We start from the raw sequence: 72,089 nt of genomic DNA on the forward strand, positions 1-72,089 counted from the left end.
AAGAAAATGTGCTGCCACACCTCTGGCAAGAAAGACCGCTCCTTCTTCCCTATGCAAAGAGGTTCATCAGGCCAATAACTTTCATGCTATACCTCTTTTAGTTTTTATTCTTCCTTCCGACCCCTCAGCGCCCTCCAAACTTTCCAGAGGGAGAGCAGGGGTTGGGAATGGCGAAGCGGAGGGGCCGAGGGCGCAGGCCCGGCGCGCTCAGGTATTAGGCCGGGCGGCCCCGCCCTACCCTTCCCCGCTCCGCCCCTCGGCGCACACCTCCGGGGGGGGGCGGGGCGGACCTGGGGAGGGAGCGGGGCGGACTTGGAGGGGCCGGAGGCGGGGTCTCCGGGCGCGGTCGCGCGAGGTGGCAGGGGGCCCCCGGCTCCCGCGGGAGGCCACGCCGGAGTGCCCGCTGCTTGCAGGAGGTAACTGGCCTCGCCGCGCGCCGTGGGGCGGGGGCGCCCGGGGAGCCGCACGGGGAGAACCCGCGTCGGGCGGCCGGGCGGCAGGTTTCCGGCGGGGAGGGGACCGCGGGCTCAGGTGCGCCGTGGGGCCGCTCCCGGGCGCGCAGCGTGGCGCGGGCCTGGCGCCGCCGCTGCTGTCCGGGGCTGCCGGGTCGGGCTCCGGGAGTGCGCGGAGGCGGTGCGAGAGCGGCCCCAGCCCCAGCGGGGGAGCCCCTTGTCCCCCGCCCTGCCTTAGGGGGCGTTCTGTTCTGTTTGGGTTTTCATCTCCGTTAACTCTTTAGACTTGTCGCCTGGGGTCGGGGGTTCCCCGGGGACTGTTCCTGGGTCTCCTCAGCGACGCCTGCTTTCAGGAGCCGTGGGGGAGGTTTGGGGCCCCTCCACGCCGGCGTTCACCGTGGGCGGGGCGAGGGGGGCAGTGACTCGGGGAGGGGGCCTCCCCGCCTTACCGGGGTCTGCTCTGCGGGAGCCCCCGGACCGCAGGGAAGGGAGACCCTAGCCAGCTCCGGCGGGGCCGGCCGCGTGCCCCTCTCTGCCCGGCCCGGCTCTGGGCAAAGAGGGAACGAGGGAAGCGAACTTCTTTGCCTGGAGAGTTGGATAAGAACCGAGTTCGCTGAGTATCTTTTATCTGTGATGTTTCCGAAACTTTTAGAAGCAGAGAAAGGGTGTTCAAATGTTACTTCCCTAGGGTTTTGGCAAAACACGAATTACACACTCGTCTTGATTTTAGATTTGGCTTCTGTCTCTTCCAGTTTTTTTGTTTTCCTTCTTCTTTGCTATCTTTTCCTTTAAATAAAAGGGAAACGGTAGGCTGATTTGTGGGGTATATTGCACCCAGATAGATGCCAAGCCAAAAACATTGATTCCTTTAGAATATTTAAAAATATAGCATCTGAAAGGATTGCTTTGGTTTTTAGGATACTGTTCTGATTCTCACTCCAGGTAGGCATATAGTAGATTTTTTTTTTCTCTGATTAATACTGTAAAAAGTAGCCTGGAAGATATTGAGAGTTAACAACACCCCCCTATTTACCCATTTAATATATTTTTTTTAAAGATTTATTTATTTGACAGAGAGAAATCACAAGTAGAGAGGCAGCCAGAGAGAGAGAGAGAGAGAGAGAGAGAAGCAGGCTCCCTGCTGAGCAGAGAGCCCGATGCGGGACTCGACCCCAGGACCCTGAGATCATGACCTGAGCCGAAGGCAGCGGCTCAACCAACTGAGCCACCCAGGCACCCCCCATTTAATATTTTGATATGTGACTTTATTGTGGCTAAAAGCTGCTTTTTCTGGAAGGAAATGTTAATATTGCTTGCCCATGAGAGCTGGGATTGGAGATTTACCTTTTGTATCTTGTGTTTTGTAGTTTTTGTCAATGACTTTTGTCAACTGGAGGAAAAAGTCTTCATAAGAATTTGTGTTTTTTTAAACGCTTCAAGAAAAATATTTCGAAAGTAGCTCTTGTGTTTTATTGGCTCCACAGGAATTATCATTATATTCATGAATAAAGGTAACAAAGTGAGAGATTAATTCAGGTTGAGAGAAAAGGAGTGAGGTTCTTGTAGAACATCCAGCAGACCTGTTTGGTTGGCAGATGTGTTAGTATTGGGATTTTCTGATGTGAAAATTTGTAAATGTTAGAAGCATGGTGGATTTGGGGTTGTTAGTGCTGTGGGAGTGGAAGAAATCATTCAAGTAAGTAGAGTGAGAAGGGAAGACCAAGGATGGGAAACACCAATATTTAAGAGATGTATAGAGACAGTTGTGGAAAGGGAGGACAAGTCAGGAAAGGAGGAGTGTCTACCAGACGTAGTTTATAGGAACCACTCTCCTGGAGAGGAAAGAGGTTTAATCAGGAGAGAGATCTATCTCAGTCAAATGAGTCAGAAGGATCTGGAAAATAGGAGCTGATTAAGTGTGTCTTGGCTTTGGTAGTTAGGATAGGAGGTCATTGATCTCAGCAAACACAATTTGAGCAAAATGATAAGGATGGAAGTCAAATATGAATGAATTTGAAGAGTAAATAGAGAAAGGAGAAGTAAAGATAAGGAGAGTAGAGTCCTTATTTTGAGAAACAAAGATTAGAAGGAGAAGTGACAGGGTGGTAGAAGGGAGTTTATAGTCCGTTTGGAAAGAATAGAAGGACAACAGACTAATACTTTCTTTTTTTTTTTTTTTTAAGGATTTTATTTATTTATTTGACAGAGATCACAAGTAGGCAGAGAGGCAGGCAGAGAGAGAGAGAGAGGGGGAAGTAGGCTCTTCTCCGAGCAGAGGGCCCGATGTGGGGCTCGATCCCAGGACCCTGAGACCATGACCTGAGCCGAAGGCAGAGGCTCAACCCACTGAGCCACCCAGGTGCCCCAGACTAATACTGTTATGTTAAAGTGCATCTCACGGCATTGTTCATGTCTCAGGTTTAAGTAGGAAAAGTTTAGCGCAAGTAGCTGAGTGTATTGATTAGAACTATTATAAGAAAGATTTTTATCTTCCCCCATTCAAATTATGACCACTGTCATAATGGTGTTTTGGTCTGGTGGGTTCAGGTGTTATCAGTGGTAAAAGAACACTTCCACAAACTGTGTTCAATGGCATTTCATCTGAGTTCCCGTACTGTGATACTCCCACTGTACACTTAAGACATGTGATTCTACTTGTATAAGATCTCCATGATTCTTCCCAATATTTAATGTAGAAATCAGATATTTTGGTTAAATCAGAATTCATGAGGCATATGTCAGGGGCTTTGCTTCAATTATTATTATGCATTCAAGGGATAATGCTCTTAGGTGAAAATTTCTTTATAATGAGCTCTACTTCAGTCATCATTGAAAGTTTAATTTTTTTATTGCTGTTCAGACACAGTGTTTTATGTGTATTTATGTTTGAATATGAAAACAATAGCTAAAATGGAAGAGGCCAAAAATCCAGTGTTGCCAAGAGTGTAGAGCACCTGGAACTCCTGTACTCGGCTGGTAGAAGTGTAAATTGGTAAATCATTTTGGAAAAGTGTATCAGCTATGGCAGATCATGTGCAGAAGCTATGTTCAAGCCATACCTGACAAAATTCTAGAAAATGCATGCTAGTTGAAAGCAACAGAAAACCGTTTAGTGGTTACTTGAGGATGAGGCAAGGGAAAGTAAGGAGGGATGTGTTGGAAAGACGTGTGAGAAAACGTCTGGTGTTGGTAGGTTATTCATTTTCTTGATTGTGAAGATGCTTTTTACAAATGTATACCTATGTTTGACTCATGAAATTCTACATTTTATTTATTTATTTATTTATTTTAAAAAAGATTTTATTTGACAGAGATCACAAGTAGGCAGAGAGGCAGGCACCCCAAAATTGTACATTTTAAATGTTTGCAATTTACTGCAAGTTAGTACTTAACTAAGGCTGTAAAAAAAGTAAATAAAATAGTGGAAAAAAACACACTATTATTTTTTCTTTTCCTTTCTTTTAAAGATATTTATTAATTTATTGGACAGAGAGAGACACAGCGAGAGACGGAACACAAGCAGGGGGAGTGGGAGAGGGAGAAGCAGGCTCCCTGCTGAGCAGGGAGCAAGATATGATAAGGGGGCTCCATCCCAGGACTCTGGGATCATGGCCTGAGCTGAAGCCAGATGCTTAATGGCTGAGCCACCCAGGAGCCCTCTTTCTTTTTTAAAAGATTTTATTTATTTATTTGAGAGAGAGAGAGCAGGGGGCAGGAGGATGGGCAAGGAGAGGGATAGGGAGAAGCAGAAGCAGACTCCCCACTGAGTAGTAACTCTGACATGGGGGTTCGATCCCAGGACCCTGAAATCATGACCTGAACTTAAGGCAGATGTTTAGCTGACTGAGCCACCCATGTGCCCCTATTTTTTTCTTTTAAATATTATCATTATCTTAAGATGATTGGATTATTGATAATTTTTATTTTTTTCATATAGTTTTAAGTATTTTTCATATTTGCTGCCATGGCTATGCATTTCTCTAATTTTTAAGTGAGAAATTATTTTATATGTACAAAATAGTACTTTTGACAATCTATAGATTTAGAGTACAAATAAAAGCCACTGTACTGGGGTGCCTGGGTGGCTCAGTGGGTTAGGGCCTCTGCCTTCGGCTCGGGTCATGATCCCGGGGGCCTGTGATCGAGGTCCTCAGCGGGGAGCCTGCTTCCCTTCCTCTCTCTCTGCCTGCCTCTCTGCCTACTTGTGATCTCTGTATGTCAAATAAATAAATAAAAATCTTTAAAAAAAAAAAAAAACCACTGTACTTTTATCATGCTTTAGAGCTAATACATTGTCAGTATTTTCAAAGCCCTGATTGTATCTTCTTCTCTGCATCTTTTTTTCCCCCCACACTCTTTGATTTTCTATATAGTTTTGCTACATAGGTGTGTATTCATAAATAATATAAAGTTTAGTTTTGTCTATTCTGTGACTTTTTTTTGCACATTATGAGACTCATAATGTAAATGTTATAGTTCATTTACTTTTTATTGTTCTATATCATTCCACTGTATGACTTTTCCATCGTTTATCTATCTCCCTGTTAATGGATATCTAGAGGTGTTTTCAGTTTTTTTTTAATTTAATTTTTACTTTTTGCCATTAAAAACTTCTGTCATGGCCTTTTTTTTTTTTTTTTTTAAGAATGGGCGTCCCCCCATTTAGGGACGCCTGGGTGGCTCAGTTGGTTGGACGACTGCCTTCGGCTCAGGTCATGATCCTGGAGTCCTGGGATCGAGTCCCGCATCGGACTCCCAGCTCCATGGGGAGTCTGCTTCTCTCTCTGACCTTCTCCTCGTTCATGCTCTCTCTCACTGTCTCTCTCTCAAGTAAATAAATAAAATCTTTAAAAAAAAAAAAGATTTTATCCATTTACTTGAGAGAGCGTGTGTGAGTAGGGGGAGGGGCAGAGGGAGAAGGAGAAGCAGACTTCCCAGTGAGCACAGAACCCAGCACAGGGGCTTGATCCCGGGACCCTGAGATTAAGACCCAAGCTGAAGGCAAATGCCCAGCTGACTGAGCCACCCACACGCACTTGTTAGGGCCATTCTACTCCATGTCTCTGCCTAGGAGTAGAGTTGTGGGTCTTCTGTTCTGCTAGATAATGCTGAATTGTTTTATAAAGTGATTGTACCAGTTTATACTTTAACAGGCAGTGTGTTAAGTGTTCATTTAAAAAAATTTTTTTTTAATTTGACAGACAGAGATCACAAGTAGGCAGAGAGGCAGGCAGAGAGAGAGAGAGAAGAAGAAGCAGGCTCCCTACTTAACAGAAAGCCCGATATGGGGCTCCATCCCAGGACCCCAGGATCATGATCTGAGCCGAAGGCAGAGGCTTTAACCCACTGAGCCACCCAGGCGCCCCTGAAGTGTTCATTTTGTTCCCTTCCTCAACATTTGAGGCATTTGTACAATATTGGTAGTTATCTGAATTGTTTCTTTTCAACAGTCTGGTGGGTGAGAATTGGTACTCCATTAGAGGTTTAATTTACATTTCCCAAACCTTCCATAATTCCTCTTCCATGAGATGTCTGTCTTTTGCCTATTTTTTTTAAACTTTTATAATTTGATTTCTAGAAGTTATATTTATTTATTTGTGGTACTAATTCTTATCAGTTATGCATGTGGCAAATATCTTTTCCCCAGTAAGTGGCTTGTCTTTTACTTTATGTGGTGTTTTTTCTGTTCGTTTACTTTATGTGGTTTTTGGTGGATGCATTCTATAGTGTAGTTGAATATGTCAGCCTTTTCCTTTACAGTTTGTGATTTTGGCATCTTGTTTGACACATCTATCTCTTCCTTGAGGTTGTAAAGATATAGTCTGATGTTTTCTTCTGAAAGCTTTAAAATACTGCCTTTCATATTTATGTCTTTAATCCATGTGGCATTGATTTTTGTGTGGTGTGAGGTGGGGATCCAGTTTCTTTTTTTTTTTTTCCATTATGGGTAATCAGTGTTTCCCAGAATCATTTACTGAATATTCTGGTTTTCCTCCCAGTGATCTATAAACATCATATGTCAAGTTTCTATATATGTGTGCATATGTTTCTTTGTTTGGTCTCTTTGTGTATCCTGCCTGCAATCTTATTTACTATACTTGTATAAAGAGATAGGATACCTAAAAGAATGAGTCATCTACTCATAGTTCTTTTAAAACTAGACTCCCCTTCAAATTAATTTTTTTCTAAAGTAGACTTTTCTTTGGAATATATTTTTAATCTTAAATATCTATTGTAATCCACTGAGGTCACAAGTAATACTGAAGCTACTTTATTTTTTTTTTTTTTATAATTTATTTAAGTTTTTTAGAGAGGGAAATGGGGTAGGGATGGAGGAGAGAGAGAGAGAGAGAAAGAGAGTGCAAGCGAGCGAGAGTGAAAGAAAATCTTAAGCAGGCTCCACTCCCAGCACGGAGCCCCACTTGGGGCTTGATCTCACAACCCTGAGATCATGGTGTAAGCTGAAATTGAGAGTTTTATGCTTAACTGACTGAGCCACCCAGATGCCCTATAAAACTGAAGCTACTTTAATGTAGACTGTCTTTGGTTTTTGCAAATCCTGTCCTAACTCACTGGAGTTCGTTTTAACTTGAGAAGTAAATATAGAATTTTCATTTGGGGATATAGTTAAGATATTTAGGAAAACCTTCACACTGCAAATAGCCAAGAATACTTTATTTAAATTTTTAAAAAAGGTACTTAGGAATTAATTATGCCAAAATATAAAAGAAAGCTGAAAATCTGAGAGTAAAGGAGCCCTTAAGTCTTATTTGCTCTGAGAGCATTTGCTGAACTGGGGGTACTTAATTAGATTTGATTAAGAACTTGGTGAATTTGCAGGAGGCATAGTTAGAAGTCAGCCCTGGGGGGCGCCTGGGTGGCTCAGTGGGTTAAGCCGCTGCCTTCAGCTCAGGTCATGATCTCAGGGTCCTGGGATCGAGTCCCACATCGGGCTCTCTGCTCAGCAGGGGGCCTGCTTCCCTTCCTCTCTCTGTGATCTCTTCCCTTCCTCTCTCCTACTGTGATCTCTCTCTGTCAAAATAAATAAATAAAATCTTAAAAAAAAAAAGAAGTCAGCCCTGGGCTTATTCAAGGCAAGCTAACAAAAGACTCTCTGCCGTTAATTCTGAGATTCCCAAAGGTGTGTGCTGTCAAGGACTAAAACTCACCCTACCTCTTTCAAAGATCTGTAAGGAAAGTTGCCTTGATGCCAAGTAAAATGAGGGAAGAAAACCTGTCCTCGGGAAATTGTTATAACCAGTGTATTGGCAGTGGTAGGGCCTGGTTCACATTGCATTGGTAGTCCAAAAACATTTCATGGTGTAATTTTTTAAATATCTTATTTCTCTTTATATATAATTCACATACCATAAAATTTACGCTTTTGAGGTGTACAGTTCAGTGGTTTTTTATGTGTTCACAAAGCTGTGCAACGATCATCATTAATTCTAGAATATTTTTCTTTAGCCAGGAAAGAAACCTTGTACACATTAGCAATCACCTCTCATTTCCTCCTCTCCCCCCAACCCCTGTAGTCACTGCTGTACTTTCAGTTTCTATGGCTTTGCTTATTCTGGGCATTTCATATTAATGAAATGATACAATATGTGGTCTTTTGTGTCTTGCCTTTTTCACTTAGCATAATGGTTTTAAGGTCTATCCATGTTGTAACACAAATCAGTATTTCATTCCTTTTAATGGCAGAATAAGATTCCCTTCTGTGGGTGTAACACATTTTATTTTTCTGTATGTTAGGTGATGGACATTTGGGTCATATCTACTTTTTGGCTATTATGAATAATGCTGCCATGAACATTTGTGTATAAGTTTTTGTGTGGATATATATTTTTTCATTCTTGTAGTATAAAAGACCTAGGGAGTGAATTCTTGGGTCATATGGTAATTCTGTTTTTAAGTTTTTGAGGAACTGGTGAACCATTTTCCAGATCAGCTGCACTATTTTTCATTCTCACCAACAACCAGTGAGGGTTCCAGTTTCTCCATATCTTTGCTAACACTTGTTTTTGTCTATCTTTTTGATTATAGCCATCCTAAGTGTATGTGGATTGGTGTTTCATTGTGGTTTTCATTTGCATTTCCCTAATAACTGATGATGTTAAGCACCTTTTCATGTGTTTATTGGGTATTTATCTGTCTCTGGAGAAATATCTATTCACATCCTTTGCCCATTTTTCAGCTAGGATCTATGTTGAGGTATGAATTTAAAGTGATTTGGTAAGGGGCACCTGTGTGGCTCAGTCAGTTAAGCATCTGACTCTTGATTTCGGCTCAGTTCTTGATCTCAGGGTTGTGAGTTCAAGCCCGATGTTGGGCTCCGTGCTAGGCATGGAGCCTGCTAAAATAAAATAATATGGTAAACAAATGCAGATATTCTCTGAGAGTATATTTTCATCTTTGGCTTAAAAAGTTCTATGAGTAAAATTTCAAGGTCCCTGAATAATTTGTCAAAGATAATCAAATGCACAGGAAATAAGACAACCTGAATAAGAATTAGCAGAAACAACAGATAGACATAAACTTACAAAATCTTACATATTGGAATTGCCAGTCATAGATTATTAAAATAACCATGATGGGGGGATACCTGCGTGGCTCAGTGGGTTGAGCATCTAACTCTTGCTTTCAGCTCAGCTCATCATCTCAGTGTTGTGAGCTCCCTGCTCAGCAGGGAGTCTGCTTGAGATTCTCTTTCTCCCTCTGCCCTTCCTCCCCCAACTCAAATAATTAAATAAAGCTTAAAAATTTAAATAATTATGATGGGCTATATTTAAGAAAATAAAAGCCAAGTTCTTTTTTTTTTTTTTTCCTAGCTGCTTTTGAGATTTCCTCTTTATCACTGGTTTTGATCCATGTTATTATAATGTGTCTTGGCATGGTTTTCTTCATACTTCCTATGCTTGGTGTTTGTTGAGGTTCTTAGATCTGTGGTTGGTAGTTTCAAATTTGAAGAATGTTGGTATTATTTCTTCAAATATTTTTTTCTGCCTCCCCCATCTCCTTCATGGACTTCGGTTACATGTATATTAGGCTGTTGGAAATTGTACCATGGGCTACAGATGCTCTTTTGTCTTTATTCTTCTTTGTTCTTTGTTTCATTTTGGGTAATTTCCTTAACTATATCTTCATGTTCATTAAGCTTTTCCTTGGCAATATCTGATCTGCTTTTAATACCATCCAGTGTATTTTCCATCTCAGATATTGTAATTTTCATCTTTAGAAGTTGGGTCTTGGGACGCCTGGGTGGCTCAGTTGGTTAAGCAGCTACCTTTGGCTCAGGTCATGATCCCAGCGTCCTGGGATCGAGTCCCACATCGGGCTCCTTGCTCCACAGGGAGCCTGCTTCTCCCTCTGACTCTGCCTTCCACTCTGTCTGCCTGTGCTCGCTCTCGCTCGCTCTCTCTCTGATAAATAAATAAAATATTTAAGAAAAAAAAAAAAAAGAAGTTGGGTCTTTTTTTCTATCTTTCATGTCACTCCTTTTTGAACATATAGAGCCAGTCAGATGGTTTTAATATCCTTAAATGTTCATGTCATTTCTAGGTGGGAACCAGATTTGATTTTTCTTGTCTTTCTTTCTTTTTTTTTTTTTAAGATTTTATTTATTTATTTTTAACAGACAGAGATCACAAGTAGGCAGAGAAGCAGGCAGAGAGAGAGGGAGGAAGCAGGCTTCCTGCTGAGCAGAGAGCCTGATGTGGAGCTCGATTCCAGGACCCTGGGATCATGACCTGAGCCGAAGGCAGAGGCTTAACCCACTGAGCCACCCAGGTGCCCCTCTTTCTTTCTTCTTTTTTTTTTTTTTTTTTTTGCATGTTTGGGAATTTTTTATTAGATGCCAGAATTGTACTTTGTATGCTGGATATTATTTAGATTTTTATTAATTTTTTTTTTTTTTTTTTTTTGCTTTGGAACATAGTTTTTTTGAAAATGGTTTAATCCATTTGAGTCTTGCTTTTTAAATTTGTTAGGTGGAAAGCAGACTAGCGTTTAGGGCTCTTTATTTCTCACTGAGGAAGCCAGACCCTTCTGAGTATTCTACCCAATATCCTGTGAATTACGTGGTTGCCCAGTTTGGTTGGTGGGGACAGGCATTAATACCAACATTCATGGGTGTTGGTATGGTTTTTGTAATCTTTTCTGGTAGTCTTTGCCCAGGCTTGTAATTTGCTTGCACTCATGCTCTGATCAGTACTCTGCTGGGTACTGGAGTGGGACCTTCTACTGACGTTGTGGTTCTCCATACACCTCTCTGCCCTCTAGGAGTTGTCCAAGCAAACTCTGTCTGCTTTATTATCGGCATAAACTTGTTTCCTTTGCTGCATTCCTCCCCCATAGTCCCCAGTTCATTATCTTAAAGGTCATCGACCTTTTCCCCAGAAGCACTAATTGTTTTTAAGCAGTCCTCCCACAGCCCTCTCAAGTATTTGCAGGCTGACTGGGGTCAGAAATGTGCTTTGATGAATTTATTAAGAGTTTTTATACGAACTGGTTGTTCTACTTTGTTCCCTTTTCTATCAACTACATAGCTGCTTTCCTGTTATATTCCCAGCACCATATAGGATGCTGAGTGTGAAGTAGAAACTAAATATAATACTGTTTCTGAAAAGTTTATGTTTTAGTCGGGGAGAGAGAACAAGTGTTACAAATGTCAAGAAAAATATAAATTTTTAAAAAGTTCACTGGATGTTTACAAATGAGAGAAATTAATATAGTCCAAGTGGTCAAGGAATGCGTTCTTTAAACTAGGGTTGAAAAGGGATTTTGAAAATATATAAATTTCTAAAAAATATTTATTTTAGAAAGGGAGAGAGAGAATGAGCTGGGGCAGGAGCAAAGAGAGAGGGACAAGTTGACCCCACTCCGGTCTCATGACCCTGAGATCATGACCTGAACCAAAATCAAGAGTTGGATGCTCCACCAACTGAGCCACCCAAGTGCCCTGAAAATGTATAAATTTTTAAAACAAATTTGTTACAAGATGATAATGGAAGAAAAGATGCTGTTTATAAAAGGCATATACTTAACAAGGAAAGTTCTGCACTTACATGAAAAAAACTGTAAAAACTCCCAAAGATACAAATGCAGATTTGAACAAATGTTCTGGGTAGGCATACACAACAACTTAAGAAGGTTAGGTTTTTCTAAAATCATTTATAAATGTAACAGAATCCTAATGAAAATACCATTAGGTTTTTTCTTCTGGGGCTAGACAGATTATGAAGTTTATTTGCAAGAACTGATAAGCAGGATAGATAGGAAAACCTTGAAATTGAAAAGCAGTAGGGATGGGAACTAGCCCTCCTACATATGTAAGCCTGTTATTATAAGCCATTATAATTTTAAAATGTGGTACAGGAAAAGACAGACCAAGTGCAGAGAATAGAAAATACAGAAATAAGCCCAATTTTATATAGAAATTTAGTCTGTAATAAAGACAGCATTCTAAAATCATTGACAAAAATATGGAATTTTAAGTAAATGGTGATATTTTGATACCAGAATAGCCAATTGGGAAAGGAAGGATTGACTCTAATTCTCATATGAACACCAGGCTGTTCGTAATAGAAAGTAACACCGTGCTAAGTATTAGAAGAAACCATGAGTGAAGTCTTTTATGACCTATGTATGCAGAAAACTTTCTCGTGACTCCAAATCCAGAAGCAAAAAGGGAAAACACAGATAAGTAAAACTACATGTGTGTATATCCAAACACTTGTATGTTTCTATTTATCTGTGTGTATATATATTTATATTATATAATATTTATATTATATATAAATATATATACATTTATTTATACACACACATTCTCTTCCTTTCTCAGCAGAGAATCCCATAACAAGGCAAATGATAGCTAGAAGAATGTTTGCCACTTAATATCATGGATAATGTGTTAATCTCTCAAGTATATAAAAATCCTCCAAAACTGAGGCAGAAATGACCAAAATAGCTTTATAGAAAGATGAGCAAGAGATAATGAACAGGGAATTCATAGAAACAAATACAGATTAGCCTTTTATGAAAAGGTGCCCACCTTCACACTGAAAGAGATGCAAATTAAAACAACACGAGATGGGGTGGCTGGGTTGCTCAGTGGGTTAAGCTTCTGCCTTCCATTCAGGTCATGATCCCAGGGTCCTGGGATTGAGCTCTCTGCTTAGCAGGGAGCCTGCTTCCTCCTCCTCTCTCTCTCTGCCTGCCTCTCTGCCTACTTGTGATCTCTGTCTGTCAAATAAATAAATAAAATCTTAAAAAAAAACCCCACACACAACACGAGATACCATTTATTTCCCATCAGATGGGCAAAAGTCCAGCATTTTGACAAATAATTTGTTGGTGACCGTGTTTGGAAGCAGAGCTCGGGTATTACACTGAGAAGATACAGCTTATGACCTGCTAAAGGGGGAGGTGTAAGTCACCTCTGGGGGTTGGTGGGTAGCTCCCTCATCATCTGAGTTCCCGCTTTGGGGAAGTGGAAAACCCCCCGGGGTTGATTGATTGAAGGCGCCATTTCAGTACACCCACACAAAAGAAGTAAAGTCAGAAGATTTGTTATTTAGAGATCCCAGAAACAACTGGGGACACAGAGATGAATTAAGATTCACTATGAATTGATAACTCTTTAGTCTGGATGATAGGGGTTTTCTTATACCATTTTATCATCTTTTGTAAACACTTGAAATTTTCCATGAAAAATGTATGGAGTGTAAATATGCATAAATGAAAAGAGTGCATTTGGAATTAAGTCAGTGAGGCCAGGGTGGGCAATTGGATGTGAAGTTCTTCAATTTTATGTTCCTGATTAATTTATAACAGACTCCTGGGGCACCTGACTGGCTTAGTTGGTATAGCATGTGACTCTTGATCTTGGGGTTGTAAATTCAAGCCCCATGTTGGGTGTAGAGATTACTTTAAATAAAAAGTAAAAAAAAAAGTAAAAAAAAAAAAAAAAGGTAAAATAAAACTGACTCCCTTTATTTCCAGTTTTTGTTATTTGTGGTTTAGGTAACTGATATCTGAGTGTGTGTGGATGTATGAAATACAGTGTTTAAGATATATTTTTCTCTTTGTGTAATTCTAAATGTTAAACCAACTTATAAAGTATGAAGTTGTTTATTGGCCCCATTATGGGACCTTTGGATTTCCAAAAGAATTGATGTGGAGGAAGTAAAATTTTTCTCACACTTTTTATGTGTGCCATATTTTCTTGGAAATTTTGCTTGGGCATTGATTTGGATATATCTGGCAAAAAGGAAAATTGAAGGTGGAATTTTTAAAAATTATTTTTAATTAACATATATTATTAGCCCCAGGGTACAGGTCTGTGAATTGCCAGGTTTGCACACTTCACAGCACTCACCATAGCACATACCCTCCCCAATGTCCATAACCCAACCACCCTCTCTCTACCCACTCCCCTACCCCCGCAACCCACAGTTTGTTTTGTGAGAGTAAGAGTCTCTTATGGTTTGTCTCCCTCCCGATCCCATCTTGTTTCATTTTTCCTTCCCTACCCCCCAAGCCCCTGACTCTGCCTCTCAAATTCCTGGTATCAGGGAATCATATGATAATTGTCTTTCTCTGATTGACTTATTCTGCTCAGCGTAATAGAGGGTGGAATTTTTCTTTCTTTCTCTCTCTCTCTTTTTTAAAGATTTTATTATTTATTTGACAGACAGAGATCACAAGTAGGCAGAGAGGCAGGCAGAGAGAGAGAAGGGGAAGCAGGCTCCCCCCACTGAGTAGAGAGCCCGACATGGGGCTCAATCCCAGGACCCTGGGATCATGACCTGAGCCGAAGGCAGAGGCTTTAACCCACTGAGCCACTGAGACACCCCAATTTTTCCTTTTCTTTTCTTTCCAGATTTGACATTGAGATTGTTCAGTTAGTGATTTTTGAGTATGTCATTTTAATAACTTATAAGGAGGCTGGCTCATACAAAATTACATATAAGGTGAAAAATCTATCTTCTCTAAACATTTTTGCTTTGTATTCCTCATTCATCTTAGAAAGACAGATAATATGATTTATTTAGTGATACCTAATGGCATTAAGCATGATCATGTTAACTTGTTTTCTATTCTACCAACAGATTAATACTAAAATTGGAAGTTTATCAATTGCTGAATATTGGAAATTGGATGTAATGGCAGCAGAATTTATAAAGAGTTGCTGTAGAGGATGTTTCTATGGTGGCACAGAAAAGCATAATTGTGAGTTTGGCTTCTTTTGACTTCAACAAACATGTATTTAGTGTCTTTTTTATTTGTGGCATTTTGTAATATAAAGATAAGTGAGATGTATTTCCTAACTTTGTGGGGGAGACAGAAACATAAATAAGAGGCATACTAGGTAAGTATTAAAGTACCCTGGAGTATGGAAGGAGAGAGATAAATTCAACATTAACTCCGGAAACACCCTAGGACATCACCATGGAGAGGATGGCATTTGGTATGGGAGTCTAGAGAGGATTTCGGCAGCTGGGTCGGCAGAAGGCAGTAAGAGTAGGTAAAAATTGGAACTGGGTGTGAGAGGTGGTTGAAATTGTACAGGCAAAGGCAGGGAAAGAAAAGTGTTGGGTGTGTTTGGGGACAGTGTACTCTGGCAAATGCTTTCATTTGAATAAAGACGATTTCTAGTTTATGAACAGTGCATTAAAAAACTGCCTTTCACAAATGAAAGGCTGCTGGAGAGGAGACCCATTATTTCATCAAGACCCCATATTTATCAAGGACTCCTGAAGAGTTCCCTTTCAACTGCATGTTCTCCTCTCTTCAGAGTTGTGACTTTATTTTTCTCTGGCTTTCTCTTGTATTCCTTCATCTAGAGTATAGCTTCCTAGTATATTTGAGTACGAAGGCTTCTTTTTGCATTAAAACATTTCATAATTCCTACACAGTAGTAGTTGTACTTTCATTTCTGAAGTCAACAGACAGTACTAATTGTACATAAAGATGAACTCTGGGTGTCCTTTACCTCCCCATCCGAAGTCATCAGCCTTTGAGACAGGGCCAAAATGGGTCACAGAAGCTAGAACAGGGAAAGTTGCCATTATATTAGGGTAAAAATACATTTTATTTTGTGATTGGGTGAAGGTTTTTGTAGACTTGGAGACCTTTAGCTTTTTTTTCAGAATTCTTTTATATATTTAAGACTGATGTTAACCACCAGTACTGACAACAAGAATTGCTTTGTTGACAGTATTTTACTTAAAAGTATCGTGGAATTAACTACAAAATAAACTTGTTTTCCATCTGTGAACCCTTTTGTGGGAATGAGTTGCTTTCAAAACTGCTTTTACCATTATGATAAGTTGATATACTTTAGAAATAGTATATTAATTTCTCAAATATTGCCTGGACAGAATTAATATAGATTCCAGAAGTGCTTGATAGGAAAACTACGTAGAGGTTTCTGTATTAGAGGTTTGTTCTAAAATGATGAAGTAAGTACCAAAGTATGCTAACTTTAGATTATTAGAGATAACTCTACATTCATACTTGTGATTTTTCTTTTTTCTTTTCTTTTTTCTTCTTTTACATGCAGTTTCCAGGGAGAGAGACTTTCAAGCAGCAGTCTCAGAGACTCAGGATACCCCCGTCTCTGTCCCTCCCTTGACTGCTGTTTCGGTAAAGCCTCAGGTTGGCTGTACTGAGGATTACTTGCTTTCCAAATTACCATCTGATGGCAAAGACGTACCATTCGTGGTGCCCAGGTTTAAGCTCTCATATGTTCAGCCCAGGGTACCAGGAACTCTGTCACATCTGGAGGAACTTGAAGGTAAAAAAATGACACGCAGGATTTAAAGATCAACACATAGCATTTAAATGCTATTGTTTCTGTTATTTTGCTCTTTTATAACTTGAAAGTTTTAAAATTGTTTTATGTATAACTTTTTATTTATTTATTTATTTTTGTTTTGCTTTTTCTGCAGAGGAACTTAATGTATAATATTTTTGACAGGTCCCGTTATGAAATCTGATCACAACCAACGCACATTTGTGTGTAGATGTGGCCTTTTAAAAAAAAATTTAAGATCAATTAACATACAGTGTATTGTTAGTTAAAGAGTTTAGTCAGTTGCATTTAACACCCAGTGTTCATTCCATCACATGCCCTCCTTAATGCCCATCATCCAATTACCCCATCCCCTCACGCACTTCCCCTCCAGCAACCCTCAGTTTGTTTCCTATGATTAAGTGTCTCTTATGGTTTGTCTCTTTCTCTCTCTGGTTTCATCTTTTTTTTTTTTTCCTTCCCTTCCTCTATGTTCATCTGTTCTGTTTCTTAAATTCCACAGATGAGTGAAATCATAGGATTTTTGTCTTTCTCTGACTGACTTATTTTGCTTAGCATAATACTCTCTAGTTCCATCCACGTCCTTGCAAATGGTAAGATTTCTTTTTTTTGAATGACTGACTAATATTCCATTGTATATGCAACTTCTCAGTCTAAATAGCCACTTGAGTGAGATAGATTCATTGGGTAGATTTTGGCTGATGTTAGAGGCCTGTGGAATTATGATGATAAGAAGAAGCAACATGAAATTCTTGTATTTTTTTTTTTTTTTTTTAAAGGTTTTATTTATTTATTTGACAGAGAGAAATCACAAGTAGATAGAGAGGCAGGCAGAGAGAGAGAGAGGGAAGCAGGCTCTCTGCTGAGCAGAGAGCCCGATGCGGGACTCGATCCCAGGACTCTGAGATCATGACCTGAGCCGAAGGCAGCGGCTTAACCCACTGAGCCACCCAGGCGCCCCGAAATTCTTGTATTTTAAAAATAATTTGCTTTAGTCATTGAAACACTGTCACAATGTTTTCCCCCCCTCAAAATTTTTTTGTGAAAAATTTCAAACATACAAAGAAGTTGAAAGACTATAACAGTGAATACCCATATATTCACCACATAGAATTGATCATTAATATTTTACCATACTTTATCACATATCTATCTATTGGTTCCTGTATCTGTTATTAGTCCTTTATGAGTTGGAGGGGCGTGGAGAACACATTTCACAATGTGAAATGACACTGATACGTTTTCTTCCGAATACTTAAGCATATATATACTTTATCAGAGTTTAGTATCTGTTTACAATTTTCTTCTTTTGACATAAACCTTATACAAAATGAACTGCCTCAGTTTTGAGGGTTTTTTTGTTGAGTTTGGAAAAATGCATTAACATTGTAATCCAAACTCCTATCAAAATCTAGAATATTTTTCCAAATATGATTTTCTGCCTCATCCTTTCTTCTCATTCTGGGACTCCAATTAGACATATGTTGGACCTTTTTATATTGTTTTATGAGCCTCTGAGACTTCTTTTGCTTGTTGTTTACCATTTCCCCCACCCTTAAGATTGGATATTATTGATTTTCAAGTTCACTCTTTTCTCTGTCATACAGCTGTTAAGCCCATCAAGTGAATTTTTATTTTAGACATTGTGTTTCTCAGTTGTTGAATTTACATTTGGTTCTTTCTCATATATTTTGTTTCTTTGCTGTGATTTTGTTTTCTTTTTTTTTTCATTACCATAAACCTATTTTCTTCTATGTCTTTGGGCTTTAGTATGTTTCTCTGTTAATTCTAACATCAGAGTCATTTAGGTTTGGATTCTATGGTTTGTCTTTTTTGGGGGGTGGGGAATGGGTCACCTTTTCATGTTTCATTGTGTATGGAGTAATTTTGAATTGTATTCTGGGTTTGGGATGTTGTGTCATGGACACTTTAGAATCCATTATATTACTCTGAGGTAAGAGGGATTCCCCCCTCCTTTTTTTCTTTCTTTTAACCAGGCAATGAACTTTGTTGGACTATGCTGCAAATTCTGTGTCTTTGATGGCAGCTCTTATCTCACCTTGGTTTTTGTATCCTTCGTTGGAGTCTATCCCGCATATGTGTGGCTCAGGGATCAGCCAGGTGTTTGAGCAGACTTTATTCACAGAATTTGGGGCTTTTTCCTTTCCAAGATACCCACCTTACTTTCTAGCAGCTGCGGTTGCTCTGAACTCTACCCTCTGGTTCTTTAGGCCAGAAAGAGTGTGGATTTTCTTTTGGCATTTTATCTGCCCTGTGCAGCACCAACTTTGGCTTGTGCTAAAGCAGACAGTCATTAAAAACAGATGGCCATTCCCTTTCTTCCAAGAGTCAGTGCTGTCCTGAATATGCCCTGCTTCTGCTCACTCTCCAGTGCCTTCAGGGTTTTTGTTCATGCTCTTTTTGGTCTACAGTGTACTGTTGTTATCTGCAGGAGACTTGGGTTTGGTAGGAGTGATCCATCTTCCTTCCATCTTTACTTCCTTCCTTCTGTCCTTCCTCCTTCCCCCCTCCCTTCCTTTCTTCCTTCTTTCTTCAAGGAAAGAAGAACCCCATGCTTCGCCCACCACCTAGTTTTGCATGGCAGCAGTGTCTCTCAAAAGCAGTGTTTACAAGCTCTTGGCCACAGCACACCCTGATCATTGGTCTTCCTCTTTCTCAGTACTTGTTAACAGGATTGGGATTAAACTATATAAACAGTTTGGGAATCTGTTTTATTCTTGTCACACATTGTGAACATGTTTTCATGTTCATTGCTTTTTAATGGCCCCGTAGTAATTAAATCCTTAGATGTACCATAATTTATTTAATAAATTCTGTATTCTTAAACATTAAGGGTACCTTATGTATTATTTTCATAATCAGAAAATAAGAAATACCTATCTGGCTATATGTGGTGGTTCTTCTTTTGTCTGTTTTATTAGGTCACTGGAAAACAGATTGCTTTTTGATTTGAATGAATGAAGAAATGGGTTTACACTTAAATTATAGGCTCAGTGAGTATGTGGTAAAGTCATCTGATTTTGATCATATTGGAGAGAAAGATGACTCTATTAGAGTCGAGAAAGTGTTCTAGGTGTCTAACTCTAGAAGTCAGACATGTGCCTGCTGTATGTGTATGTGCCTATGAGTGATGGGCTGACAAGGAAATTTTGAGAGGGAGATGGGGCCGACCACTGTCAGTAATGACTGACATTATATGTCAAGTATTTGAAATGTGTTTTGTTTCATTGCTGTTGCTTACTGCTTTGTAACACAAAGATTCTATCACTAACATCTTGCCATATTTGCTTTGTCACATATCTGTCTACCTTTCCATCAAGAGAATGCATTTCGAATAAATACTAAAATTTTAAATAGATCTTTTGAGAGGTGTAAAGTAAATGTTACTCTATGTTAGTTTTATAGTACTGTGGTTCTGTAAATTGAGAGAAGTTCCTCTTGAACTTTAAAAATGATATCACTGTATACTGTTTGAGGGGAAAATTGGAATTCTGTTAAGGAAAAATGAAATCAGAATATTTTTTTTTAGGTGTAGCCTATAAAGGTAGTGAGTCATCTTTGGTGCTACGACTCGTGACAGTGTATCCTTGTTACCATAAACAGACTTGTGGTAGTGCTTATGCACTGAATGACTTAAGGGTTAGTTCCTAAGGTGTACAGGCTCCTCGCAAAGCTCTCTGGCATCATAACTCCCTCTTGGCACCCCTCTGCCTGTGTATTGTGTTGGATTACACACATAGTTATTTGAACTGGGTAAGTGTAAGATCTCACCTCATAACCCCATATTTTATTTTTCTTTTCTGAACTCAGTATGAAGCCACCTGTTTTATGGGTTAGCTTAATTCAGAAAGTATTGGTTTATACTGTGGGTTCTATTTTAAATAGGATGAAAAGGATGAAAAGATGGCAATAATTTAAATACTTGAAAACTTTATTTTATGTCTCTATATTATTTCCAATACGATTCTGAACTTTGGAAGGAATTTGATCTACTGGTTTTACCCTTTTTAAATTGGAAATATGCACATGTAGAAAAAGGGAACAAAAGGAACAAAGCAGAAATACATAGTTCCATAATTTATTAAGCAAAATACATGTATGGCCACCACTCAAGTAAACAGATATGTATCACCCCAGTACACAGACGTCTCCCTCTTCCCTCTTTTCTGTCACTCCAGAGTAATCAGGTCCCAACTGCAATGATTATTGCTTCCTTGCTGTTCTGCCCTTTTTTTTTTTTTTAAACCACCTTAGCACATATACCTAAATGTCATGGTTTATTTTTTTCTGTGTTCTGACCTTTAGGTAAATGAAATGCCATATTTACCATAGTCTCCTGTTTATGGGTTCTTTCATTCAACATCATTTTTGTGAGAGTCATTCACATTGTTGTCAGTAGCTTCAGTTGGCTTTAATATCTGTACAATATATTTATTGTATTTACTAAAAAATAGATTCATTTTTACCCCAAATGGCATGGTATACAGCCATGTGTCAGTACAGCATACAAAAGTTGCTTTTAGTAGTAGGTATAAACTACAGTCATTTTACTGTTGATGGTTATTGTAGGTATAAACTACAGTCCATTTTACTGTTGATGGTCATTGAGTTTTTTCTGATTTTCTGGTCGTGATGGATAATGATGCTTATGCACATGCTTATACGAGTCTTGGGGAGCACACGTGCGGGCATTTCAGTCATGTACGTGTCCCAGAACAGCACCTTCATGTCACAGGGTATGCATAGCGCAGCCTTTGTCGAGTTTGCCCCGCTGTTTTCTGCGGGGATTGTCTCAGTTTATGATTCCCACCAGCCAAGCTTGGTAGCTCACGTTGTGCTCCTCTTGTCCACACTTGCTTTTGTCAGGCTTTTTGATTTTAACCATGCCGGTGAGTCTGGAGTGGAATCTCCTTGGAGTTTTCATTTGCATTTGCCTCGTGACTAATGAAATTGAGCACCTGCTCATATTTTTTGGCTCTTTGGATAGCCTCTCTTCTCAAGTGTCTGCTCGAGTCCTTAAGCCAATTTATACGTGGCCCTGCCTGTCTTTTCCTTACTGATTTGTGGGAATTCCTGATGTATTCTGGTCATTGTATGGCCAGAACCATGTACTGTTGGTTCTGCTTCTTGTACATGTCTTCTCCCACAGTCGGTTACCTTTGCACCCTCTTCAATAGTCTAGAAAAATGGAAAATGTCAATTTTAATGTAGTTCAGTGTATTAAAAATTTTTTATGATAAATGCTATGTTCCATTTAAGAAGTTCTTCCCTGATCTAAGGCTGTGAAAACTGCCTTATACATTTATTTAAGTGTATAAGTTTTATTGGTTTACCTTTAACATTTAGTTCAGACCCACATCCAATTGAAATTACTGTTTTGTGAATGTTTTAAGCTGGGATGAAGGTGTTTTTTTTTTTGTTTTGTTTTTTTTTTTTTTAGTATATATCAATATCTAATTGTCTTAGCACCTTTTATTGATAAGACTGTTCTTTCTGCACCATTTTCCAGTGCCACATTGATTGTAAATCTAATGTCCACAAAATAATGTGTGTCTCTTTCTGTTCTGCTCAGTCTTACTTTATTGTGCTAGTGTTCTGTTCTTAATACCCAGTAGCACAGATCTTTTAATCTTGTTTTTCTCCTTAAAGATTTGTTTTGGTTATCCTAGGACTGTTGTGTTTCCATATAAATATTTTCTAATCACCTTTTTGTTGATTGCTAACTTTATTGCATTGTGATTAGAGAACATTACTCTGTTATTTCAGTCCTTTCAGAGTTATTAAGAATTGTTCTGTGTCCCTCAGCTTGCTGTCAGTTTGTATAAATGTTCTGCATCTTCATCAAAACAATGATTATCTTTTTACTTAAAAGGTGTTCTTTGTGTAAGTAGAAAAATAAAAGGAAACTCAGATTACAAAATACAGAATTGTTTATGGGGCAAAGAAAAATGCCAAAAATTTACCAGACTGTCTTGAAAGCAGGGCTCATAGCTGATCCCTGGCAGAAGACTCCATGCAGAGCTCAATAAATGTGTGCTTATTTTTTATATTTCAAGCACATGTGATTTGGTATTACTTGAGACAAAAATTTTTTTTCCCTCTGCCTTGGCTGCATTAGCTGTTAGCTAATAACTCCAAGAAAAGTGTATTATAAAACTTTAGAAACACTTACTTTCAGGATCTGCCAGAGCATCTTTTGGAGATCGAAAGGTAGAACTTTCCAGTTCATCCCAGCATGGACCTGGCTATGACATTTACAACCCGTGCTACAGGTATCCGCACATTTCACCTGATCTGAACCGGCGCCTTCCTCCTCGTTCAGAAGCAGTGAGACTGTATGGATCAGGTATGAAAACTTTTTTGTGTGTTTTCTCTTTGTGTTTCTCTCTAACAACTGTAGAAATCAAATGAAATCTAAGACCCTAGAAGAGAGGATTCTAATTATCAAAAATAAAAAAACAAGAGAAAAGCAGGCTTCAGAAGTGATATGATAAACGTTATGACATCTCTGTGGTATTCTATCTAATGTGAAAATTGAAAGATTAATGAATGATGTGTATTGGTAGTTCCAGTTCCATTTTATTTGTCCTTTTTTGAAAAGTTTTATTTTTTTCTGTATCATCTATCCATTCAGAAACCCTACAATAGATATTTATTAGCTTCTTTCTTTCCTGCTCTATTTAGTAAAAATTATAAATTTACAAACTCATGATGAGATTACAAACATGACCAAAGAAAACAGAAAATGCCTGCATGATCATAGGACTTTCTTAGTTTAATATTTGAGCGCTATATAAATTTTAGACTTTCATGTATATATGTGATTCACAAAATTCTGTTTTTCAAGTTTTTTTTAAATAATTTTTTATTTTTTATAAACATATAATATATTTTTCCCCCCGGGTTGCAGGTATGTGAATCACCAGGTTTACACACTTCACAGCACTCACCATAGCACATACCCTCCCCAATGTCCATAACACCACCCCTCCTGTTTTTCAAGTTTTTAATGTATATGGCTATCCCAACAACTGAATTCAGGGTGAGGTCTAAAAACAAGGCAGAAGTATTTATTTAAATGTGTATTTCAGCACTGTTTTAGAATACATGGTTAATGTACTGAGTTCCATTCCTTAAGAATCTTCTAATTTTGGGTGCCAGGGTGGCTCAGTTGTTAAGCGTCTGCTTTTGGCTCAGGTCATGATCCCAGGGTCCTGGGATTGAGCCTGGTGTTGGGCTCCCTGCTCAGTGGGGAGCCTGCTTCTCCCTCTCCCTCTGCCTGCCACTCCCCACTGCTTGTGCTTGTTCTTTTTCTCTGTCAAATAAATAAAATTTATTAAAAAAAAAGGAATCTTCTAGTTTAGGAAGGAAACTAGAAATATAGGAACACATGGAATTCAGAATATTTTTTTAATGTACTAAATGCTCATTATGTTATTGAATTGCATTTAGCACAGAAGACCTACATTCTCTTAGAGTATTCCTATGGAATAAAGAATTGTAATGTAAACAGAAAGAATGAGTTTTTCCTCCTCGATATTTGATGTGGTTGTGAAAATGTGTTGTTTGATTTATGTTGGTTTCTATTTGAACCAAAGTAAAATAATCGAAAAAAATTTAAACTTTAGTAGAAGACTTTGTCTCTTCAATAGATTGCGTTAATATTCATGATGCACTCCTATAGAGATTTAGTTCATAGTCCAATGTTTTTTCTTCTTTGATAAAGAGAAATTTTTCCATGTTTCTTTGTAGTTTGTGACTTAAGGACCAGCAAACTTCCCAGTTCCCCTGGGCTAAGCAAGTCTATGTTTGATCTTACAAGTTCATCTCAGCGGTTCATGCAGGTGAATTATTGATATAAATTGTATAGGATAACTTATTTGCAAGCTAAAAAATTGAGGAATGTGTGAATTACATTAGAAACAACATGTATAGACCTTTTGTAGATAAATCTGTGGTAATATCTGAGGAATAAATACTTAACATTTCCCATGTGCATTTTTCACATTTTTCAGCTATTAAAAGGCATTTTCTTTTTCTTTTTCTTTTTTTAAATGAATCTTACCTTTCTCAGTTAGTATGCACTCAGGTAATCTTGAAGGCATTTGGAATTTAGAAAAGATATGATTAGAAGTGCGTATTGATTGAAACTTCCTTATTGAATCAGCTACCTACTTAGTAAAAATTAGTATTTCTATTGAGATATAGGATTTTAATTACTCATTAATATTAACACAGCATCCTCCTATTTTTGAAATAAAACAATTTTTTGATGTTTAAAGTTTCTTATAAAAGCATAAGTAAATTGTGATTAATTAAAAATTACAAAATAGAGTTAAGCAAATTAAATCACCTATATTCCTATAACTGAGAATAAAAGCACATAAAAATACTGTTCTAGATACTTGAGTGTTTTTTTCCATGTGAGTGTATATACATGTATTTTATTAAAATGGAAGTGTATTCTAAATAATCCTTCGGAATTGTCAGTAGGGTTAATTTCTCGCAGAATTAATTCTGCAGAGCACCAGTCCTTGAATATGTATCAGAATAGGTTGGTGAGCTTGTTAAAATTCTGGCAGCCCATCATACCCCCAGAGCATTTGATTCCGTAGCTCTGCACTGGGGGCTTCAGTTTGTCTTTCCAGCAAGTTCTCCGGTGATGTTGATCTTGCTGGTTCAGAGGGACCATGCTTTAATGACTGCTACGTAGCAGGTTTTTAAGTAACAGGGCACTTTCAATGTATTCTTATTTTTACTGGTACTTTCAACTAGGAAACAATAAGTAGTAATTTCTTTTTCCTTATAAAACCAAACTCCAAACAGCAAAGGCTTTCCCCATATGTGACTAAGTAAGCTATTGAAGATTTTCCTGGTAACATAGACAGAAAGCTTTTTTTCTCTTTTCCATCTAAAAGAGGGACATTCTGACCAGTAGCATTGTCAACATGGTTAGCATGCAGTTTGATACCCGAGTGGGTGTTGGGGGTTAAGTTTCAGAATCTTTAAAGTTCGATGCACGGTATCAGACTCAAGAACAATTTTTATCTCTAGAGACATGATTCCTGGTCCAGCATGCCTAGCACTTCTTCTTCAAGGAAAAACTCCCAGGGCAGTAACAGAAGCCTGGGTAAGGAATAAAGTGCCTTCTTCTTATATTCTTTTTTTAAGGAAATTATTTCTACCTAATCGTAATTTGAATATATATATGGTAGGGTAAAAGAGAAAACTTCAAGATGGTTGTATCTGTTATCTGTATATGAATACGTGGATCAGGTAGCCCATTTTCGAGTTCAGGCACGAAAGCATCTTTAAAAAACACAAAGCAGTGACATGACTTTTGTTTGTTTTGAGTATTCCTTTGCAGAAACTTCTAGAAGCATCCAGGATTAAAAGCCATGTCAGTGTTATTTGGGAAAGTGTATCTTAGTTTTAACGTAAGTCACTCAGGCTGTATTTAAGTTTTCAAGCCAATGTACTTCTTATAGGTCTTACCCTAGCATTCCAATAGTAACACTGAAGTGAGATTTTTGTCTTATTAAAGTGGCAACTTAAAAAAAAAAATGGCAATTTTCAGTTGTGCTCTTAAAATTAGATTGTGTCAAAGCATAATTGGATTAGAAGGATTGCATAGCATTTCAAATGTCCTTGTCCTTTTACAATTCAGATACAATTACTCTGTCAGGAGATGAAAGAGATTTTGGGAGATTGAATGTGAAAGTGTTTTATAATTCTTCAGTAGAGCAGATCTGGATCACAGTTTTGCAGGTAAGTTGATTTAGCAAATACCAACTTTTCTGACAAAATTGAATATTTTCATTATAAACATCTGTTGCTCTCTCTGGGTAACGGACAATACCTTCTTTGGAATTTAGGAATTTGTAGTATTCTGCAGAAAACGGTATTTTAAAAAGACTCTAAAGAAACTAAGTCTGTAGGTCTGATGGAATTGTGATTTTTAACCTCAAGAAGGAAATTGATACGCTGTCTGGAACATTAAATGTCCAATTATTTTAATGTAGATGAAACAAAAGATCTCAGTACACTAACGTTTACTTTTATGGCTTGTATTTAAGTCATTTAACTCAAGAAATACATCAAATATTTGTATTGTTAGGGTTCTTTGTAAAATTCAAACTATATTTTTAATTTTTTTAGTGCAGAGATTTAAGTTGGCCTTCTAATTGTGGAGACACTCCTACTATTTCAATAAAAGGAACACTGACATTGCCCAAACCTGTGCATTTCAAATCTTCAGCAAAGGATGGCTCTCATGTAAGTGGTTGCTTGTGTTTAATTTCTTTTTATTTATTTATTTATTTGTTTGTTTATTTATTTTTTCATATTTGTCACTTTAAACTGTGTAAAGAATTGGAATGAGAAAGTGTCTTGTTTTCGAGAAATTGCAAACTACATATTCATTGCTTTTTAAAGACAATTTTGTGCTTCAAAAATACTTGATAGTTCATTGTCCAATGTTGCATTTTAAAAAGAAAATCTTTTTCTTTTATTTTTATTTTAATTTATTTAATTTAATCCAAGCATAGGAGACTACTTTTCTTGTATGAAAGGAGAATGTCTATATTTTTGTTTTCTTTCCTCCTAGCCCACTTTGGCTTTGAAGAATAATTGCAAGACTGTAATAAATTTCTTTCTAAGTATTTCCAGCTATTATAATCGGAAGACTTATGATCCTGAATTTGGTTTTATAGATTTTAGACTTCCCATTACTTTAAATATATCTTCATTTTTGTCTTTTCATATATGAAAGGTTAGTGTTTTTCCATGCAAATGAAAGGTGTTTTCTGTAAGGACATATGATTTAAAAATAAGATAATTCAAATAACTAATAATCGTGAAAAAAATTTACTCTCACTAGTAGTTATAGAAATTCAAATTTAAATTCCATATTGCTCTCTTTCTTTCTTTGCTTATTAAAATTAGGAAAAAATTTATAATTACTCTGGAACATAGAACTTTCTGGAAATTATTTTGACAAAACACATCAAAGTCTTGAAATATTTATACATCTTACATAGTAATTCTACTTGGAATGTGTTACATGGAAATAGTTTAAAATGCAAATAAAAATATATATAAAGTATTCTTAGCAGTTTTGCTCATAGGGGAATAATTGGAAACCAACTAAATGTCTTATATAGGGGAACGGTTGAGAAAGTTCACGGAATCTATACCATGGGCATTAGAGTTTCTGTGGGTTGCTATAACAAAGTACCACAAATTGGGTGGCTTAGGACAACAGAGTTTTCTCTCTCACAGTTTTGGAGAAAGTTGGAAATCAAGGTGTCAGCAGTGAGGGAGAATCTGTTCCATGCTGCTCTCTTAGCTTTTGGTAATAGTCAGCAGTCTTTGGCATTCCTTGGCTTCACTCTGCTTCCATCTTCACATGCCGTTTTCCATCTGTCACTGTGTCTCCACTGCGACCTCACCTTAATGTCACCATTTACATCTTCAAGGACCCTGTTTCCAAATAAGGTCACGTTCTGAGTTACTGGACATCAGGGCTTCAGTGTATCTTTTTGGGGGCCAAATTTAGACCATAACACCATGCGATAGAATACTAGGCAGCTATAAAAGATAATGTTTAGGAAGAGGTTTTTTTTTTTTAAGTATGTTTTTTTAGATTTTATTTATTTATTGGACAGAGAGAGAGATCACAAGTAGACAGAGAGGCAGGCAGAGAGATCTTAGGGGGAAGCAGGCTCCCCGCTGAGCAGAGAGCCCAATGCAGGGCTCCATTCCAGGACCCTGAGATCATGACCTGAGCTGAAGGCTGAGGCTTTAACCCACTGAGCCACCCAGGTGCCCCTTAGGGAGAGTTTTTAGGGACATGGAAAAATGTTCTTAGTAAATAAAAAGGCAATAATCAAAATTGATGTACATGTGTTAGTATCTCACTTTATGAAAATATGCATTATAGAAGGTCAAGATGGAAATAAATCTTAACTCCAGTTATAATGCTGACATTCAAGATGAATCCTTCCTGAATTAAACAGGAAAGCTTTCACTTTTTATTTTTAAAAAAAGATTTTACTTATTTATTTGACAGACAGAGATCACAAGTTAGGCAAAGAAGCAGGCAGAGAGAGAAGAAGAAGCAGGCTCCCTGCTAAGCAGAGAGCCTGATGGCAGGGCTCAATCCCAGGACCCTGGGATCATGACCTGAGCCGAAGGCAGAGGTTTTAACCCACTGAGCCACCCAGGTGCCTCAGGTTTCACTTTTTGATTGCCAAATAAAACCAAATTAACTTAGGAAAAGTTGGGGAAAATTGTTCTCATATTAAAACTTGCACAGAATCTTTTAAATTTATTATTATTGATCAACTTGTTGACCCTTACTGTAGCAAAATGTGAAGTAGACCAGCACACGTGGCTTATGTGTAAGCTCATTGCATCTCCGTTTAAGAACACTTGGGGCGCCTTGGGTGGCTCAGTGGGTTAAAGCCTCTGCCTTTTGCTGGGGTCATGATCCCAGGGTCCTGGGATTGAGCCCCGCATTGGGCTCTCTGCTCAGCAGGGAGCCTGCTTTCTCCTCTCTCTCTGCCTGCCTCTCTGCCTACTTGTGATCGCTGTCTGTCAAGTGGATAAATAAAATCTTTTTTTTTTTTAAAAAAAAAGAACACTTGGTGTACACTGCATTGTTGATGTGATCGTGAGACTGAGAGAAAAAGAGAGTGCTGGTGTTTGGGAGTTCTCAAACACAATTCTGACTATACAGATATAAACAGTTACAATAAAAGTCAAAATGTGGTTGCAGTATCTAAAATATTGATGTTAGTTGCCCAGATATCTTATTTTTTCAAAAGGCAAAAAAAAAAAAAAATCTTTTTCAAAAGAATGTAGTAAAGGGGCACCTGGGTGGCTCAGTGGGTTAAACCGTTGCCTTCGGCTCAGGTCATGATCTCAGGGTCCTGGGATCGAGTCCTGCATCAGGCTCTCTGCTCAGCAGGGATCCTGCTTCCTCCTCTCTCTCTGCCTGCCTCTCTGCCTACTTGTGATCTCTCTCTGTCAAATAAATAGAATCTTTAAAGGAAAAAAAAAATGTAGTAAAGAGAATAAGGAAGTGTAGAGCAAAATCCGTCTGGTGTTAAGAAGATGTGAGCCCATGGTAAGCTTAGGCTTTTAAAACTTTAGGAATAATGAAAAGAATATTGGAAAATACTCTGAGCATGGAAAACACTGACTTGCTGCCTGGGGTGGATGCTTATGAGAAAAGATAGCACTTTCCAAGGAGACTGATTTCCAGGTTAGAAAGGGTGAAGCAAACGTCACCGAAGGAGAAATTGAAGCCCAAGGTAGGTGGGAAGAATGTTAGACAAAGAATAGAAATAATTCAAGTCTCTTAATGTGAATGGTTAGATTTGGGGTACTTATGAGAGAGCACACATGAGATTCTTGAACCGCTTATTAACTGTTGAAAAATTGTGGTGAATAGCAGGAAAGATTCCCCAGAACCAAAGATGGAAAACAACCCAATTTTCAAAAAGTAGAGAAGCTATATTCTGCTAAACTTCTTGTTGATATTGACCTGAGTTCCTTAGTAATTAAAAGGATGATTTGTGAAATTAAAGAAGGCAGTATTCAAGATAAATTCTGGAAAAATAATTCATGGTCATTGTCATCTTAAGTTACATTGAAAAATATCTTTTTGTTGTAAAAAAATTTATATCTTCCTTTCCTACATTATAAAATGTTATTTTCATTTCTTTTGTATCAGCATATTTTTTTTCAGTCCTTTTATCTACTTTTTTAAAAATTATTTTCTTGTGTGTGTGGTTTTTTTTTTTAGATTATCGAATTTATGGAAACTTTTGTTTTTGCTATTAAACTCCAAAGTCTACAAACTGTAAGGCTTGTATTTAAGATTCAAACCCGGACTCCCAGGAAGAAAACCATCGGAGAATGCTCACTCTCACTCAGAACTCTCAGCACACAGGAGATGGAATACTCTTTGGATATAATGCCACCTTCAAAAATTTCTGTAAGTGATAGTGCTATGTAATGTTGAAAGTGTTTTATACTTTTAGAACTATTTTTGGGGGTGAGTTTTGGTTGGAGTATAAACTGAACGCTCTAGAATATACTAGAGGATCAGGAAGGCTCTCAAGAAGAAATAGTAATAATAATAATGCTGATGTCATTGTTAAATAATACTTTTTAAGTAATTGATAAAAGGTTGTTTTATCAAGTAATTGATAAAAGATAACAGATACCCTTTGCCTTCTCTGTTGAAAAATAACCTTAGGGTTACCTTCTCCTAGTACATTTTATTTTTATTTATTTATTTTTTTAATTTTATTTATTTATTTGACAGAGAGAGATCACAAGTAGGCAGAGAGGCAGGCAGGGAGAGAGGAAGGGAAGCAGGCTCCCTGCTGAGCAGAGAGCCCAATGCGGGACTCAATCCCAGGACCCTGATCATCACCTGAGCCGAAGGCAGCGGCTTAACCCACTGAGCCACCCAGGCGCCCTCCTAGTACATTTTATATAAACGTTTCATATGTCAGGGAAAATAATCCTGAAGTTAGTAGCTGATAACTTAGAAAGAGCAAGAAAGAATCGTAAACTCCAAACTCAGAGATTGCCTTAAAAGATTAGGAAGGTGGTTTTAATCATGAGTAAGCTAAATATCTGTCCATAAATTGGGTAAAATGGAGGCTCTTACGGCTGGGGTATTGCTTGTTTGTTAGCTAGTTTGTTTTGGAAAAGAACTTGATTATCTGTACCGCTTCTTGATTTTTGAGACCTGATTTTAATTCTCTCAACTAGCCAGCTAATTTCTCTCAACTAACTAGCTAATTTCAACTAGCTGTTGAAATTGTTTAGATATCCCTAATAATTTAATTCTGCAGCTTCTGTGTCAGGATAACAGTTACAGAAATCAGTCATAAGCTTCTGTAAGGTCAAGCCTATATGTGATTTTAAGTTCATATGGGATTTATATTTTTTCTGCCTTCCAAAATATTTATCATGACTTTAAGTGATTCTTAACCCTGGCTACACATTAGAATCACCTGGGGAGCTTGACAAACATGCCCGCATCTTGACCAGATAAATCAGAATTTTGTGGGGGGAGTGAGGGGAGGCAGGGGTAGGCCACAAGCATCTGTACTTCTCAGCTTTCCAGGTGATGCGGCGGTGCAAGCCTGGTTGAGAACCACTGAATTAGAGGGGAATTAAGTTAGGGATTAAAAAACAAAAACCAAAAGATTTCTATAATCAAAAAATGATATTTTTAGTAGTTAATTCTTATGTATTATTTTCTGTCTCCATCTCCAGTGTGTTCCCTGTATAGCATTTATTACAACTTAGAATTCAGTTACTTGTTCTAAACAAAAGTAGCCTCTAGCTTCCATCTGTTTTCTTTATATTTGACTGTGCTTAGTAAGGGTCTGTTTTATTCTTGGCATTGAATACTGGTACATAGGTAGGTAGGAAAGAATAAATGATGAATGAAAGCATGCCATATTAGATTATTTTTATATTCTGTTGAAATATAGCAGATTTGATTTCTAACTGTGACAGGAGTTTGTCACCTTGCATTTTTTTTTTTTAATTAACGTGGTATAGAGAGTAATCTGCAACCATATTTTACAGAGGGCACAAATATACTATTCAGGTGGTTGATTCATATAGTAACACTTTAAAGTCTAGGAGAGTGTATCAAAAGATAACTCAGCAAAGGTATTTTCTGGGGAATTGAGATGTTCTAATCTTATCTGCCTTGGAGAATCTGAATGAATGATTATGGCTGAGTTTCCACCAAATAATGTCATGTATTAGAGGTCTTACACACATTTGTATATCTGCTTTGTGCTAGGTGCTAGGCATACAAAAAGATTGGTGGCCTGAAGGAAGAGCTTAGGAGCTCTACTGGACCAGTGAATTTACGTTACTGAGGGTGAATATTTCATATTATTGGCTAAGGCAAAAGTAGTAGGCTTTGTTTCCTGTGTCGAGAAGGAAGATTGGTAGTCTTTGTGAAAGTGACAGAGCCAGACTCACACTGATAACTACATCGCTGTGAACAGTAGAACTATCATGTAAGCTCATGCTTTCCTCGGTACAGAATTGTTGACCTTGACAAATAGTAATGGAAGTATTTATTTGAGAACCCAGATTTCTGTGTGGAACAATGCACAAGAGGTTCTCGTGCAGAAGACACTTCAACCACACAGGGGAGGTGGTGTTAGGTGACTTAATGCTCACACCAAACTTCGGAGCTCTCTGCTCTTGGTATCCCTACCGTGGAGACCAACACACTGAAGCCCTTGCCTGGTTTCCTCCAGCTGGTAGTTGGTGAGGCGGGATTTGAACAGAAGCACCGATTCCAGGACCGACCCTCTTAGCTCGACTATATAGTGCTCCCGCCAAGGAGATATGGTCCAACATCACAGGTCATGGTTTCCTCCAATTATGCATAAGTTTTCACTTTCAACAACAATTCAAGGAAGGCTTAGAAAGTCTTCTTCAAAAAAAGTGATACATTATTCAGGACCAGAGATCATATCTTATATCTTCCACAGTTTTGTGCCCGTTAAAAATACACTTAATATATACCTGCTGCTTGATTAAAATTTTAATTTTTTGGTGACTGGGAGATTGAAAACCACTTTGAATAGTTTCTCATGATCTAAATTAATATCCTGGAACATAGTAAGTAATTTGAATTCCGAAATGACACTGGTGAGTTGGAAATGGCAAACTTTTTGCTAAACACTGCTCGGTTTTGTATGAGTGAGTACTACAGGTGTGTAACACTAAGGGAAGTTTTGCAACCATTAGGTATTTTCATAAGTATGATCACATTGTGGGTACAAAACCATAATAAGGGGCCCCTAGGTGTCTCAGTTGATAAGCGTCTGCCTTCAGCTCAGGTTATGATTCCAGGGTCCTGGGATCAAGCCCTGCATTGGGCTCCCTGCTCAGTGGGAAGCCTGCTTCTGCCTCTCCTACTTCCCCTGCTTGTGTTCCCTCTCTTGCTGTCTCTCGCTCTGTCAAATAAATAAATAGAATCTTAAAAAAAATCATAATAAAAAATTTTATCCATAGTTTTCTTGTTGTTTTGTAAATAGTAAGTAATGTCCTTTTTAATCTACTTTTTTAAAATGCCAAGAACATGGGGCACCTGGGTGGCTCAGTCCTTAAGCGTCTGTCTTCAGCTCAGGTCATGATCCCAGGATCCTGGGATCGAGCCCCACATTGGATTCTCTGCTCAGCAGGGGGCCTGCTCCCCCCCCCCTTGCTTGTATTCCCCCCCCCCTCACTCTCTGTCTCTCTGCCAAATAAATAAAATCTTTAAAAAATAAAAAATAAAAAAAATAAAATGCCAAGAACAGTAGCATTCCTTTTTAATCAACAAAGACTTTAACTTTTCCCTTCTCTGTTTCTCCTTCATTTTATTGTTTGCCTCTGGTTTTCTTTGACCTTTTCCTTATTATTTCCTGCCTCCACTTTCACTAGCTCCCTTCTTGCCGGCTTTCTTCTTTGGCTGGCTCTCATTCAGCATAGTAAGCCAGCTCTTAACCCACACATTTGTTCCTTGTAGTAATCCTTTTTCTTCTGAGCTGGGTAGCACCTACTATCATGTCTACAATTAGAAAAATATATTGATGATTCTCATATTTGAAACTTTTTATTGAGCTTCATGTATTCTTAAAAATAATTCAAATAAATACATTTAGGTGTTTTTGGAAGTGTGCTGCTTTGGTGTTTATCATGCTGACACTTTCTTTAGTATAGCTGCTTGGGAATTTAATTTGTTTTCAATTTGAATTATCTTCTGACTGCTCTGATTGGGAACAATCAGATATGTTGGTGTGACTTGGATTTTCAGAATCCATGACATTTCTCCTAACCATCTTATGGACCATAGCTTTTGTGTGTCAAAAAAAAGCAGTGTTTTCTTCTAACTGTAGTTCTTTATTTCTAAATTTTTGAAATAACCCCAAATCTTATTCTTAATTAACAAATGGCACTCTTTTGATATCCAGGTTTGCCATGCAGAACTTGAACTGGGGACTTGTTTTCAAGCCGTAAATAGCAGAATTCAGTTACAGATTCTTGAGGCACAATACCTTCCAAACTCTTCAACACCTCTTGCTTTGAGTAAGTATATCCGTGGCTCAAAGTGGAATCTTTAGAAAATATTAGTAAAAAGTAGTTTTTCCTGCATTTCTTAGTAACGGACATTAAAATCTTAGTTACTTTTGTTATTTAACTTACTTACCTTTTAACTTAAAATTACTTTATTGGATTTCAAATTTCAGCCATTGTGCCTACTTTAATCCATGTTCACTTGGTTTTTATTCACTTGATGCCATTCCTTATTGAGCTCATCAGTTAAGATAAGTTGTGTTTTCAGAGGACTCTTAGATATATTTCACCAGCCTAGAAAATTTATTCTTTTCCTAGTTTGCCCTTCATTTGAATGTATTGCTAACTAGAAACTTAATTAAAAAAAATTTTTTTAAATACCAAACTCAACCCTTGATACACTAAAATTTAAAATACCAAACTCAACCTTTGATACATTTTTCCTTCCCTGGGCCTTGGGGCACAAGAAGGGGTTCTGATAATTTGTATTGTGTAGGCCTGGTTCACATGGCTTCTCCTACAGCTTGGGATTTGAGATCCATTCTACCAGGGCTAGAGTGGGGTAAGAGTGCTCCCTCATTCCGCTACAAGAAGAGAGGATATTGGGAGGCAGCAGAAGCAATGGATGTCCACTCTGACTACAAAGACTGAAAATAAATGCAACTGACCATTCAGTTCAGGAAGCTAGGAAAACAACAACAGACAAAAAGGAAAGTAGAGGTGAGGAGTTCAGGTAAAGTTGAAGTTGATAATTATGAAGACAGCAGCAAAAGACATAATCAATAAAACCAAAAGCTTTTTCTTTGAAGAGATCAGTAGAATAAACAAGCCTAGAGTAAGTTGGATTGAGCAAAAATAAAACATGAAAAGGGGGTGGATAACATTTCACATTCAGAAGAGATTCAATAATGAATTAGATAATACCATTTAAAACTATGCCTGTTCATTTGAACATCTATATATAATAACTGATTTTCAGAGAAAAAAAAGTTGTTGAAATTTGCTCCAAAAAAGGGAGAACATCTGAATAAAATGATTAACCATGTGTAGATAGTTAAAGAATTGCCTCTAATAAAAGCACCAGGCCAAGATGACTTTACTGATAGAGGCTACCAAACTTTCAAGGAACATTTAATTCCTATTTTTTTTTAAGATTTTATTTATTTATTTGACACAGAGAGAGGGATCACAAGTAGGCAGAGAGGCAGGCAGAGAGAGAAGGGGAAGCAGGCTCCCTGCCGAGCAGAAAGCCTGATGTAGGGCTTAATCCCAGGACTCTGAGATCATGACCTGAGCTGAAGGCAGAGGTTTAAGCCACTGAGCCACCCAGGCACCCCTAATTCCTATTTTATATAAGCTGTTCCAAAGCAGGAGAAACAATGGAAAAAGTAACTTTCCGAGGTGAGCATATTCTCAATATCAAAACAGAAAAGATAGTGCATAGAAAAAAAATAGCTATAGACTATTACCACTTATATAGATAGATAGAAAAATCATAAAATAAAAATAAGCAAATGAAATCCAATTTGGCATGAAAAGAATAAATTACCAGGACTACATAGTAGGTTAGTTCTAAGAACGAGGATGTCAGTAGAAGTCTGCAGATGCAGTTCATTACATTAAGAGGTGTCTTTCTTTAATCAAAACTGCTGATTGGGATTATCCATGATCTGTATCATCTTGTAAATCTAATGGTCTGTCCTCGGTCACCACTTTACAGCTCCCTCCTTTCTGGAAGTTCCCTCCTCCATTTCTTGCTGCTCTGCAGCTCCAGCTCCATCCATGACAACTTTGTGCCTGAACTGTAGGTGCCATGCATCCATCAGACAGGGGAGGATGCTTAGGCGGAAAGCTGTCTGAACCTGAATGTTAGCGGTGTAGTTTCCATCTTGCAAGACGCGACACTCCTCCAGTTCCTTCCCATTTTTGGTCTTTTTTTTTTTTTTTTTTAAAGATTTATTTATTTATTTGAAGAGAGAGAGAGAGAGAGAGATCACAAGTAGGCAGAGAGACAGGCAGAGAGAGAGAGGAAGGGAAGCAGGCTTCCTGTTGAGCAGAGAGCCCAATGCGGGACTCGATCCCAGGACCCTGAGATCAGACCTGAGCCGAAGGCAGCGGCTTAACCCACTGAGCCACCCAGGCGCCCCCACTTTTGGTCTTGAACAGTGTTTTGTTTTGTTTTGTTTTCCCCAGAGTTGATCATTGTTATCCATGGGAAGCTTAGTTTGTACAACTATTCTATCATTACTGGAAGCTCTTCAGCTCAATTTATTTAAAGAATAGATTTTCTCTAGCAGGCATATGTTTAACTTCTGGAGTCACAATCAAAGAATTTTACCTGCATAAAATTGGGAAGGAAATTCCTCCAGCTCTCTGAAGAGTTGGCCCCTATCTTTTGTGTAATACTTTTCAGTATTACACAAAATACTGTAGGGGAGTATTACTCCCCTACTGCTGACCATTACTTATGCCTACAATTTCCAGTCTTTAATGGCATTCAGGTTAGAGGAAGAGTCTGTTCATTGGAGGTCACTGTGGTTCTTTGTAAAGTGTGATTAAAATTACAAAGTTTACTATCAGCATTTTTTCTGTTATGCCAATAGCTCATTGGCTCTTTATAAGTGGCTTATATGTTTTCACACCAAATATAATATGTGAGTATATATCACTATATGGGATTTAAAATAAAATTTTACATATCAAAATTTCTTATTTTTTTAGGTTTCTTTGTGAAGGTGGGAATGTTTAGTTCAGGAGAGTTGATTTATAAGAAGAAGACACGCTTACTGAAGGCCTCCAATGGAAGAGTAAAGTGGGGAGAAACTATGATTTTTCCACTTATACAGAATGAAAAAGAAATTCTTTTTCTTATTAAGCTTTACAGTCGGAGCTCTGTAAGAAGAAGACATTTTGTGGGGCAGGTTAGTTGTGAGTTTTTATCTTGAATCCTTTCTTTGGACTTCTCTATGCATTGAAACATTTGGTTAACAAAAGGAATATAGAGTAAAATTGAAGTTGAAAAGAGTAAAATTTTACAGCACCATAAATTAAAATTTGATGTTGCCACAAAGGTGAAATCCTGTCAGACTTTGCTTTAATACAAATAGTTGGAATTTCAGTGCAGTTAGGTTTCTTATCTAAAATAAATCTGTTTCTGAGCTTCTAAACTATAAATACTGTAAGAAAGATCAGTTTTTCAGTACCATTGACTAGTTAATGGTATTAATGCTAAATATTTATTTATTTTTCTTCTATGCAGTATTTTTTTAAAATATAATTATAAATTTAAATTCAGTTAATTAATATATAATGTATAATCGGTTTCAGAGGTAGAGGTCAGGGAGTTCGATCTTATAAAACACTCAGGGCTCATTCCATCAAATGCCCTCCTTAATGCCCACCACCCAGTTACCCCGTTCTCCCAACCCCCTTCCTTCTTGTTTCCTATGATTAAGAGTCTCTTATGGCTTGTCTCTCTCTCTCTGATTTGTACATTCACTAAGTAATTAAATCAAAATTTTTAAGGCTGCAGATGTCCAACTTACTTCATTCTGTTTCATGTTCAGTGTTTAACTCTGTATGCTATTAACTGAATTATGTTAGATTCAGATTCCTAGAAAACATTAGTTTTGGCAGTGGTCGTGATGGTATTTAGATAGTTGATTTTGGTGTTTGGATTGCTGTGTTTAAAAATTCTTGTAATCTGTGGAAGACAACAACACTTACTTGCCAGTCCAATGGGGACTTACTTCCTTTGTAGTTTATTTTACTCTGAGTAGATTAATTATCTTTTATCTTAATAATGATTGTTTGACTCCCATTTAAATTCCAAAATCTATATCATTGGTTTAAAAGCTTCTGTTTGATAACAAGATGTCATTAGCAGTCTATGTGAAATCCTAAAATGGTATGTGAATATTCAAAGATGGATATTAATTCTTTGACTCACTTCTTCATGCATTTTACCTAAAATCTTTGTTAAAAAAATTATGGTTTTGTTGTTCCTCATTTATTCCTATTTTGGAAGGAGTTTGGACTCAAGAATTCATATATGTAGCATACTTTTCAAGGCCTTGAGGCCTGTGAAGTGCATTCAGTTAAAGTTTTCCTATATCCTCAAGCCCCAGCTATCATGTATGGATGGAATGGGAGATTTCCTTGACAGGTGATTTTTCATGATAACTTTTTTGGTGATTCCACTCTCTTGGTTGAGAGTCTAGTTAAAGAATTACAATTCTGGAAGAGATCTTGCTGGCCATCTGTTCCTGTGACTTCTCTTAGGTTCTCAGGAGCCACCGTGGTAGGGGAAACATGCAGTCTCAGAGTCTCCTGATGTCAGCCAAAGAACGCTGGTGTTGCCTGTTTCATATATTAGGTTCTATGTAGGATTTTATTTGAAGGGAAAATACTTCTGACCAGGAAATTAAGGGGAAGAGGTTTGAAAATCAGTGACCTGCTCCAATTTCTTTATTTAAAAGAATTAGAAACTGAGCCTCAGAGAAGTTAATTCCTGTTACTGCTAAAGCTGAGGTTAGCATTCAGGCTTCGAATTCCTTGTCCTCGTTTCCTCTAGGCCGGTGTGAAGTCTTACCTCTGCATTCTGCTCTGAACTTTGCTCAGATTCATTCATATCTGTTACCTAAAGTTACAGTTTAGATTTCAGTTAAAATCACAGCTTAAAATGTGCTTAAAAATGTGTATTTCTTACCAGTTTAACTTAAATCATGATTAGTCTCTGTTTATTTTCACAAAAATGATTTTGAATGGTTGGGATGAATTCTAAGTTGAGCTTCTAGATATACTGAATAACCAAGGATACTAATTACTGTTTTGGGAGAAATTATTTTAGAATATCTCACATCAAATTTTGAAGTTGGATTGGATCATATAACATTAGTCTTCCGAGTGACTAAACAGGTTAGGTGTTTTGACATATATTTGGAAAAATGGAATGATCGTTTGATTGAAAATATGTGAACCATGGCACCTGGGTGGCTCAGTGGGTTAAAGCCTCTGCCTTCGGCTCGTGTCATGATCCCAGTGTCCTGGGATCAAGCCCCATGTCCGGCTCTCTGCTCAGTGGGGAGTCTGCTTGCCTTCCTCGCTCTCTCTGCCTGCCTCTCTGCCTACTTGTGATCTCTCAAATAAATAAAATCTTTAAAAAAAAAGAAAATATGTGAACCAAACTTCCACTTGCCTTTCGCAGTAAAAGGAATTAACTGTTTGAATTCAGTTGCCATTCTCATGTTAAGTTAAATGATTGTGCTGTTCCTTTACAGATTTGGATAAGTGAAGACAGTAATCACACGGAAGCAGCAAATCAGTGGAAAGAAACAGTTACAAATCCAGAAAAGGTTGTTATCAAGTGGCACAAATTAAACCCATCTTGAAGACATGACACGTTAATTTGGTGAAGAACTTGACATTGTTTTAGAAGACTTGTGATTTCAATTTGGTACCAATGAGAAGAGACAGATCAATACCCTTGTTAATGTATTTATGGAGGTCATAATTATAATAGTTGATGGATCTTATGGAAAATTAAATTTGATATAAAAAATGGGATGAATTATATCAAATATCCAGAATAAAGGGAGTGTTTTAAAACTTGCCAAAATATACAGTAAAAGAGTAGTACGCTAGGGCAAGTAGATAAATTACACAATCAATGAGAATTTCAACCATAGGTAGTTATTGCTATACTATGTTGATGGGTTTTTTTTTAAAGCTTTACCTAGATATTAAAAATCTGGTATATCAAATCTCTGTTAACACTATTAGAATGTAGAAGACTTTGCTGTTGACTATGTCAGTGCTGATCATTATTGATTAGACCTTGACTCCACTGTTTACCTCTTGCTATGTATTTTCTCTCAGAAAGCAAAAATGAATTAAATCACTTCCAACTCTTCTGTATTTGGGAAAAATTTGTGCCCTGTTTTTCTAATTTCTTAACATAAGGCATCATATTGCCACTTTGTAAATTATTTATCTCCAAGAAACTTCAAATATATAAAACACTGCAGTTTGGCAAGAATAAATGAAAACACCAGAAGGTTAAAGTTTGATTGGAAACCTAGTGTATATACATTTTGCCATGTGTTTTTCTCTCTCAAATATTTTACCCTTTGTTTTCATTGGGTTTGGAGTAAGATTATCATCTGTATTATCCATCCTAATACTGCTAATTGCAGAATTAAATGAGCTTAATTAGCAAGTTCAATATTTTATGATAATCATTTCCTTCTGTTTAGTTTTTTTAAACATAAGCTACTTGTTCTATAATCCACAACATTATTTCCCCCATGTTTTTAAAGAAGTCATATCATAGTAAATATTCTCTCTTTGTTTTTATGTTTTGTTTTGTTTTGTTTTGAGGGGAGGGGCAGAGGGAGAGGGAGAGAGTCTGAAGCAGGCACCACTCCCAACAGGAAAACCAGTGTGGGGCTCAATCTCATAATCCTGAGATCATGACCTGAGCTGAAATCAAGAGTCAGATAGCTTGACCGACTGAGCTACCCAGGTGCCTTGCTAATATTTTCTATAGCAGTTTCTCTCAGGTACTCACTAAGAGTCAGCATGTGGGGGCACCTGGGTGGCTCAGTGGGCTAAGCCTCTGCCTTCAGCTCAGGTCATGATCTCAGGGTCCTAGGATCAAGGTCCGCAACATGTTCTCCGCTCGGCAGGAAGCCTACTTTCCCCCCTCTCTCTCGGCCTACTTGTGATCCCTCTCTGTCAAATAAATAAATAAAATCTTATAAAAAAAATAAGTTATTATATGGGCATAATGTCAAGTTAGTTGGCTATACAAGCTATGGCCAAAAAGAACAGCTCTTTGGAGAAACAGATAATGCCATTGTTAGCCTTAGAAAGTCCAACTTTAGTTTTGCTAATGAGTGGACCAAGTGCTCTGTAATCATGATTTTCCATTTTTCTTTCTGTCTTACCATGTTCTACAGATGCCAAGAGATAGATGGTGATGTTAGGCTAGAAGATACTTTGGTATAGCTTCTGCATACACTCTTCATTCTAGTTGTTATGTTCTGTGTATCTCATTAAGATTTTCTCAAATGAACAATTCCTCTTTTCCTAGGTACCGTGTTCACAAGGCACAAAATATGCATAGTTTACTTGTCCTTTGTTTCCATTCCCTAGAGTTTATGTTATACTGCTGACAGGGACTCTCTAACACTGCATTTGGAAATAATTTTTTTTCTTAGATTTGTGAAAAATGCTGTATTGGTCAGTTTTCACATGAACTTTCAAGAGAGATCACCTTGTATGGTAGTGTTTTTAATCTTTGAGGCAAATGACTATTTTTTAGAGAAATTTTAGGTTCACAGCAAAATTGAGAGGAAGGAAGTACAGAGAGTTCCCAGATACCCTTTCCCCCCTCATACACACAGCCTCCCCCATATCAACATCTCCCACCAGTGTGATAACATTTGTTAAAATCAATGCATCTATACTGACACAGCATTATCACCCAAAGTCTGTAGCTTACATTAAGGTTCACTCATGGTATTGTCCATTCTGTGAGTTTCGACCAGTGCATAATGTCATATATCCACCACTCTAGCATCATAGAGAATAGTTTCACTGCCTTAAAAACCCTCTGTAAATGCACCTATTTTAGTAGCTACCAAATAAGTATATTGGCTTTTAGATAACAAATAACAGACATTATTGTTTTAAGAAATCTAGAACTTTATTTGGGCAGTTTTTTGTGTTCTTTTGAAACTCTTAGTTCCTAAATTTATTATATGTAGTCATGTATTTAATTCCATTTTAAATTATTTAATTTTTAATATTTTTGCAATATGTATATAATGTATAATTTCAGAGAAAGTGTGATTTCTTGGTTTCTTATATGTCTTAGAATCCTAGGTAAATTAAAAAAAACAACTTTTCATTTAAATGACCTTTCAGTTAGACTAGTATTGATACAACTAAGTTCCTAAATATTTTAATTAGTTTTACTTAAGCCTTTTTCAGGTATAAGAGGTACTGAATAAAGATGATATCCTGGTCGTCTCTCTGAAGCTTTACATGAAATATAAAAAGAAAGAAACCCTTCTGTTAATTAATAGCTGTTCATATTATGAGAAAAACATTAGAAGCTGGTAATAAAAAAATGAGATGGTAAGCAAAAATCACTTGTCTTTCTTTTTGCTTAAGCATTTCTTGACTTTTACTCACTTATAACAAGGTGAAGTGGATGAAAGTGATGTTGGCTGACCAGAGGAAACCGTGGAAAGGTTCACATTGATAGCTCATAGTTTGTGCAGTGCTCAATCCCTCACACTGTGCTTATTTATAAACTTTCCAGTTGATACAGTTGGGTAGCTGTGGCCAATGTCCAAATACATCATCATTATTTGGCTTTCATGTGGTTTTGCCTGTTTTTTTGTTTTTGTTTTTTTTTTTTTGTTTGTTTGTTTGTTTTTAGCAGACCCCCTAGAGAAATTATCATTGAAGTATATCAGTTCTAGCACTTAGGAGACTGTTAAGAAGGAACCAGTGGGACTTTGAACATCTGTAATTGTGGTCTGAAAATAACCTAAGGTGAACTTCTGCTTGAAAGCAGTTACATAAGTTGTTCTGTTACTAATATACTGAAACTATATTTCCCAGGAAAATTTTTGTTGTCTGATCAAATAATTGCTTATTCTTGAAGGATTTTAGAAATTTTCAGTAAATGTCACCATTTTATACATGGCAGTAATGGATATTTCTTTTTTTTTTTAATTTTTAAGTGAATATTTCAAAGGATATGTATTTCCTTTTGGTATTTGGTGAGGTATGTTGAAGAAAGTACCAGATAAAATACCTGTATATACACTGTATTTGTCAGGGTTTTTCAGAGAAATAGAACCAAGAGATGTATGTATATGTAAAAACATACATTCTTTTTAATTATGAGAAATTGGCTCATGTCTTCATGGAGGCTAAGAAATCCCACAGTCTGCCGTGAATGCTGGAGACCCAGGAAGGCCAGTGGTCAAAGTTCAGTCTGAATCTGAAGGCCAGAGAACCAGAGAAATCAATGGTATAAATCCCAGTATGAGGCAGGAGAAAAGGATCAATTCCTTCTTATCTCCCTTTTATTCCATTTAGGTTTCCAGCAGATCAAGAGATGCTCACCCTCACTGAGGAGCACAACTTACTGAGCCCACTGAGGCAAATGCTAATCATGTCCAGAAACATCCTCCCAGACACACCTAAAAATAACGTCATCTCGGCACCCCTGGCTAGTCAAACGGACACATACAATTTACCAGACATCGACTCATGTTCTCTTGATGGGGCAGCTGGATTTAGTGTTCAGTGATCAATCTCACATGCCTGAAGTTTTGGTTGAAACATTTGAGTTGAGGAAAGAATTATGAAAATTGAGTGTGTATTAAAGTACCATGTCCATGTTGAAACAGAGGTTTAGTGTTTAAAAGATGCTAAAAAAATTAATGTTGCCCTCCAAAATGGGATATTTTGTCTGAAGGTGAATGCTGCCTACCATTTAAGTCATTTCTTGGTGGAATTTTTTTAACTTGGCAATTACTGATTTTTAACTTTTTCATGTATGGAGAATCTGGTCTCTAAAATAATTATTTTATTAGTTAAAACTGGTAACTAAATTAAATTACAGAACAATAACTCTATTAACTGTTAAGCTATATTAAACCATAGGACTCTCATAACAGCAGATGTCCAGAAAGAAATTTCTATATGTCTTCTCATGTGGCTAAGAGGTATCTGATTCCGTGCTAAGCTAAATCACTGCGTAAGATATGTCTTTAGATGATGCCTGTATTTATTCAGTATTGATTTTCATATTCACATGCTGTGCAGTTTATTTTCTGAGCCACCAATCTTTAGTTTCTGAGACAAAAGGATGATAAAAAGCATCTGTCCTTCATCATAGGACTAGATATATTTTAACAGATTTTGTTGACTGCGGCTCTTACTGATTTTAGTTTAATTTCTGGGTCTTTAATATTTCTTATTATGCAAGGTATAGAGACTTGATACGGAAACAACTAAATTTTTAAAAGAGCCATTTTGTGTACTTAATAATTAAATGTAAAAATGTCTATGTAGTGCTTTTTGCAAAGAACTGTTGTAGGTGCTTGCAGGGACAGAGATGAGCCATCTCCTTACTCTGAATATCCTCTTTACTATACTTTAGTGTATACTCTTTACTATATTTTAGTAGGGAAATAAAGCAGTATAAAGTAGAATTGTAGGAAAAAGCAGGATTTGAGGGATGGACAGCATGCTTTAGAGGCTCAAACAAAATCAAGCGGCTGGAAGAATGAGCATCTCTGATTTTTTGGTCTTTTTTTCAGTAGGCTCCACATGCAGTCTGGGGCCTGCACTAACATCCCTGAGATCAAGAGTCACATGCCCTACTGACTGAGCCAGCCAGGTGCCCCTGCAGCTGAAGGAATTAGGAAAACTTGGGTAAATCCCTGATTTGGAACACACAAAACCAGGCAGATTGGTAGCACTGTTCACTCATGGTCACTCTGACTGCCTCACTGGGAGTCTGGCTTTGTTTCTTTTGTCAGTTAAGTCACTGTGAAAAAGTTTCTACTTCCCCTGTACCCTCTTCTGACCTTCGGCCCACCTGCTCCTTTCTTTGCTCTCAGTGGGAACATCTTATTTCGTGCCTCACGAAGAAAATGGTGTCAGGCATTCCTTCCACTTTCCATCATCATATCCACAAACTTACTTTTTACCCACGTCCATCCTCTATGATGTTAGAAAGTCCGCAGTCCTTGTGAATTCTGAATCCTGTCCTTGGCTTTTCCAGGGATCTCAGTCCATCTGTCATGCCGGGTTTTTTCTTTTATTCCATGAATCTCTCCTCCTCTGCTGGGTTCCTCTAGCGTCATTCCCACCTCCCTGGTGTGTGCAGGACTGTCTCGGGACGGGCGGGTGAGAAGTCCCATGGGAAGAACCCAACGGACATAATCTTGAGGGTTGTCTCTATACTGATGAGGAAGACACCGTAACAGAGGTGAGAGTGGCATGTTCCTCGTGCAGCTCCCCACCCCCCACACTCCCACGCCTGAGCCTGTCTGCAGTCAGTGGAGATTTCCAGAAGCTCTGTTTCATTCTCACTGGGGTTTTTGGTCTTTTTTCACTTTCCCTCTCACACCAGTCTGTTCCCAAGTGTAATTCAGTGTAAAAGAACTCAGTGAGCAGGAGGTTTAGTTTCTCAGCACAGCCTCTCTTGGGTCACCTGTACTTTAGGCCTCCCTCCAGTCTATTTCCTTCTTTAAAAAAATTCCTAGACTTCTCACCCTGTTCTAGATTCTGCCTTATGTGATCTGCCCTTTAGAGATAATTTCCAGCTATTCAGTTAGCCTAATCTCTCCTGTCTTTCATCCCCACACTGCACTGAACCTGATTTTGAAGTCTTAAATGTTTTTCAGCTATTATTTCTTTATTATCATCAACTTCTTCCCTTTCTTTTTATCTTCCTTTTTTTTTTTTTTTTTTTTTTTTTTTGAGAGAGGGAGAGAGAGTGCACATGCAGGTGGTGGGGGAGACAGCAGGACAGAGGGAAAGGGAGAGAATCTTAAATGCGCTCCATGCCCAGCAAGGAGCTGGATGCAGGGCTCGATCTCACAACTTTGAGATCACAACCTGAGCCGAAATCAAGAGTCAGAATCTTACCGACTGAGCCACCCTGGTACCCCACTCATCAACTTTCTAAACGGTAGAATACTTCCTCCTTGAAATCATATCCTTGACTTTCATGTCATTATGCGCTCTTTGCTGTCTTTTTACCTTTCTAGACTTCCCTTTTCTTTCTTCTCTGTTGGCTCATCTTTGTGCACTTCTTCAAATATTCTTGAGGACTCAGTCCTAGGCCATCTTCTCTTCTCACTCTACGTTATTACTCAGGGATCTCATCTATTCCCGTGGCTTCCCATCTACTGGCCAAAGTTTGCCAAATTTTTATCCCTGCCCTAGTTTGCTAATGAGCTCCACTATCATTTGGCTAATGTGGACATCTTCTCTTGAACACATCCCAAACCAAACTTTGGATTTCCCATTCTATCACAGTCTGGTCTGCATTGTTCCCCCATATTAGTAAAAGGAACCATCATCCACCTGGTTAATCGTCCCAGGAAACTAGGAGTCACCTTGGAACTTCTGTCTCTCATCTCACATAATAAGTCACCTTATTCAGGAGTGTATGTGCTGTGCAGATCTTGAAACCGCCTACTTCTCCATCCCTGCTGTAACTTCCAAAGTCAAAGACACCATCACCTCCCACCTGAAGCTCTGTATTCTCTACCTCCCTCCGCCCCAATTTGGTCTTCCTGCCTTCTTCTGGTTTCTCTCTAAACCATTCTCCACCCAGCAGCCAATGTGATACATTTTAAATACAAATGTAATAGTCACTCCTAGTTACCATTGCTCGTGGTGCAAAATCCCAAATTTTTCAGTCTACAAGGCCCTGCCTGCATTGTCTGAGCTCTGCCTTTCATTCCAACCTCATCTTTTCCCACTGATATGTTTTCAGTTCTTGGGAGGCAGTATGCCTCTCCCTTCCTCAGGATTTCACACACATCATTTCATCCATGTGCAATAGTTTTCCTCTTCTTGCCTCCATTCCTAACTCCCTTCATGTCCCCCACCCCTCTGCCCCCTGTTTAGGTGCTAGCTTAAATGTCTGTTCCTTAAAAGTCGTTTTTTTTTGTTGTTGTTTTATGTCTTAGGCAGTGTTAGATTGTATTTTCACATGTAACTTTCCTTTATTGCTTTTATCATAATTGGGATTGAATAATTACATAATTTTTGTTGAATTCAGTGTGGTTTCCATGAGAACAGGGTCATGTTTGTTGCTGCCCTTCTGAGGCTAGCATAGTACCTGGCACCTAGGAAGTACATATCTGTTTATTCATTCACTTAACTGATAAGGCAGTGTTTTGAGTGTTTAGGATACCGCAGTGAATAAGCAGAAAAAATATGAATGAAAGCATTGAGTCATGTCTTATTGCACAATATGGTGGGACTTTAAGGCTAATATCATCCTGTTGTGAGAGATAATGCTGGATTATTTACCTTATTAGCAAATTTACTTTTAAAACTCATTGACGCATTTCTTAATTATAGAAAACAGAAATACAATAGCCTCACATTAGAAGTTCTGGCCTAGAAAAAAATTTTCTGAAATTCTCAGGGGTGTTTATAACATACGATTTATTCAGTAGCATTTAATTTGAAATTTTGTAGATGGCTGAGATAGTAATCAGATTTTACCTTATTGCATGATAACGGCTTACTATATATCATCACCAAGCACAAAAATTGTATTAAATTTATTTAAAACATTTATTTCTGCAGTTAAGTTTGATTCCTGTATACAATAAGAAGGGTCCTTAGATTGAAAATCTTCTGTACAATGTAAATAACCTATTTAAGTTATTTACCAGCCCAAGCAGGATTCCTCTGACTTCGGTAGAAAAGAAGAGGAGCCGAAGATTGGATCGTTGACAGGTCTAGTCTTGGGAGGATAGAATGAGAGATTTGGAGGCCTTCTGCAGTCGGATTTCAGGATGGGATTTAAGGAAGAGACCCTAAGAGAAGCAAGCCTAAGCCCACATGTGTCTCAGTGCTAAGGACAGGTCCTCAATGGATAACGAGTCTGGAGATGAGGAAGGTGGGGAGGATTGCTGAGTTCTGTTTTCTTATTCGTAATGGCCAAGGACCCCTGGGAAGGAGAACAGATTGGCCGTCAGAAGGAAGAGAGGCCTCAAGGAGGAGGGAAAGCTTGCGGAGGGCAGTTAAGGACTGAAGTGGGAAGGTAAGGATGTCGTCTGTGAGGTGTCTGTATGCTTCACGATACTGTATACTCTCTGTTTTTACGTGAAACACCTTGTAATTCAGCTATCCTTCAGAGCAATGTATACAGAACTGTCCCACCCCCTCCTTCATTCCTCCGCCCTGTTCCCTCCTCTCCACCCCACCCCCCACTGTTTATCAAAACTCATGCTCAATTTTCACTTTCTTGATAGAAAAATCTAAAATTAGTTTGGCCTAAGATAGTAAAATCATTGACCTTTACGTCTGGAAAAGACCTGAAGAGTCCCCTGAAGAGTCCTCTCGTGTGAATGCCCCTCTGCCTACAACATAGGGATATTTATTCCACAAAGAAACGTTGGGTAACCAGCAACACTGTGCCTCTCGTTGTAGGGGTTGGGAAGACAGGTAATAAACAAGCCCTCATGCCCTGGAGTTTATGTTCTAGTGAATATATCAGAACATGCAGAATATTTCCTAATATACTTTGGTGGATTTTATGCAGTGAGTGAGCAAACAGAAGATCAGAAGATCAGAAGATCTGTGCCTGGTCTTTCCTACTGTATAACTGCTTCATGTACTGATGGTCATCATTCAGTTTCCTTCTGTGTTAGTTCACTTCAAATACTCAATGTTCATATATTGATGAGTTATTATCTATTATCTAGGGTCCCCCCCTTTTTAAAAGATTTTATTTATTTATTTGATAGATATCACAGGTAGGCAGAGAAGCAGGCAGAGAGAGCGGGGGAACCAGGCTCCCCGCTGAGCAGAGAGCCCCATGAGGGGCTCGATCCCAGGACCCTGGCATCATGACATGAGTCGAAGGCAGAGGCTTTAACCCACTGAACCACCCAGGCGCCCCTCTAGGGTTTATTTTTAAAAGATACATTTAAAGACACTATTTCCGGGGCACCTGGGTGGCTCAGTGGGTTAAAGCCTCTGCCTTCGGCTCAGATCATGCTCTCAGGGTCCTGGGATCAAGCCCCTCATGGGGCTCTCTGCTCAGCTTCCCCTGCTCTCTCTGCCTACATCTCTGCCTACTTGTGATCTCTGTCTGTCAGATAAATAAATAAAATCTTTAAAAAACAATTATAAAGACACGATTTCCTTAAGTTACTCTAAGCTAAAACAGGATATAAATGTCAGGTGACCATTTGAAAAGAGTTCTTAACCCAGGCAAGGACTGTGATGATTTTGAGAGCAACTCACTTGCAAATAAGTTTTATCTGTGCTGCTTATGTGTTTGGGTTTTCCTGGCTTCAAAAGACAGGAGAGGTCAAGTTGATTTTCTAAATGTGGTTTTGTTTTTACTGAGTTTAGACCCAAAAAAGACAATGGACATCTTTGTATTGTAGGAAATTATTTTCAGAGTATCTGGAAGAGGCAAAAAGGAAATATTTTTGATTTTCCCCATTTATTTTCTCTGTGTGTGTTCATATTTATACACCTCAGTACAGTCACATGTCAATGCTTTGCTGGCTTTAAAAAATATATATTTATTTATTTTAGAGACAGAAAGAGAGAAAGCAAGCGTGAGTGAGCCAGGAGAGGGCCAAAAGGAGAGAAGCAGACTCCCTGCTGAGAGGGGCTTGATCTCAAGACCCTGAGATCGTGACCGGAACCGAAATCAAGAGTCAGACACTCAACCAGCTGAGCCTTCAGAACACCCAATTCTTTTCTGGCTTTTAAGGCTGGAAGCAAAAGGAAGGAAAGGCAAAAGGTATCAAAACATTTTCTTAAAATGGTAAAACTAGATTGTTTATTAACTAAGTACAGTTTCTTCTCTGGGACACTGAAAAAGTACTCGAGTCTTTTCTAAAGGCATTTCATTTCTTTTTTTCTTGAAGATATTTTTATTATTTTGAAGCCTATGGGCAAGGCAGAAGGAGGGTGGGCTAAAGATAATAGGTTTTTGTAGGGAAATGGTGACATCAGGGGCCTAGAAAACCACATCAGGTAGTAGGATTTGGCTTAGGGGGGGGGGGTGTCTGTCTGTCTGTCCATGCACCCTGCACATACATCCTTTATCTTGTAGAATTAGAAAAATGACATCTGTTTTCTTTTTTTAATTTTCAGCGTAACAGTATTCATTGTTTTTGCACCACACCCAGCGCTCCATGCAATCCGTGCCCTCCCAATACCCACCACCTGGTTCCCTCAACCTCCCATCCCCCGCCCCTTCAAAACCCTCAGGTCATTTTTCAGAGTCCATAGTCTCTCATGGTTCACCACCCCTTCCAATTTCCCTCAACTCCCTTCTCCTCTCCATCTCCCCATGTCCTCCATGATATTTGTTATGCTCCACAAGTAAGTGAAACCATATGATAATTGGCTGTCTCTGCTTGACTTATATCACTCAGGATAATATCTTCCAGTCCCGTCCATGTTGCTACAAAAGTTGGGTATTCATCCTTTCTGAAGGAGGCATAATATTCCATAGTGTACATGGACCACATCTTCCTTATCCATTCGTTCCTTGAAGGGCATCTTGGTTCTTTCCACAGTTTGGCGACTGTGGCCATTGCTGCTATAAACATTGGGGTACAGATGGCCCTTCTTTTCACGACATCTGTATCTTTGGGATAAATACCCAGTAGTGCAATTGCAGGGTCATAGGGAAGCTCTATTTTTAATTTCTTGAAGAATCTCCACACTGTTCTCCAAAGTGGCTGCACCAACTTGCTGTTTTCTTGAAATGAAGGGAAAGATGATTCCAACAGGATTGGAAGAAGGAGGGAAACATTATGACAGATTTGATCTACAGTCAAGTTTGTTTCTTTTCCCAGTCCAGAACAAACTAAGCTTGAAAATAACAAAAGGAAAAGTTTTCCCCTTTCCTAGTCCAGAAGAAAGTAAGTTGCAGAAACAACAAAATGGGAAAATGTTTGGAACGATGCCTCTGTTTATTTGGCTTAGAGAGTATGGTTCTGACGGGCAGGAGTTGTTCATTCTAATTCTGCCATGTGGATAATAAATAATTCATGTTCTAGGAGTTCCTATTCCTGATTCCTTCTTGAAAGCTGAAAGCGTTAAAACAATTTTTCCCCCAAATGACTTTACCTGGGTATGTGGAACGAGATAATAGTTTTTGACTTGGCTTCTTTTTCTTCTTCTACATGCCCAAGGGTGTGACACATTTCCATCACTTGCAGTGAGTCACAGTGGCAATAATTTGTACCAGCTTGTGAATCTTGAAGAAGCCCTTTGGGTGATTTGTCAAGTTATTGAAGTAGGTGGACCACATTGCAATTCATACCCAAACCTAGGCTCTGAAGTTTACTGATTTTTTTTTAGGTTTTTTTTTTTTTATTATTATGGTAACATAGACGTAATATAATATTAACCATCTTAACCACTTTAAATGTATAGTTTAGCATTAAATATATTCATAATGCTCTGCATTTGTCACTACCATCCATCACCATAACTCCTTCCATCTTATAAAACCCAAACTCCATACCCGTTAAAGAGCTCCCCATGTTTCAATGCTCCCCCAGTCCCCTGGCAACCATCATTCTTTCTGTCTCTATGATTTTTACTACTCTAGGTCTCTTATGTAAGTGGAATCATACAGTATTTATCCTTTTGTGGTTGGATTCTTTTACTTAGCAGACTGTCCTCAGGGTTCATCATGTTATAGCATGTGTTGGCATTTTCTTCCTTTTTATGGCTGAGTAATATTCCATCGCATGTACGTGCCACAGTTTGTATATTCATTCATCCCACAGTGGACACTTGGGTTGCTTCTATATTTTAACTGTTGTGAATAATGCTGATACAAACAAATATTTCTTCAAGATTCTACTTTCAGTTCTTTCATGTGAATACTCACAAGTGAAATTGCTGGATCCTATAATTCTATTTTTTTCTTAAAGATGTTACATATTTTGGAGATAGAGAGTATGAGCTGCGGGTGGAGCAGAGGGAGAGGGACAAGCAGACTCTGTGCTGAGGGCAGAGCCTCAGGATTCTGAGATCGTGACCCAAGGCAAAAATCAAGATTGAGACACTCAACCAACTGATCATTTCATCTTTAATTTTTTGAGGAAACACCATACTATTTTCCATAGCTACAGTATCATTTTACATTCGCATCAACAGGGTGGGAACAGCAACGCTTCCAATTTCTCCACATCCTTACCAACGTGTTATTTTCTGTTTTTTGTTTTGTTTTGTTTTGTTTTTGATCATAGTCCTAGTGGGTATGAGGTGGTATCTCATTGTAGCTTTGATTGGCATTTTCCTGATGATGAGTGACCAGTGAGTATCTTTTCATGTGCTATTGGCCATTTGTATTTCTTGGAGAAATGCCTATTCACTTTTAATTTGGCGTTTTTGTTTGTTTGGTTGTTATTTGGCTTTAGGAGTTTTCTATATGTTCTGGTTATTAATCCCCTATCAGATACATGGTTTGCAGATATAGTCTTCCATGTTGTGGCCTGCCTTTTATTCTGGTGATACTGCCTTTTGATGCACAAAATTTTAAATTTTTTATGTAGTCCAGTTTGTCTGTTGTTACTTTTGTTGTCTGGGCCTTTGGTGTCATATCCACAAAACATTGCCAAATCCCAGGTTATGTAGTTTTATCATTAGGCAGTTCAGACATTAAAATATAATTTAACCTTTTGAATTTTTCAAAGCCCTTGTTCCTTTTTTTCTTCCAAAATTTTATTTAAATTATAGTTAGCTATCATATAGTATGATATTGGTTTCAGGAACAGAATTTAATGATTCATCACTTACATATAAGTGCTCATCCCTACAAGTGCCCTCCTTAATGCCCATCCTGCCATCCAGCCCATCCCCCACGCACCTCCCTCCGTCAACCCTCAGTTTGTTCTCTATCTAGTCTCTTATGGTTTGCCTTTCTCTCTCTCTTTTTCTTCCCTTTCCCCTCTGTTCATCTGTTTTGTTTCTTAAGTTCCACCTGTAAATGAAATCATGGTATTTGTCTTTTCTCTGACTTGCAAATGACAAGATTTCAGTCTTTTTGATGACCAATATTCCCTTTTATTTATAATTATAGATAAAAAGGAATATTATTCATTCTTATTCATTCATCAGTTGGTGGATATTTGTCAAAGCCCTTGTTCTGTATTATTATTTGATATTAATGTTAATAATGATATTAACAATAACATTATTTTTAAAAGGTTTTATTTTTTTATTTGACACACAGAAAGAGATCACAAGTAGGCAGAGAGGCAGGCAGAGGGAGAGGGGGAAGCAGGCTCCCTGCTGAGCAGAGAGCCCAATGCGGGACTTGATCTCAGGACCCTGAGATCATGACCTGAGCCGAAGGCAGAGGGCTCAACCCACTGAGCCACCCAGGCGCCCCAACAACAATAACATGATCAATATTATTTTTAAGTCCTAGGAATGAGGGAAATAAACAGAATACATATACTTTATTTTTAAAATCGAGGTGTTGGGAGGTTAATCTTTTGGCCTTTGGGCCCCATTTGGGAAAAATTGATTTAACTACTCAAATTATTCCTTTGTAAAGTAGAAAAACTTTTCCCAAGACCTTGTGTCATTGCTGCTGCTTGCCGTAAGAGAGTAGATAAAACTTGGTTGTTGCTGGAGAAGGGAGGCGGGAATTACGGGGAGCCCTGCTCAGGACAGCTCCACGGAGTGAAGCCTCTGGGAGCAGCGTTTGGGCACCCACTTTACAAGGCTTGCATGTTCATTCTGTCAGAGCACTCACGAATTTGCACAGTTGGCTCAGCTAACCACATTCCAAAGGCTGATGTGCAAACTACACTTCCAGTTTACTGATTTAACATAGTCCCTTCCATGGACAGAAGTACTTATGTCTACCTTCATAATTATCTCTTTTGTGTCAAGGCACCTACAGAATTTTATTTGGGAAGCCAGACGATTGTGGGGAGAGCATGAGATCAAAGCAAAGGGAAGTGGGTGGTAGACAGAGCTGTTACCCCCGGCTCTGGTGTGGCCCGTTTAGCACTGTGCCCGGAACAGGGCATTGCTGACAATCCTTACTATCTGGGTCTCTATTTATTGTCTTTCTGCTGGACGCACCCGGTTCTTTCTGCCTCTTCCACTTTCCCTTTTGCTCTGTCCCATTCTAACCATCCTCACCTATGCAGAGTCTTGGGCAAGGCAGGTTTGCACTTCCCTGAAGTTTCAGCTAGCTGCTAAATTGCAATCCCGTTTCAGAATGTCCCTCAGACACTCAGGTCCTCTGAAGTGTGTAGTTTTAAGAATTCCCCTCACATTTGGTAACATACAAAATCATGTCGGAAGTATCCACCTTTGACATTTCTGTTTCATTGGTGGCATTTGAATGATTTAGCACAGTTCATTATTCCCTCCTTTTAAAAACACTTGTCTTCATTTTTGAGGAACTTTTTTTTTTTTTTTTTTTAGCCATTTATCACTGCCTTACAGGGGTAACGCTAAGCACTGTATGAGCTATGAAGGAAGTACGGCACTGCCATCCACAGGGTAAGGAAACTAGATGGGATTTGTGTTGTGCTCGGTGGAGAGGCTTCATAGCACAAGGAGGGTAAGAGAAATTTTTCAGTGCAGAATTCGTCTCTGGCTTGTCAGAGAACACCTCCAGCATCCTTCTCCCTCCCCCTCCCCCTCCCCCTCATTGTTTCTGCGCCCCAAGAATATGACATTCAGACATTTGGATGACTGGAGCTCAGATCAAGTAAGGACTGGTTTTCTGAAGATAATAGGGAAATCGCTGTTATAAAACACATGTCTCATCTTTGTGTGCTGCTCACATTCCAGCAAGATTTCCATTTTTATTACAGGGTCATTTGAGAGTGTTTCAAAATGTACTTTTGATAATTTTTCTCAGCTTAGTATACTTATCTGAAAGTGACAGTGCTCTGGGTTTTTTTTGTTTTGTTTTGTTTTTTTGTTTTTTGGGGGTTTTTTGCCTTAGGAAGAAAATGATGAGAAACAGCCTTTTCATTCCAAGTATGATATACAGCTGTTTTGAAGGAAATGTAGTCTTATATTGGTATTATGTGTTAAAAATGGACTGAGATTCCCTGTACTGTCACAATATTTTCTGTAAGTTTCAGAAGTTCCCTTATTACGAGAACTTTGGTTCATAATATAAAATTATAAATTTTATACTTACAAATATAAATTAGTTTCTATGTCCCTACATTTGAAGGTGAGAGATTCCTTCACACGGTGCTGTCTTTCCCCCTTCTGTGCGGTGATGGTACTGAAAGTTAACCTGAGAGCAATTAATCATCTGCATTATTAACTAGCATGGCAGGGAGGTCATTATCTGTTTGGCATATGACGGCAGTGTTTGCTAGGGAGGCCACAAGTTCTCAGAGCTGAAGGTACACCAAGGAATGCACTTACTCTAAAATCAATCTTTATGCTTGCTATCTTCAGGATATGGCTACCATTATAGGAACCATCAATAATTTTTTTGAGGGTTACTCTAGAGTTCTTATGTAAAACAGCTGGACATCTACATTTATGGAGAAGACAATATCTGCTAAGTTTCCAAACAATTTTTTTCATGGAGATGGAGAACCAATGAGAAGACAAATAGGTACCAAATTCTAGCTTCCAAGCATGGAGAAAAAACAAGAGTAAAACATCACTTATCACCGCTGCTAACTGGTTTAAGTGTGATCGTTTGAAGAGGTTAATGTCCATAACCAAAGAATAATGTCCATAACCATAATGTCCATAACCAAAGAAAATTATAAATGCTAAGTCCATGTAAAGTAGCTTATCTTACAAAGATAATAGACTTAAAGTTAACCCTGTTTCGAAGTGGCTTTCCAATCTACCAGTGTCCCCTGAATATCAGTTACAGGTGGAATCCAGAGAGGACTGTATCTCTGCCTTTTCTTCAGTTGTGTAACTAAATCTATGTGCCAGTCATTTAAAATTTTTAAGCGTTAATTTATTCAGCATGTATTTACATCCTGCCTCACATTTGTGTGTATAACAACGGGGTAGGAAAGCTCTACCAATTTTCCCAGAACAGAATGATCACTAATGGTTGGGTATCTTCCAAATTGAGTCTGACGCAAGTTAAATAGCAATAGTTAATATTAACCGAGAGAGGTTAATCACAGACCAGAAGTCTCTTCAAATAGTCTTTCCAGAGAAAAAGAGAAGTAATTTGATAATATGTAAGTCCATATCCTCTGGGAATGCTTATCTCTCATTTTCTCAGGACACAGACTAAGAGACAGACTCTGGTGACATCCCAGCACCTGCGATCATTAGCTCAGGCCCTGGGGTTCGGATATGAAGGTCTCATATACAGTCTTGCCCTTTGGGGCTATTTTCATGCCACTTCCCCCTGCCTTCCCCTTTCTTCTCCCTTTACCTACGTAATTTCTACATATGACGGGAGTCTCAGCCTGGAATCACTTTCTCTAGGAAAACTTCTGTATTAGGCAGTGTTCTCTGGAGAAACAGAATCAATGTGAATCAATCCTATTTTACAATATTACTATTTATTTAGCCTATCTTATTGATTTTAGAGCCATGGAAACCAAGATGCAAAATGAACATTTCACAACAAAAAACTGGGGTCTGGGGGCATATGGGTGGGTTAGTCGGTTAAACATTTGACTTCATCCAGGTCATGATCCCGTCTGGGTCCTCAGGCCCAGCATTGAGCTCCTCACTCAGTGGGGAGTCTCTTTCTCCCTCTCCCTCTTCCCCTTCCCTCCACTTGTGCTCTCTCTCTCTCTCTAAAATAAATAAAATCTTAAAAAAAAAAAAGAAAAGTGGGGAGCCAAGTCAGTGTGGCATTGATTTATTAGCTAATTAGTGCTGGAGCTGAACCAGGGACTCATGTTTACTGATGGCTAGTGTAGTCATTCAACAGGTATCAAGGACCTGTTATATCTCCAGGTAATATATTAAATGCTGTATCTTGGTTAAAATTGTTTTAGAATGTGTAACAACTTTATTACATTAGTCACTGTCCATTTTAGTCATTTCAGTCATAGAAGAGGAAATACTGAGATACCAAATGTTATTCGGGTTGATGTCCTTGTATAATTCAAAGTTCAATCATTTTGTTTTGTCTTTGCCTTAGTTAGTGATAAAATTCTACTTGCTCCACTGTTTGCTACTGGGAGCTGTTCCTTTAATAAGTATGCTTTAGGGGTGCCTGGGTGGCTCAGTGGTTAAGCCTCTGGCCTTTGGCTCAGGTCATGATCTCAAGGTCCAGGGATCCAGCCCCACATTGGGATCTATGCTTGTCAGGGAGCCTACTTCCCCCTCTCTCTCCCTGCTTCTCTGCCTACTTGTGATCTCTCTGTCAAATAAATAAAATCTTTTAAAAAAGTAAGTATGCTTTAAATATCATTTATTATTTAACCAATTAGAGATCCACTTAGTTGAATTACATTACTTCCCTTCCCTGTCACTTTTGGATATGACTGGACAGGAAACATATCTTACTATGAGGGTGTGCTTTGCCTTAATTTTTTTTGTTGTTTCCTCATCAAATAAAGATTGATATGTCGACCTGTGAGGAAATAAAGGAAGTCTTATTTTTAAGTTTATCACTATTTCTTAAATACTACAATTGGCAGCAAACCAGCCTTCATTTGAATCAGTCCCCTCAGTCACCTGGTACCTTCAAGAAAGAATTGTATTTTACTGAAGCATATTGGAAAGTATGGAGTTGAATCTCATTAAGTGTCAATTCCATTTTTTTTGGATTATATACAGATCCCTTGTGAGATGAAAGGCATAACATGGGTTTAAAAAATGCCATTTAGTTTTTAAAATTTTGCATTTAGTAACCATAAGCAGTACGAATCATAGCTTAAACTACTTACTTTTCTTCTGACTAAAGCATAGGCAGTTGTATTACTGAGAGCAAATATTCAGCTTCGAGACCTTGGATCTGAAATGTCGGAAAACTCTGTCTCTGTTAAACATGTATTGGTTTTGGAGCAGAGAGCAGGTGGTTGAGGTGCTTGTGGTGTGAGTTATAGGAGTTGGGATCCAGGTCCTTCTGCTGCTGAGAAGCTCTACTAGAGACACCTGACAGAGGAGAAGATGCCTCTCCTTGCCCGGTTCCTGATGAGCCAGGCTTGGGGGAAGTGCAGGGTGTAGGCCATCCATCTCTAGAGGCAGATGAAAACTTTGGGCTCCAGCTCACCTGCCACCCTACCTTTCAGTGGACAGCCACTAATCTTTAATAGAAGAAAAATTTTAAGCACCTTAGAAGATTTTCTGCTGCACATTTCCATGTATTGTTATCAAAGATGAAAGAGAATTTATATGTCAGACCCATTTCAAAAACTAAGTTTATTCTGAAATCACTTTGCTTTTTTTTAAAAAAAAAAGATTTTATTTATTTATTTGGCAGACAGAGATCACAAGTAGGCAGAGAGGCAGGCAGAGAGAGAGAGGGAAGCAGGCTCCCTGCTGAGCAGAGAGCCTGATGAGGGGCTCAATCCCAGGACCCTGGGATCATGACCTGAGATGAAGGCAGAGGCTTAACCCACTGAGCCACCCAGGCACCCCTGAAATCACTTTGTAAGAAATCAACAATCCAGGAATGGATGTTTTCATTTTAGCCTACCTGTTGTGGTTCCTGGAGCAGGGCACTTATCTGATAATGAAACGGAGAAACCTTTTCATTTCTAGAATTTCCTGTTGGGAGTGTGGAGTTTTATAAGTAATATGTGGCATTGGCTAGTTACACAATACGTTGGATTTTATTGCCGCCACTTTGTTTAAAAAGGGCGGGAGAGGTTTGGACCAACAGGAATGTGAAGTCAAAGTTAACTATGATGTCATCTTACTGCCTGTCACATTAATAAACCAGACTCATAAGTAAATACATTGTAATTAAAATCTTTTATTACTCTGATAAGTCTGCTATAAAATAGCTCTCTCTAGCACTCACCTGCATATGATTTGGGGAAACTTTTTCTTTTCCATTCAGGGAACATGGGTAGAGGAGAAAACTTGGCCCCTGGAGTTGTATCCACAGGTGAATGGACATGTGAGGGAGGTTTCTTTAGTGATTGCAGGGAAAAGGAATGTGCACTCATGGAATATTTAAATATTCTAAATACCTAAAATCTGTGTGGCTGAGAGTTAATTCTTCAGAATCATGTCCAGCTTGCTAAGATTCTTATCCCTGCTGTCCTCTGTCTCTAGATACACACACAGGTGTTTAGTTCTGCCATATAACATTTCAGGTTCTGTTTAGAATAAGAATCTTACACAGAAAAGTGTCTATAGTCTATGCTGGTTTTTTTTAAGGTTTTATTTATTTATTTGAGAGAGAGAATAAGCAGGAGGAATATCAGAGGGAGAAGAAGGCTCTTTGTTGAGCAGGGAGCCCAATGTGAGGCTCGATCTCAGGACCCTGGAATCATGACCTGAGCTGAAGGCAGTTGCTCAACTGACTTTCTCTATCATCTGTGCTGTTTTTAGAGGTGTATCAGACACCTCTATAAAGTTCCCTTCAGCAACACACTGCCTCATTTAGTAGTTATAACCATCAGGAATTCCTTAAGTTAATATCTAATTTGTCTGTGTAAGACAGGGTTTCTTTGCCTCGGCACTATTGACATTTTGGGTAAGAGAATTCTTTGTTGGGGTGGGTGGGACTTGGGGGCAGTGGGGGGCTGCCCTGTACAGTGTAGAATGTTCAGCAGCCTCTCTGGCCTCTGTTCACTAGATGCACTTCTGCCCCAGTTATGACAACCAAAAATGTCTCCAAACATTACCCAATGTTCCCTAGGGGGCCAGAAATTGCCCCTGGTTAAGAACCACTGTTGTGAGGCCAAATAGAATGTTAGAGAAAAGGATCTTAGTAATTATCCAGTTTCTGTTTTCTCATTTTCCATATGGCTGTGATTTACTTAAGATCTCATGACTCCTTAGTCTCAGAGGTGACTCAGGTTTCCTAACTTTTTAGTTTCTTTTCCTATCATACCATGCTTTCTTGGTTTGGGTTTAGGATACTCTGACACCCTTCTCAGAGGCTTGTCCAACCCCATGGGTTCTGTTAGGGCATAACCACCATTTAGTAACCTAACCCATACTGTTTTATAAAATCTGTAGTTATCCGTAAGTATCCACGTGTACATATTCATTTGGGTTTTTCCTCTTTGAAGCAACCATGAGACGTGGATTTCGATAGAAGTGGTTTCTTAGGAAGTGTTCTCAGGAGAAATTGGTAGGGCAGTGGGGAAGTGGACAGGGAGGAGAAGGAAACCACATAAGGACACAATAGCAGGCAGACTTCCAGGGAGGTCATTTTGGCTCAGTGTGACAGGAGAGCTCTGGAGAGTGTGTAGGTCCTATCTCAGAATGTTCCAGATCTGACACAAAAGACCTGGAGTGTCTACACTTTCCTGCCCATCAGTCATTGTTTATGGTGGAGTTTCTCATCTGGACCCTACTGACAGTTCGGGGCTAGTTCTTTGCCCTTTGTTGCAGGAGTCTGTCCCCTGCAGGGTAGGGTTTGCAGCAGCATCCCTGGCTTCTGCCAGATGGATGCCAGTAAACTCCCAACACCCTCCCCTAGCCAGGGATGACAACCCAAAATGCCTCCACACAGTTTCACCCCCAGAGGTCAAAATTACCCCCAGCTGAGAACCACTGGTTTAAGGGTGGCTCTGGGGGAGGTATGAATTCCCAGGAACTTGAGGCTGTCAGGCAAAGTCATCTTTGGCAGCCTGAAAACAGCCCTCAGACAAAGACATAGGTGTCGGCTGAGGTGGGGGGGGGCAGGCACACCCGTTGCCAGTGTGCAGGAAAGGTTAATGAGTCCCAGCAGACACGCACACAGCACTGGCATCATCTCCTACATGTAGATGATGAACTCAGTACGTTTCTACTCGACTGCATGAACAGTGGGAAGGATCAAGCCCCATTTTCCTTTAAGGGCTTGTATGAACTAACTCAACCGAGCGTGACCCGTCTCACCGTGAGCACCGCACCGGTACTAAAATCCCCTTGCTGGGGGCCCCCCCTGCACCACATGGAGCTCCACTGGGGCTCACGTCTATCTCTGTGGAGCTGCTTTTATCAGAAAGAGGATTTGAGAAAGACGTCAATAATTTGGAACCATTCCTGCAAGACTAGAGCTTCTGATTTTTATCTCACGCCTCACAGGAAATCACTGTCTTTTGGCTGCAATCTTGGGCATATTTTCTTGTTTCCCTTCCTTCTGTCCATCTGTTCATTTATTCAATAAGTGTTTGTTGAGTGCTTCGTCGACACGCAGCACTTTGCTAGATGCTGGGAATACAGGAGGAGACGAAAAAGATATGACCCCTGCTTTCAATCTAGTAGAGGAGAAAGACAAGAAATAAGTTGTCGTTCCAAGAGCAGGGTTGTCTGGAAATGGCCGTGAGTCCTCGCTCTGGGTTTTCTGGACAGTGAGAACCAGGGCCTCCTCTTCTCCTAGTAAGAGGGGCTGTGCACAATTCTTGTAGGACTGGTGACTTTGTGTTCCCAGCGGAGGTGATTGCAACTTTGCAGGGAAGATGGCATTCTTACACAACTCTGGTAAACATCCTGCCTGGCTGCCCAAGTGGTCTGTGCGTTCCCCTAAAGTGAAGTCTCTATGAACAGGGCCATTGTCTTTGTCCTAAAAGCAAATCCCAGTAGTATGGTGGTCCCTATAGGAAGAGGGCAACATGCTCCTATTCTTTCTTCTAAACACTGAGGAAGTTAATCCTATGAAGACCTAGGGGAAGAGCCTTCTAGGCAGAGGCAGTATATGGGAAATTCCTGAAGTGGTAAAGAGCTCAATGTGTTTGAGGAATTAGAAAAGGCTAACTTAGGTGCCAAGAGCATAGTGATTGGGGGAGGGAAGGATGAAAGTGGCATGAAACATAGGTAGAGAAGTTCAAAATACAGGCGGCGGGATCAGATCATAATAAATGGCCTCAGTGGCTGTGGCTAGGAATTCTTATTTTATCCAAACTATAATGGGAAACAGGTGATTTAGGTTTTTGAAACATAACCATTGTTTCTGTAGGGAGAATGGTTTAGAATGGGAGCAACAAGATCAAGAGACTGATGTAGCAGTCTAGCTGAGAGATGGTGATAGCTTTGGGTAGGGTGATGGCACCGCTGTAAGCAGAAACGAGTGTAGAGAGGTGAGATCAACGTTGGAGGCACAATTCGCTGAAGAAGTTGGTCAACAGGATGTCAAGAAGAGAGGGAGAGTTGAGGATGACTGCCAGTCATTTGACTTATGCTGCTGGTAGGTGCTGAGATCAGGGTGTGTGGAGGAGATGCTGGGAGGAGAAGATTTGCAGGACAGGATGAACACTGCCATTTTTGTCGTATTAATATTTGAAATGTGAGCTGTCTGAGTAGAGATTGAAGTGGGTGGCTGAGTATATACCCGTTAGAAGTTTGGAGACAAGGTCTAGGATGGAAAGGTAAATTTTGGAGTCACTGACATCCATGTGATATTTAAAGCTAAGAACCTGAATAGGTTCTCCAAGGGAATGAATGCAGACAGAGAGGAGTACCAGGAACTGATCCCTGAGGTTCTCCAATATGAAGAGGACACAGAGGTATGGAGGAACCAGGAAAAGGTACTCAGATGATGGGCTGTGGCCAGTGCTTTTGGTTAATGTAACAAAAATTAAACCTGGAGGTTGAAAAGAGGAAGGATTACCATGACTTGTTCTTTCTATTCAGTCTTCGAACTATAAGGAAAGTTATAGATCATGAACACATACTTGGGTAATAGAATTGTATGCAGTATTCAGTTTTATAGGGTCATCCAAATGATACAGAAAATGACCCTATTCGTGTTTCAGCATTTTCATGGAAGTGAAAACAACATTTGAGAATCCTGGGAAAACTTCCCTATGCCAACAAGACTGGTTTTGTGCTTCTCCTATGTCCTCATTACACATATCATCATTACCACATTGATATGTAGGATCATATGATGGGAAGAACCATCATGCTGTTCCCTCTGCCCTCCACCCCCACCCCCATAAGGCACGACTCTTCACATGAAGGCCTCCTCTCATCTTTATTTTAGATGTCATCTCAAGAGGCAGTTCCTCAATAGAACATACCCCCTTAGACGCATATTCTCTATCACAGCCCACTAGGACTCATGATCTCTTTTTAATTTATTCAATCATTTACTAATTTTTGTCCTTATTATCCACTGGATTGTAAATTCCATGAGTGCAAAGACATGGCAGGATGTCATTCCAGTCTTCACATATTTAATAAGCACTTTTTAAATGAATGAGTAAAATGATAATGAAAAAAATTGGAAAATTAACCATAAACAGAGACGTAAAGAGTTCTTTTTTTCTTTTTCTCGCTATACAAATATCAATGTCTTACCAAATGTAATTGTTTTCCATTATTACTTATTGGTGTCTAGGTATATGACAATGCTTACCCTACCTCCAACTTTTCTCAATTTCTGTTAATTTTTCTTTTTTAAGATTTTATTTGTTTATTTGACAGAGAGGGAGAGAGAATGCGCAACAGCAAGGGGAGCAGCAGACAGAAGGAGAGGGAGAAGCAGGCTCCCCACTGAACAGGATGCTGGGATCATGACTAGAGCCAAAGGCAGACTCTTAACCACCAGAACCACCCAGGCACCCCAGTTTCTGTTAATTTCTTAAGCTTTATATTACACCTGCCTACTGTTCCGTGTACTGCCGTACCTGCTGCTCACTACCTGTAGTTCTGCTCTTGTTCCTCACCTTTTAAAACAACCTTGGCCTTTAATAACCATATTCTTCCAGCCTCCTTCTTGCCTCACTTCAGCTTGCTGTTTTGTTGTATTTCTGGTGCCTACCTCCAACCTGCCCACCTATTCCATATCACTGGCTTCATATCAACGTCCAATTTCCATGCACATTCCTGGGCCCCTGCTCTTGTGGGGAGCCCCCAGGCGCTGTGTTGATTTGAAGACTTAGAGAGGGAGAGATTGAGAGCTGGGCCAAGCAGTGACTAGTGATGGGATAATCAGCTGTTCCTTGGCTGATATGCCTGTGCTCTTCCACAGATAATCGACCCTTGCTTTTCTTGGAGGCCTAAGACTTTTGCACAAACACAAGGATTTGCCCTGGAACTTCCCCACTCTGTGGATGTCTGCCTACGGATTTTCACTTTCAGAGGACCTTCAGCTGTCATTTTTCCAATAAGCTCTTTTGCTTGGGTTATGTCTCTGCCTACTCACTACAATCCTAGTTATTTAAAAAATCTTAAATAAAACAATCTGCATTAGTTACAGTCTTATCCTTTTGGTTTTTACTTTTTACCATAAGGATCTGATACTATTTTTAAAGTATCTGCCTGTAGTAGACATTATCAAATATGTTGCTTTGCCCAGAACCCCTATTCCTGTGTTTGGCATATCTGTACATAGGAGTGTTGGTATGAAATGCAACCCCACAACCCACATAGTTGCCATCTCAGCCTTCAGCTCAACCCCATGCATATCACCTAGGCTTGATCAGTCAGGCACATCCACATGGACTTTGCATCAGGAGCATGTGCATAAGAAGTGGAGGCAGTGGAGAATCTCAGTAAGATCCAGTTTGAGAGGCGGTACCCAGTACCCAGTTCTGGGGGAGGTTGTGTGATACACAGTCGGGCGCCAGCGGTTTGGGTTGCAGCTGCAGCTGTGTGCTCATGGACTCTTCTATGGCTTCGTATTTGGATCTGATCTTTGCTCCCGTGAGCCTTTCCGGCAATTGTGCTGGGCCAACGGTAGCCTTTCAGTTGACCCCTACTTAGAAATCAGCCTATTTAAAAATCTTAGTTGCACCTAAGAACGCTATCTATTTTCTTGACTGACTTCTCTTTATATCATTCCTTTTTGTACTTCTGATGATTTTTCTGGGGTCCTTTTCTTTCTTGAAGTGCAAACTTTAGATGTTCCCTTAGTGTGAAACTCTTGATAGTACTGGTGGACCTTGAACAATGCAGGGATTAGGGGCACTGATTTCCTGCACAGTTGGAAGTTTGTGTATAACTTTTGCCTCTCCCACAGATTAACTACTTATAGCCTACTGTTGGAGTGGATGCCTTACAGAAAACATAAATAGTTGAATAACATGTATTTTGTATGTTTTATGTATTACATACTGTATTCTTGGTAAGCGAGAGTGAGCTAGAGAAAAGAAAATATTAAAATTATAAGGAAGGAAAAAATACATTTATAATACTGTCCTGTATTAAAAAAAAATCCTCATATAAGTTGACCTGTACAGTTCAAACCCATGTTGTTCAAGGGTCAACTTTAAGCACTCTGTTTTTATCTGTAAATGACTATTTGACTCTCATCTCTGAAAGATAGTTTTTTTCTGGGTATCCTTCTTAACACTTTGAAGGTATTTTTTCCATTGCTTCTTGGTCTTAATTATCATGGAGAAAGTCAATTGTCTTTCTTTCTTTTTTTTTAATAATTAAAATCAATTTTTATAAACATATAATTTATTAGCCCCAGGGGTACAGGTCTGTGAATCGTGTTTACACACTTCACAGCACTCACCATAGCACATACCCTCCCTAATGTCCATAACCTCACCACCCTCTTGCTCCCTCCTCCCAGAAACCCTCAGTTTGTTTTGTGACATTAAGAGCCTCTTGTGGTTTGTCTCCCTCCCGATCCCATCTTGTTTCATTTATTCTTTTCCTACCCCCCAAGCCCCCCATATTGCATCTCCACTTCCTTATATCAGGGAGATCATATGATAGTTGTCTTTCTCCAATTGACTTATTTTGCTAAGTATAATACCCTCTAGTTCCATCTACGTCGTTGCAAAAGGCAAGTTTTCATTTCTTTTGATGGCTGCATAGTATTCCATTATAAATATAAATATTAGTATATATATATATATCTCACATCTTCTTTATCCATTCATCTGTTGATGGACATCTAGGTTCTTTCCATAGTTTGGCTATTGTGGACATTGCTGCTATAAACATTCAGGTGCACGTGCCCCTTCGGATCACTACATTTGTATCTTTAGGGTAAATACCCAGTAGTGCAATTGCTGGGTTATAGGGTAGCTCTATTTTCAACTTTTTGTGGAACCTCCATATTTTCCAGAGTCGTTGCACCAGCTTGCATTCCCTTGTGATGGAGTTCTAGCTTCAGAGCATTGTGGTCTGAAAATATGCAGGGAATGATCCCAATCTTTTGGTACCTGTTGAGACCTGATTTGTGACCCATGGTGTGATCTACTTTGGAGAATGTTCCATATGCACTGGAGAAGAATGTGTATTCTGTTGCTTTGGGAGGGAATGTTGAATATATCTGTGATGTCCATCTTGTCCAGTGTGTCATTTAAGGCCTTTATTTCCTTGTTGATCTTTTGCTTGGATGATCTGTCCATTTCAGTGAGGGGAGTGTTAAAGTCCCCTACTATTATTGTATTACTGTCGATGTGTTTCTTTGATTTTGTTATTAATTGGTTTATAGAGTTGGCTGCTCCCATGTTCGGGGCATAGATATTTAAAGTTGTTAGATTTTCTTGTTGGATAGACCCTTTGAGTATGATATAGTGTCCTCGCTTATCTCTTATTATAGTCTTCAGCTTAAAATCTAATTGATCTGATATAAGGATTGCCACCCCAGCTTTCTTTTGATGTCCATTAGCATGGTAAATTGTTTTACACCCCCTCACTTTAAATCTGGAGGTGTCTTTGGGTCTAAAATGAGTTTCTTGTAGGCAGCATATTGATGTTTTTTTTTTTTTTTTATCCCTTCTGATACCCCATGTCTTTTGATTGGGGCATTTAGCCCATTTACATTCAGGGTAACTATAGAAAGATATGAATTTAGTGCCATTGTATTGCCTGTAAGGTGACTGTTACTGTATATTGTCTCTGTTCCTTTCTGATCTACTACTTTTAGGGTCTCTCTTTGATTAGAAGACCCCTTTAAATATTTCCTATAGAGCTGGTTTGGTGTTTGCAAATTCCTTCAGTTTCTATTTGTCCTGGAAGCTTTTTATCTTTCCTTCTATTTTCAATGATAGCCTAGCTGGATATAGTATTCTCTGCTTCATGTTTTTCTCATTTAGTCCTTTGAATATACCATGCCAGTTCTTTCTGGCCTGCCAGGTCTCTGTGGATAAGTCTACTGCCAATCTAATATTTTTGCCATTGTATGTTACAGACTTCTTGTCCCAGGATGCTTTCAGGATTTTCTCTTTGTCGCTAAGACTTGTAAATTTTACTATTAGGTGATGAGGTGTGGACCTATTGTTATTGATTTTAAGGAGGGTTCTCTATACTTCCTGGATTTTGTTGTTTATTCCCTTTGCCATATTAGGGAAATTCTCTACAATTCTCTCCAGTATACCTTCTGCTCCCCTCTCTCTTCTTCTTCTGGAATCCCAATTATTCTAATGTTGTTTCGTCTTATGGGGTCACTTATCTCTCGAATTCTCCCCTTCTGGTCCAGTAGTTGTTTGTCTCTCTTTTGCTTAGCTTCTTTATTCTCTATCATTTGGTCTTCTATATCACTAATTCTCTCTTCTGCCTCATTTATCCTAGCAGTAAGAGCCTCCATTTTTTATTACACCTCATTAATAGCTTTTTTTATTTCAACTTGGTTAGATTTTAGTTCTTTTATTTCTCCAGAAAGGGCTTTTATTTCTCTGGAAGATATTTAATATCTTTCATGCCTTTTATAGCCTCCTAGCTTGGCTAGAACCTTGAGAATCATCATTCTGAACTCTAGATCTGACATATTACCAATGTCCATATTGATTAGATCCCTAGCCTTCGGTACTGCCTCTTGTTCTTTTTTTTTTTTTTTTTTTTTTTTTGTGAGTTTTTCCACCTTGTCATTTTGTCTAGATAAGAATATATGAAGGAGCAAATAAAATACCAAAAGGGTGGAAAAGACCCTAGGAAAATGTGCTTTAACCAAATCAGAAGAGACCCCAAATCATGGGGGGAAGAAAGGGAGTAAAAAGAAGTTCAGGAAAAAAAATTTAAAAAGAAAAGAAATAAAGAAAAAATATAAAAAAGAAAATATATATACATATTAGACAGGTGACTAGAACAGGGTCACCCACTTAATTTTGGGAGTGTCTTGGTCTCTTAAAAGAAACTACCTCCCAAAATTTTAAAGAATGAAAAACATATATAAGGGTAAACCCAATGAAGGGATGGAATATGACTATAAAGATAAAAAAAAAAGATTTTTTTTTTTTAAATTTCTGAAAAAAGAGTTGATAAGTTGGTTGGGAGAATAAAGAAAAAGAAAGTGGAGACAATTAGCTCAGGCTGGAGACTAGAACAAGCCTGGTGCTAGATTTATGGTGTATTTTGATCTATTAGAAGAACTTGTACCCCAAATTTTTTAGAAGAAAAAACCCTATGTGTATACAAAAAAAAAAAGTTGGATACAATGAAGGATAAAATATGACTACAATAATGAATGTTGAAAAAAGAATTTTTAATGAAAGGTATTGTTAAGATAAACTAGTTAAAAAACGTTAAAAGAGGAAAGGGTAAAAGTTAAAAAAATTAGCAGAAAAAAAACAAAATTAAAAAAATTAATTAACTTTGCAAAACTAAAGAATCATGGGGAGAAAAGCCACGAATTCCATGCTTTGCTTCTCCTCCTCTGGAATTCTGATGTTCTCTTTGGTAAGTGAACTTGGTCTTGGCTGGATTTCTTGTTGATCTTCTGGGGGAGGGGCCTGTTGTAGTGATTCTCAAGTGTCTTTGCTGGAGGCGGAATTGCACTGCCCTTACCAGGCGCCGGGCTGAGTAATCCACTTGGGTTCGCTTTCCAGAGCTTTTGCTCCCTGAATGCTTTCCGTAGAGTTCCGGAAGACGGGAATGAAAATGGCAGCCTCCCTATCTCCGACCCGGAGGAGCCAAGAGCTGGGGTCCCCACTCCTCAGTGCGCCCTCAGAGAAAAGCAGAGCGCTCAATCACTCCCATCTTCCTGGCCTCCGGCTGTGCTCCGAGCAGCCTGTGAACAAGCATCTCTGTCTCTGGCACACAGCTCCGCCTGGAGTCTCTGAACCCCGCAGATCTTGTGGGGACCCCACTCATGGAGCAGTGGCCTGTGCCATGGATTACGGTTCAAGGTAACCCCAAGTTGAGAGCTCACTCCTTGGCTCTGTCTCTGTAGCCGGCTTCCCTGCTCTAATACCTGTGAGCTCTGCGACACTCAGACACCCCTGATCCTTCTGTGACCCCATGGGACCTGAGGCCATGCTGTCCCCGTGTGGGCTTCACCCCGGTTTAGCCTCTGGAGAGATGTCCCTCAGTGGAGCAGACTTTTAAAAGTCCTGATTTTGTGCTCCGTTGCTCTGCTGCTTGCTGGGAGCCAGCCCCTCCCCCCATGGTCTATCTTCCCATCGCTTTGATACACTTCTATGCCGGTCCTACCTTTCAGAATGTGGTCGATTTTCTGTTTCTAGAATTGTTGCTCTTCTTCTCTTCAATCTCCTGTTGGATTTGTAGGTGTTCAGAATGAATCTCTAATTATTTCTTTGTAGGTGAGCTATCTCTTTCTCTCTCTCTCTCTTTTTTTTTTTTAACCTATTTTTAAGTTCTTTTTAAGAACTGGAGATAAATTGATTTAGAAGGTTTAGAAATTACTAGAGACATATTTCCCCAGTAAATTTCCTAATAGTCCTGTTGTAGTCTGAATATTGACTCCAGGAGCCCAGGGGTCCTCCCCCATCTATAAAATTCACTCAGTTTAGAGTGCTTGGGAGTCTTAGTTGGTTAAGCGTCCAACTCCTGGTTTCAGCTCAGGTCCTGATGTCAGTGGTCTGTCTCAGAGTCTTCTTATATACCACCACCATCCCTTATAGCTGCTGACTCTCCATCAAGCCTCTTCCCTCTCTGAGAGTCTGGATTTGAAATCAGTAGGAAAAAATTATGGAAACAGCCTCAGTGCCTATTGACTGATGAATGAATAAAGATGTGGGGCATATACATATAGTATACACATACACACACACACACACACACACACACACACCCCACAATGAGATATTACTCAGCCATAAAAAAGAATGAAATCTTGCCATTTGCAATGACATGGATGGAGCTCGAGAGTATTGTGCTAAGCAAAATAAGTTAGAGAAAGAAATACCATATGCTTTCACCCATATGTGGCATTTAAGAAATACAACTAGCAAAGTGGAAAAAAAGAGAAGCAAAGGAAGAATTGGACTCTTTTTTTTAAAAAGATTTTTAAATTTATTTTAGAGAGAGATCAGTGGGAGGGGCAGAGGGAGAGGGACAGACTCTTCAGCAGAGATTCAGTGGGCAGAGCAAGGAGCCCACCATGGGGCTCAATTCCATGACCCTGAGTTCATGACCTGAGCTGAAAGAGTCAGATCCTTAACCAATTGAGTCACCCAGGTGCCCCAAGAAGTGGACTCTTAAGTCTAGAGAACAGACTAATGGTTATCGGATGGGAAGTGGGTGGGGGAATGGGTGAAATAGGAGATAGGGATTAAGGCGTGCACTGGCTGTGATGAGCACCAGATGTTGTACAGCAGTGTGGAATCACTATTTGTAACCTGAAACTAATACACTGTATCTTTACTAGCTGAATTTAAATAAAATATAATAATAATAAATAAATAATAAAATAAAATCAGTAAGTGAGGATGTAATGAACTGAGAGAAACAGAGCCCATCCAAACTGAATGATGGTAACAAGTCAGCAACTGTAGAATCCAAAAACCACAACCTGCAGAAAGCTAATGGGTATATCATGCCTGGTAAAGAAGCCCTAGAAGCATTCCTATTGTAACCAGGAGTGAGATAAGGACCAATCCATTATCATTATCTTTGTTCTGGAGGTATGTGCCATGGCAATTAGACTGAAGTAGAAATAAACGGTAAACAATAAACATTTCAAAGGAGATTAATCATAGGAAACAAACTGAGGGTTGCTGGAGGAGAAGGGGGTGGGGACATGGGGTAACTGGGTGATGGGCATTAAGAAGGGCACGTGATGGAATGACTATTGTGTGTTATAAAGGACGGATGAATCCCTCAACTCTACCTCTGAAATGAATACTACATTGTATGTTAATCAATTGAATTTAAGTAATAAATATAAGAAAAAGCAAATGAAGGAGATTAACCAATATTTGTAGACCCCAGGAATCAACTAAAAGGCCAAGTGGTGGGATAGTTCAGAAAAGATTCATTACCAAGACAAAAAGCACAGAAATAGAACTTTATATATTCAAACAAGAAACAGAAGCAGCAATGGAAGAAATGATACCATTGCAGAGAGTTGGAAAATATAGAAAGAAGTTGACTTAGCACGAAATATGAAGAATCCACGTGAAGAAAATCATAAAATGCCATGGAGAGAACAAAAAAGAGACTTAAACGTAAAGGCATTGCCACATTTAGATCAGAAATTTTAACATCTGCATAATGTCAACTCTCCTTTGGTTGATCTGACTGCAACAGGGTTTTGTTGTTGTTGTTTTTTAGGATTTTATTTACTTATTTGACAGAGATCACAAGCAGGCAGAGAGGCAGGCAGAGAGAGAGGAAGGGAAGCAGGCTCCCCGCCAAGCAGAGAGCCTGACTCGGGACTCGATCCCAGGACCCTGAGATCATGCCCCGAGCTGAAGGCAGAGGATCAACCCACTGAGCCACCCAGGCGCCCCAACACGGTGTTTTTGTTTTTGTTTTTTGTTTGGGATGAACTGATTCTAGAAATCATGTGGACAAAGAAGGAATAATTACCAGAAGAATTCTGAAAAGAGAAGATTAATGAAAGAGTACTAACTGTACTAAAAATAAGAATGTGTTCTGCAGTAATAATAATGAACTACTGGAACATGAGTGAATCAACAATTCAGAGGAGCAGACTAGAGAACCCAGACACAGACCCAAAT

At 38.8% G+C, this 72,089-nt stretch overlaps 1 protein-coding gene across 2 annotated transcripts; it reads left to right on the forward strand.

Moving 5' to 3' along the window:
• Positions 1-308: 308 nt before the first annotated feature.
• Positions 309-42,563, forward strand: TC2N (tandem C2 domains, nuclear). 2 transcript variants are annotated; one of them, XM_059182481.1, is made up of 13 exons: positions 356-416; positions 10,090-10,241; positions 14,567-14,687; positions 16,021-16,254; positions 22,472-22,639; positions 24,046-24,137; positions 25,348-25,423; positions 25,961-26,061; positions 26,452-26,568; positions 30,104-30,295; positions 34,308-34,422; positions 37,132-37,331; positions 39,690-42,563. In XM_059182481.1, exons 3-13 carry the CDS (start codon positions 14,621-14,623, stop codon positions 39,798-39,800), a joined length of 1,473 nt encoding a protein of 490 aa, XP_059038464.1. In that variant the 5' UTR covers positions 356-416; positions 10,090-10,241; positions 14,567-14,620; the 3' UTR covers positions 39,801-42,563. The 2 variants fall into 2 exon arrangements, with proteins under 2 accessions (XP_059038463.1, XP_059038464.1); XM_059182480.1 differs by lacking the exon at positions 10,090-10,241 and having other exon boundaries at positions 309-416.
• The last annotated feature ends 29,526 nt before the right edge of the window (positions 42,564-72,089 follow it).

The sequence above is a fragment of the Mustela lutreola genome, chromosome 7, assembly GCF_030435805.1.
Source record: "Mustela lutreola isolate mMusLut2 chromosome 7, mMusLut2.pri, whole genome shotgun sequence".
Lineage (NCBI taxonomy): Eukaryota > Metazoa > Chordata > Mammalia > Carnivora > Mustelidae > Mustela > Mustela lutreola.

What these genes read in the sequence shown, in the direction of transcription:
- TC2N (XM_059182480.1), top strand. Translation starts at nt 14,621, where the DNA reads ATGGCAGCAGAATTTATAAAGAGTTGCTGTAGAGGATGTTTCTATGGT. An exon ending in ACATCTGGAGGAACTTGAAG is followed by an intron (nt 16,255 to 22,471) that starts GTAAAAAAATGA and finishes ACTTACTTTCAG; the next exon opens with GATCTGCCAGAGCATCTTTT. An exon ending in CATCTCAGCGGTTCATGCAG is followed by an intron (nt 24,138 to 25,347) that starts GTGAATTATTGA and finishes TTTTATCTCTAG; the next exon opens with AGACATGATTCCTGGTCCAG.